Source organism: Canis lupus, chromosome 35 (assembly GCF_048164855.1).
Source record: "Canis lupus baileyi chromosome 35, mCanLup2.hap1, whole genome shotgun sequence".
NCBI classification, from domain to species: Eukaryota; Metazoa; Chordata; class Mammalia; order Carnivora; family Canidae; genus Canis; species Canis lupus.
The window spans coordinates 26,106,313-26,163,200 of record NC_132872.1 but is presented as its reverse complement, the minus strand read 5'-3'; the positions used below and the strand labels follow the sequence as shown (position 1 = coordinate 26,163,200).

The 56,888-nt window shown below is 37.1% G+C and overlaps 3 protein-coding genes and 1 long non-coding RNA gene across 10 annotated transcripts; 3 read left to right on the top strand and 1 right to left on the bottom strand.

The window, feature by feature from the left end:
* Window positions 1-7,225: 7,225 nt before the first annotated feature.
* Window positions 7,226-8,155, top strand: LOC140624999 (olfactory receptor 5K3-like). The gene has a single exon (XM_072812117.1). The coding sequence runs from the start codon at window positions 7,226-7,228 to the stop codon at window positions 8,153-8,155; it is 930 nt and encodes a 309-aa protein (XP_072668218.1).
* A 14,436-nt stretch (window positions 8,156-22,591) lies between these two features.
* LOC140625005 (olfactory receptor 5K3-like) lies at window positions 22,592-23,521 on the top strand. Its single transcript, XM_072812138.1, has one exon. The coding sequence runs from the start codon at window positions 22,592-22,594 to the stop codon at window positions 23,519-23,521; it is 930 nt and encodes a 309-aa protein (XP_072668239.1).
* Window positions 23,522-26,650: 3,129 nt separating this feature from the next.
* On the top strand, window positions 26,651-55,764 carry LOC140625004 (olfactory receptor 5K1). Of its 7 annotated transcripts, XM_072812135.1 has the most exons (5): window positions 31,547-31,667; window positions 41,241-41,388; window positions 45,377-45,491; window positions 47,837-47,881; window positions 53,844-55,764. In XM_072812135.1, exon 5 carries the CDS (start codon window positions 53,855-53,857, stop codon window positions 54,821-54,823), a length of 969 nt encoding a protein of 322 aa, XP_072668236.1. In that variant the 5' UTR covers window positions 31,547-31,667; window positions 41,241-41,388; window positions 45,377-45,491; window positions 47,837-47,881; window positions 53,844-53,854; the 3' UTR covers window positions 54,824-55,764. The 7 variants fall into 7 exon arrangements, with proteins under 7 accessions (XP_072668235.1, XP_072668233.1, XP_072668237.1 ...); XM_072812134.1 differs by lacking the exons at window positions 31,547-31,667; window positions 47,837-47,881 and adding an exon at window positions 26,651-26,780; XM_072812132.1 differs by lacking the exons at window positions 31,547-31,667; window positions 47,837-47,881 and adding an exon at window positions 27,905-27,985.
* Window positions 39,562-44,782, bottom strand: LOC140625006 (uncharacterized). Its single transcript, XR_012024415.1, has 3 exons — window positions 44,657-44,782; window positions 43,075-43,178; window positions 39,562-39,829 (listed from the first exon to the last, which is right to left on the bottom strand). It is a non-coding gene; the product is annotated as an uncharacterized lncRNA (long non-coding RNA).
* Window positions 55,765-56,888: the final 1,124 nt, after the last annotated feature.

Below are 56,888 nucleotides of genomic sequence, written 5' to 3'. Positions count from 1 at the left end.
GGTTTCTTGGAAGAGAATCTAAAGTGACTGGTTGGTGGCTGGACCTTTCTGTACAGTGGGATCCCTGTTACATCCTCTGCAAGAACATATCTGCGCTGAGTGTCAGGACCTCTAAGCACACACAGCTCAGGGATGTGGGAACAAGATTGCAACCTCCCCAGGAGATCACACGAGAATTCCTGTATTGAGGTATTCAGTCTACCCAACACATGCACCATATTGTGGTCACTGATTTCCTACATCAAGTGCACCCTGGAGGACAGAGGCCTGATATAGTAATTGTACCTTCGAAAGGCATTTTATTAACTCATTAACCAGCAGTGTCCAGGTAGTAGGAATAGAACCAGGGTGTTAATCACTGCCCAGCACCACACCGCCCTTACTACAAACTAGATTTCTTGGTCCAGTGCAACGTTATGCACCATTTTACCAGCCTCGGAGAGGAATTCTCCTGAACACTTACGTGTTGGAATGATGACCCATGTCTGGATCATGATGATTCCAATGAAGATGAGTCTCTGCCCCCTTCAGCAAAGAAGAGGCTCATAGCAGCAAACGTGCCACCCAGCGGCTGACTTGAGGGATGTTGTCCTACTGGGAGCTCCAAAGTGTCTCTGTGTCAGGCAAGTTAAATCCTGGCACACACAGCAGCTGGACTGGCCTTGATAGCTGTAGCCTATGCCATTAGGCACATACATGCCTCGATCCCAACCTCTCTAGCGCTTCCTCACATGCCCATTCTACCAGTACTGGGTGGCCGATGAACCAAATTGGTTGCCCTCAGCTGGCTGTCATTCTGTGTTCTTGGTGCTTTAGTGTATTTTCCATGGCAGATGCTCTCTGGTATAACTGTGCATGTATTAGGAAGAACTCCACACTTCATATCCATTCCAGTAGATCCATCAGATGTCTTTTCCTCGGATCATCTGGTCACCGACCTTTTAATCTGTCTCCCTCTAGGCTCTTGACCACTATCCAAGCTGATCACCTGTTTTAGGAATTTACATATTTTCACCTCTGATCACTTCTCTTCTGTACAATGGATATAGTCATCAGTCTACTGCTCTAAGGGAGGATTTCCCCTTATGGTTGTCTTTTAAGGTCACCCTGGGTGGAGGGATACTCTAGCAGCACTATACCCGGGCTGGCCTCAGCATACCAAGCTACTGAAGGACCAGCTTGGCCTTTGAAGTCAGATACAGGAGATGAGGGCACGAGGTCAGTGCAGTGCTGGAGCAGGACACAGAGGTCTAGGTTGTCTGCTTGTGCAGGCTATTGCATTCTCTGGCTCTGCTCATTCGGATCCTTGGATGTGCTGCTCTCATCTTCTAATGAATTACTCCTGGGCCCATTCAAACTTATACCTGTTAGTCTGACAAATTCCACAACACAAAGGCAATTCTGGCCTCTTGGTCACTTGTGTCCCAAGTTAGGAGCTCTTCCTCTAGCAGGGAAGTTATTTTTGAAGACTTTATAATTCAGAAAACTTGCTTTAAACCAGGAGGGTATATGTTATGATTGTGCTATGAGAGTTATCCATAAACTTCCCATTAGCCTCCTGTCTCTTTGGACCTCAGATATTTCTAATACTGTTGGCCTCCTGACTCAGTGTGGACTTCCTGAAGAGCCCTTTCCTATTCTGAAACACACAAAAACTCCCATTCTTCTCTTATTTGGGTAGATGCATCTGTCTCTAGTATCTTTCCAAATGTGTAGGATATTAAGAGATGTTTGGAAAAAGATTCAAGCAAGTGCTTGAAATCCTGTATCACAAAGCTATGCTACAGTTTAAATAAGGAGCCATATATCATATTTTTCTCTGAATCTGATTATTATTTAATTAATAATCATCCAATGGGGAGGAAACAATATTTTAATAGCATCAATATGTAAAATTAAACATTTTAATGACATTTCTTTTTCTAGATATTTTTGAATTTCTCTTTTCATAATTCATATTACTTAATATTTTAGTATAGTGGTAGTCTATCTAATTTCTATATCAAAATATATTGAGAACATGCTACAAATGTACTTATTATATGAGCATTACCAAAATATGTAGGATATTAAGAGATGTTTGGAAATAGATTCAAGCAAGTGCATGAATTGCTGTATATCAAGACTATGCAAAAAAAAAAAAAAGACTATGCTATAGTTTAAATAAGACAGATAACACGATTTTTTCTTACTCTAATTAATATTTAATTAATAATAGTGTTAGGGGAGTATACAATGTTTAATTAAATACAAAAAAAAATTAATGCCATTTCTTTAGACTCCTTTTTAAAATTCTGTTTTCATATTTTATAATACATACTATTTTAGTATACTGGTAACCTAATTTGTAGGTAAGTATGTATATTTAGAACATATTACAATGATCTTACTATATGAGTATATAACAAAATGGTTTGAAATATCTCTTCTACTGAAGCCACCAACCAGTAGATGAAAGACAGTTGAAAGCACAAGAGTAGATGAGATAATATGGGGAAAATTCTAGAATAAAAGAAGAAGGAGGTTTAGGATACAATCAAAAAGAAGCATCATTAAGGGCAAAAGGAGAAACATGACCGAGCAGGAAAGAATGAGATGGAGCCATCAAGATTATAGAAGCAGGGAAGGTTATCCTAAGAAGCCAGAGAAGACTATGATAGCACCAAACACTACGTGTGGTTAGGAAAATAATTATTCCTTTGGGTTGGCATTAGAGGGGCTTGTGGCCTTAGGCGTGGTGGTGAAGGGAGGGGGGTTAGTGAAATGGCAGAACAGAGAAAGTAACTGGGAAAGAATCCAATAGAGCTATGTCCCACCTATTTTCCCATTCTCTTTATATTACCTGTTACGTCCTCTTATATCATGCATGAGTAAGCTTTAGTCACTCGAATTTACTGTCCTTTCTTTTATTTTTTTTTTAAAGATTTATTTATTTATTCATGAGAGAGAGAGAGAGAGAGAGACAGGCAGAGGGAGAAGCAGGCCCCATGCAGGGAGCCCGATACAGGACTCAATCCTGGGTCCCCAGGATCAAGCCCTGGGCCGAAGGCAGGCACTAAACCACTGAGCCACCCACGGATCCCCTGCCCTTTCTTTTAAATTAGGTGTTGCTCTTTTAGAGTCCAGGCTTTTACACTTGATTCCCTCAGCCTAATGCTTTTCCCCATGATCTTCACCACTTGCTACCTGCATACCCTGGAAAGTTATCTGAAATTAAAATTTCCGAAAGGAAATCTTTTCACCTAGAGTAAAAAGGGTTTGAGAAACTCTGATTTATACTAGTGGGCAGCACACATTCTGAGATAAGAGCTGCCCTGGAAACGTGATGAAGTGAAGTAGTATAAATCTAGATATTGCCTAGGAAAGGACTTCCATGATTTGGAAGTGTCTGGTTGCATGTTTTGTCTTTACCTGCTGCAGGAGGTATTTTCTCCCACCACCTCCCCCACTCCCACATCTTCCGTGTATACACTGGAGGGTTCTTGCCTTTTTTCTTTAACATCATATGTGGTAGATGACATTTGAATGAATGCATGATAGGGTCAATGAATATGTTAGCTGGCATTCTGTATCAATTATCTCTTCCTATCTTGGGATAATTTCCTCAAATTTAATGGGAGAAGTTATAAAAGACCTTGTAGAAAGATCTTATATATTTGGTTTTTTTTATTACTTCCATCCTTGTCTCATTAGTCCTTCTGTTCTCTTGACATTTGTCATTTCCTGATTTTCTTTGTCTGAATAAACCCTGAAGAACAGTAAAAAAAAAAAAAAAAAAAAAAAAAAAAAAGCACTTTTAATGTTACAGCCTAAACTGCACACTAGTCAGCAATGTAAATGCTGTTTTCTCCCCCACTAGTTATGAGTTTCTTGTCAGGAGCCATATCTAAAACTAAGAAGAATTTATCGCACCATTTTCACATCCTGTGCACACACTCCCCATTGTCTTTTCCAGTACCATGAATATTGCAAGCACTTGATAAAAGTTAAACACAATGGGAATATTAGCAATCAATGCAGCATGTATTGAAGATCTAGCTCCAGTTCTGTCAGGTGCTCAAAGATGTAGGACACAATTGGTGACAAGAATATTTAGTCGAGACTTTTACACTCAAGACACATATGATGCACACTTGATACAGTGGTGAATGCATTCATTATAAAAAGCAGGTAAGTATCATGTAAATCAGGAAGAGGAACACTCAGTTCTGTTTAAAGGACCTAGGAAAGTCCTCATGGAGAGATATGACTTGAACTCAAGGATGAGTCGTAGTGAGATGGAAGAAAAGGGAGAAGGAGTTTCAGATGAGGGAAATTGTATAAGCAATTTACATGACGAAACTGCACAGAGGGGCAGTTAGGGATGCACATTGCCACGTGCCCTGAGGTGAGAGGAAGAAAGCAAGGTGGTAGATGAGACACAGGCTGACTGTGAAGCATCTGGAATTCCAAGTTAGGATAAATGGATTTGCTTTGAAATCTAGTGAGAGACCATTGCTAATGCCTGGGGACTGGAGTGTCATTATCTTATGCCTGTAACAAATATTTGCTTAGCTCTATAAAGTTTGACTGTTTAGGGTGTTAGGAATGAAGGAATGAACATATCAGACAAAGTCCCTCTTATATCTAAGGCTACTGGTGGTCTTTGAACACTAGTGACTGAATATAGACATACTATATACATAGTGTTTTTACTAAGTAAAATTATATTAAATATGTGTTATATTTCTATGATTAGCGGAATGATGGGGGAAAAACAAGATGAGAAAGATAAAGGAATTGGGGTCAACTGAGAAGAACAGAGAACCACTCAGTCAATCATATTCATAGTGGGGTTAAGTTGTAACAGCAAAATTTCCATGAGTGTTTTGCAACACATGGGAACAAATTCAACTCAGAGTGAGGGGACTTATGACCCTAGCTAACCCTATCAGTCTCCTCTCCAGATGTAAATCATTTTTCATAAATCACGTTAATCTCCCCAGTACTCTGTCCAAACCAACCTGAGACTCTCTTCTGCTCATTTTACAGGTTACGCACTAGGAAGGATCAGAATTGGAAAATGATGTCATTTACATAAGAATCAGCAAGATGATCATCAAATCACTTCACTGACCTCAGTGAGGGTCATTTACTTTACCCACATTGTCTCACAGGTCAGCTTTAATTTATGTCATACATGTAAGAAGTTTTGCAAACTGCATCTCCCCATAGAAATACACTGATGTCATTGCAGGGAAGTCCCATAAGCATTTGATGGAAAATTTAACTTTGCCTTGTAAGGAACATAATTATTGACACTGACCTATTAGTAGTCCTGCATTTTCATTATTTAATCCCAAATGTTTTTGAGATCAGAGTTCATATTCTGAAACTCTATGAACTTAACTCCATAACAAAAGCAATGTGATGTTGTAAAATGTTTTTAGGAGCATTCAGGTAATGGAAGTATTCAAATGTAGTTTTACTTTTAATATTAGCATCTATAATCATTTATTTATCTGAATAACAGCATTTTTCATTGCTTACAGATTTCAACTTCTCACCTTTCTAGCCCTTCTCTCAACTGAAGGCTATGGGAAATGAGATTTAAACTCAATTCATGCTGACCTTTTCTTGATTATAAGATAAATCTTCAAAGTAGACAGGTAAGAACACAGCTTAGCTCTATGACATAATTTAGGCAAGTACCTTGAAAGTTATTTCTAACATTGCTTATGTTCTCAAATGGCTTTGCTTTAATATTTTAATACTGAATAATGTCCACCTGCACATTTATTTTGATATTTCAATTAGGGAAATACAAACCAATTTTGACCATAGAATTCATATAATTAGACACACTGGCCAATATATCCTAATGGATCACTAAGTAAAGATAGAAGATAGCCTTTGAGAAAAGTAAAATTTGTTCTCAAAAATACCATTAAGCTTTAAGATTTTTCCCTTTTTCTAAGTGTTACAAAACTAAAAGATACAGGCAAACGTATTGTTATCAACTTTTAAACTACTGTGACATATTTCAGAAAATTGTATTTATGTTTCTTAGGAAACAGGTAAATAGTAGTGAGGTTAATTCAGATAAGATGATGATTCATAAAATTTTTTTAATGATGAATTTTGTCTAATTGCCTTTGTAGGCTATTCTTCAAAATTAGCAGACTCTATTTGAAAAACCCAAGAGGTAACTGAGGATCAGCAGTAGTACACTGACAACAAGTTCACCCATCTCAGGCCTTTGGAATGAAGCTAGGACTGGAATCCTATTGCTCCTTCTCTATAGCATGAAACAACTCCTATAAGAAGTAGAAGCCATAGCTATGCTCAAATGTCTACAATTCTAGTAAGGAAACTGTGCATCATATGTGAAAAAAATAGCCTTGTAGATTATACAGAAGCAACCTTAGAGGGTGGTGGGTATACGGGATACACTGGAGGTTGCAGGAAGTGAAAATCAGTGTGGTCTGGGGCATTTAGTATAAACTTTATTAAGTAGCATTATATGTAAACTATGTATTGCATAAAGAAAGAAAGGACTTAGAAATCTGGGCAAAAATGGACAGGAATGATGGCATGACAAAGTTAGTTCTTATGGAAATGGATGTAATACGAGAAAAAGGAATGAGAGAGATGATAATATAGAGATATTTATTTCCTTGGATATCCAAAGTAATTTTCTTTAATAAAGGAAGGTCTTCTTCTTAATCGTTACTGATGTTGATACAATTCCTAAGATATAAAATTAAATTATCTGTCATGTTCTATTTTCAAGCATTCACTCCACTGGGAGAGTATATGAAGAACTTCTTTCTCAGTTAAAAAAAATGTGTATATATGAAAATTGATTTTAAATTCATTTTAAGGATCTTTAATAGAGAAACTGATAACTAAAATTATATGTCAACAATGAAACAAATATGTGTACCCTAGATCTGTACACTCTTCATGCATGAATTCACAATGACAAAATTAATCCATGGTAAGCATTCTTCTTGGAAATATAAGAACATTCATGGAAATGCTGATTTCCAGAGTCAAGGTTATGAAGCTGACATTTTAGGGGAATGGGTATCCTCTATGTTTGTGTGTCTGTATCCAGAGAGGGTAAGAGAGGTTTGAAGAACTCCTCTCTTTGCTGTAGAAAAAAAATTTGAAGGAAAACAATACATACCCTGAATTAGACTCTTGTATCTCCAGAATTCATATCTCCACAGAGAACGTGGATATGACTGAGGATAATTACTCCTTGACAACTGAATTTATTCTCATAGGATTTACAGATCACCCAAAGTTGAAGACCATTCTGTTTGTGGTGTTTCTCACTATCTATCTGGTGACCATGGTGGGGAATCTGGGCCTGGTGCCTTTGATTCTAATGGAGCGTCGCCTTCACACACCCATGTACATCTTTCTGGGCAACCTGGCTCTAATGGATTCCTGTTGTGCCTGTGCCATTACCCCCAAGATGTTAGAGAATTTCTTTTCGAAGGACAGAATGATTTCCCTCTATGAATGCATGGCACAGTTTTATTTTCTCTGCCTTGCTGAAACGGCAGACTGCTTTCTCCTGGCAGCAATGGCCTATGACCGCTATGTGGCCATCTGCAGCCCACTGCAGTACCACACCCTGATGTCAAAGAAACTCTGCCTTCAGATGACCACAGGGGCCTACATAGCAGGAAATCTCCATCCCGTAATTCATATAGTGTTTCTCTTTCGGTTAACTTTCTGTAGGTCTCATCATATTAATCACTTTTTTTGTGATGTTCTTCCATTATTCAAACTCTCCTGTGTTGACCCTTATATCAATGAATTGTTGATATTTATCTTTCCAGGCTCAGTTCTAGTGTTCTCTATTATCATAGTCATAATCTCTTATCTCTGCATTCTTTTCATGATTTTCAAAATGAAATCCAAAGAGGGAAGAGGCAAAGCCTTATCTACTTGTGCATCCCACTTTCTCTCTGTCTCAATGTTCTATGGTTCTCTTCTTTTTGTGTACGTTCGACCAAATTCAGTTAAAGAGGAGGATAAAGATATATCTGTTGCTATTTTTTATACTCTAGTAATCCCTTTATTAAACCCTTTTATTTATAGTCTAAGAAATAAAGAAGTAATAAATGCTATGAAAAAAAACATAAATAAAATTTTTTGACACTTAAAAGAAATATCCTCCCCTGTGGAAAACTAACTTAAATTTGAGAAAATGTTTTTCTGAATATTCTGAGTATTGAGAAAGAAAATGACCACTTTGTATGTAAAATATTAAATTACTGAAACATGACAGTATTGGAGTCAAATAAATAAGTTCAGTAAGGAGACATTCTGTTACAAAATATTTCAAAATCTAAGCTTCTAGCTCCCAGCAAGAATGAACTAAATCATTATTCTTGAGCTCACAAACTGTGTTGCAATGAAATTAGCTAAAGTATTAACTAATTGTTTCAAAGTGTAGTGAGTTACAATTTTCAACAATACAACAAATACTAGGGTATAAGTCAGTATATGTAAAGATCACTTCCATTTATTATTGTTAACAAATTTCTGGAATTCCAAACCATAATCTGACAAACTCTGACACCTTCCAAATTATCAATAATTAATCCCTTCTTAATGTCATGTGTCACAAGTAAATTGTATATATTTGATTCTTAATTTTCTTTGAGTTGATTCAGGAGAATACATCTGACTATCAATTCACTCAGAATGTCTATGGTCAAAAAGAAAATTTTTATCCTTAAAAGTAGAAATTTAATAATTTATATTTAAAATATTAAAAACAAGAAAAGAATACTAACAAAAATGTATTATGAAAAAGACTTCATCTTTCTCTATAGGTGATTTATCAATCTGTAGATGAAGTACATGGTATTTACACTGAAATTCATACGGACTTTGAAATTCATATATTATGACTAGGCACCCATCAAAAATGGATGGTAATCCTGAACACATTAAACTAAATAAAGGGTTTTTTCACTGATATTACTTGTTTGTTACTTGGAAATCCTCAGAACTGCATGTAAACTACTGCTCTACTCTCAGCATTAACAAAAGGCTCTGAGATGCTGTAAAGCATCAGTGAGGCACAAAATGGTAAAAATTCTAAATACCTAAACAAAAATATTTATCGATCACTTATATTTGCAAATAGGAAAGGAAAGAATAATTTACTGAGAACACGTGATCTGGTAGGCACAAAGAAGACCCTTCCTATAGATTACCTAACAAAAAACAGTCTAGAAATAATTTTTCATGCTTTTTCTCAGTAAAAATCTCATAACTTTGGACATTGAGATGCCTGCTAAAGTTCATCCAGGTACTCATATTGAGCTACATTTTGTATTAATGCTGCTTGACAGTTTCAAAGATGGAGATCCTTGTAGCCTGGGGTACTTAGTCCTTATGCAGAATAAGACGTAAGATGTGCCTTAAAAATGATCTTTTAGAAATGATGTCTGGAAGCAAAAAGAAATGAGTATGACCACAGTCAATATTTATGGAAATAACTATGGCACTGGAAACAGGGGTGAAGCAGGTGAACCATGGACAGAGTCAGAAAGCTGCCACAACTATTGTTATGAGCTGTTGTTGAATATGGGAAATGAGAGGGAAAGCCCATTGGGTTACTGAGAATCTTAAATGCCACCCTAAGGAATCTGAATGTATCTCAGAGACATCAGACACCAAATTCTTCCTAGACCTGGGTAATCTGATTGCATTTTTCAGAAAACTCATTTGGTAATTGATTGGTTGAAGGTGGAAGCAATGAGACTAACTTCAAGAATTCATATCTTAGATGTTGAGACTGAAACTAGAGGATAAAAGGAGAGGAGTGCACCGATATAAGAAACATTTTAAAGAAAAACTGGTAATGTAACTACTGGAAAATAAAATCAAGGCCTATCTTCTTCCTGTGAGTACCAAGCTAATCATGACTGATACTAACGCTTTAAAAAGGTACCTGACATTTTGGACCGTTCTCTTACCATTTCCTTTAATAAATTTTTATATAATTAAGCTAATGTATAATAGGTTTTTATTTTTCTGCACAAGTCCATAAATAATTTTTAATGTCTTGGTTTTCATTTCTAACTGTACCTACTGTGAGATATAACCCACGGAAACAAAGCTCTAGAGTTTCCTAAACACATTTTTTAAGAATATAACAAAATCCAGACGCCTGACATAGATGAATGTTGTTCCTTTGTATACACTCTCTATATTAGAAGATAGTTTTACTTGTTAGACTCACATACCTGGATCCCTTTCCTTTTTCCAGGAATACCACAGATTTTGTTATGTATTTCTGCACCACCCTCTTCCAACCCTTAGCAACACTGAAGCCTAAAGGGCCTTTAAGGGAACAGTATGTGACTTATTTGGGCCCAATGAGACTAAAGAAGTGATTTTGTGGAAATTTCTGGGATATATATTTCCTTTATTTTAAAAGAGATCCACCAAAAGAGGGAGTCTTTCTTCGTATGAATGTCATGCTGTACGGACATGAAATCTGGCACAGTCTACTTCCATCTGGCCGTCAAGAGAGAATCCAGCCTGGAGATGAAGTCAACACACAAAGGAGGGCATAGCTGAGGGAATCACAGAGAAACAGACCTAGCGTCACTGTAATCAACCAGCCTTTCTGGTTCCAGAATCCAATAGATCTTCTTACTGCTAAGCTTGTGTGGAAAAAATGCTTTTATTGCAACTGAATAAATATTATCTGATTCATGTCTCTTGCCTCATGTCTCATTTTATATTTTAATTTAAATTAATTCTCAGACACCCTTTTAGCTTACACATAGTGTTTCATCAGTATCCATTTATTCACACATATATTACATTTTTAACTTTTATTTCTGTATTTTAGTTTCCTATACCCCACTGAGAAAAATGGAGAACAAAGAGGTTGCATAATTAGTCCATATTATTATTAAGGTGGAACACAGGGATCAATTCTAGACATCAAATCCAAAATTCATGTTTCTACACACTAAACGATATGATATGCAACATAGAGAAATGAAAGTAGCAAGAGAAGAACACTTTCAAGAAACTAAGTTGTAAAGAGGGCAGAAAGAGGGCAGAGTGAGGAAAAATGTGAATCATGACATTTTCCCCCAGATTTACTTAAAAAACTTTCAAACCTACAAAAACGTTGAGAGAATGCCCATGACTTTTTTTAAACCAAGATTATTAAGTATTAAATTTCAGCACATTGACCAAGGTATCCACCTGTAAATGTGTATATATATATATGTATATATATATATATATATATATATATATATATATATATATTTGATCCACTATGTGTATGTGTATATTCATATGTGATGAGATAATGACAGTTTCCTCATAAATTCTTCAACACAAAATTTCCGACATGGTCATATCATTTTTTAAAGATTTATCTATTGATTTGAGAGAGACAGGGAGCAAGCACAAGTGAGTGGGAGTGGTAAATGGGGAAGAGCAGAGGGATACAGAGAAGAAGCTCTCCATTGAGCAGGGAGCCTGAGGCATGTGGGGCTTGATCCAGGACCCAAAGTTCATGACCTGAGCTGAAGGCAGATGCTTAACCAACTGAGCCACCCAGGCAGCCCCTCATATAATTATCATCCTAAAGGACTTTAACATCATCTAATATGATGTTCATACTAAAATTTTTCCCAATTTTCCCCAAATTGTCCTTGATACTAATTGATTTTTTCATCAAGAATTCAGTTAAAGGTCACTATTCACTTTCTTATTATCATTCGCTAATCTTCTCTAACTTAGAAGAAAATTCTTGACTTTTTTCTTTCATGACATTTAAAACTTTTAAATTTGTATCAGACATCATGTAAAATATCCCACCATCTCTATTTTTCTGATGTTTCCTCCTGATTAGATTTAAGTAATTCAGCAATCACAACTGTTCTGTTTTCCTCTTCCTGTCATGAGGCCTATAATATCAATTTGCCCTAACTGCTACATTCACTGATTACTTCACTAATCGGAAGCAGAAAACTGGTGATTCCTTTAGCCCAAGTGTTCTCTGGATTCATTGGGAGAAATAAAATCTTTACCTCAAGACATTTTATAAATCTAAAAAATTTTTTCAAACAGTTTTGGATTTATAGAACATAATAAAAATAGTATAGAGAATTCCCATATGATGACACACCCATTTTTCCCTATTATTAATGCCCTATACATGTATGGTACCTCTTTTATAATGAAAGAGCCAATATTGATACATTATGATGAGATGAAATTGATACTTTACTCATATTTCCATAGTTTAATCTAGCATCCTTCTGTCCAGAATACCATCTAGCATTTCAGTTTTTATTTAGTCATCACCTCTCTAGGCACCTCACATATCTGTGATGGTTTCTCAACATTCCTTGTTTTTGATGTTTTGGGAAAGTGTTGAGAAATCAATTGATGTCCAACAAATGAAACATTTCTATTCATATTTCACTTTTCTTCTTATATTTGTTTCTTGGATATATAGTCAATTATTTTTCTTCCAAAATTGAAATGCCTACATTTTTTTTTTGGAAGAGTAATGAGAGTTGATTCTGTTTAGCAGAGGTGAGGGTACATCTTACTAACTTATGACTTTGGGAAAAGTCTTCTCTGTTGATATACTGATACACTATGTCTTTAATACATGGCTTATCTTTGAGAGGTAGGTTTAGTTGTCTTTCTGACCTGAGATTTTCTTTTGTGTCTGTAGCAACTTGCTTGACATATCAAAACACAAAACAAAACACCAAGTCTGAGACACAGGTGGGTATGGAAGAAGTCAATTGGAGATGCTCTCAGGTGCAATAATTACTAACAGAGTGAAGGAAGTAAGATTGGGGCAGAAGGCTGAGCTGACCATAGCCACAACAAAGACCTTGGCCAATCTGGTGGAGAAGTGGAGATTGGGGATGTCCCTTTGAAATTCCCAGGCCTGACTTGGACCTGAAATTTATACTTTCCATGGAAGAGTCATTACATACAGGTTACCTCAAAGGTATGAACCCAAGCTTCATAAGACAATTAACTTTATATGAGCCTACTTCCATATAAGGCATTCGTTTAAGAACTATCAGCTACTGGCATTCTTACTGTGGGGATCTTGGCTGTGAACCATGGATCCATCACTGGCCACCACTTGTACTACTTAAACCTACTCATTTCTTATAATAACCTCTAGGGAGAGCCCCACCGGCATTTCATTCTTTTCATGTGCTGGAGAATCTTACAAGATGAAGGTGAATGGGACACCTGCAGATCCACTGTTACAGCTAATCTCATGACCCACTAAGATCTATCTTCTCCATCCTTTGATTCCCATCACCTTCTCCTAAACCCTCTACTAGTTGAGGTGACAACAGAGGGAGATGATCCAGATTCATGCCCATGGAATCTGAGGGTATCACCACCATGAACTTTTCAGTCCCGGTGCTTGTGTTTGTCTATTTACTATTGAACAAGGGAGTACAAACAGATGGCTAGGGACCACCTGAATGCCAAACATTATTTTTTTTTCCTGCTCCCATGCATAATAGCAGCCCTAACTCTTCCTGATGACAGTCAATGGCCCTTGTAATCCTTCTGGATTTCTTTCCTTGCTTGTTGGTTTCTTGGAAGAGAATCTAAAGTGACTGGCTGGTGGCTGGACCTTTCTGTACAGTGGGATCCCTGTTACATCCTCTGCAAGAACATATACGCACTGAGTATCAGGACCTCTCATCACACACAGCTCAGGGATGTGGGAACAAGACTGCAACCTCACCAGATCACACGAGAATTCCTGGATTGAGGTATTCAATCTACCGAAGACATGGCTCCATATTGTGGCCATGGAGTTCCTAGTTAGAGTGCACCCTGGAGTTCCTAGTTAGAGTGCACCTAGTTAGAGTGCACCCTGACATTGTAATTATACCTTCGAAAGGCATTTTATCAACTGATTAAGCCAGCAGTGTCCAGGTGGTAGGAATTAGAATAGAGCCAGGGTGTCAATCACTGCCCAGCACCACACCGCCCTTACTACAAACTAGATTTCTTGGTCTAGTGCAATGTTATGCACCATTTCACCAGACTCAGAGAGGAATTCTCCTGAACACCTACGTGTTGGAATGATGACCCATGTCTGGATCATGATGATTCCAATGAAGATGAATCTCTGCCCCCTTCAGCAAAGAAGAGGCTCATAGCAGCAAACGTGCCACCCAGCAGCTGACTTGAGGGATGTTGTCCTACTGGGAGCTCCAAAGTGTCTCTGTGTCGGGCAAGTTAAATCCTGGTACACACAGCAGCTGGACTGGCCTTGATAGCTGTAGCCTATGCCATTAGGCACAAGCATGCTTCGATCCCAGCCTCTCTAGCACTTCCTTCACGTGCCCATTCTACCAGTGTTAGGGAGGCAGATGAACCAAATTGGTTGCCCTCAGCTGGCTGTCATTCTGTGTTCTTGGTGCTTTAGTGTATTTTCTATGGCAGATGCTCTCTGGTATAACTGTGCACATATTAGGAAGAACTCCACACTTCATATCCTTTCCAGTAGATCCATTCAGATGCCTTTTCCTCAGATCATCTGGTCACTGACCTTTTAATCTGTCTCCCTCTAGGCTCTTGACCACTATCCAAGCTGTTCACCTGTCCTAGGAATCTACATATTCTCACCTTGGATCACTTCTCTTCTGTACAATGGATATAGGCAATCAGTCTACTGCCATAAACAATATGGATTTCCCCTTATTGTTTCCTTTTAAGGTCACCCTGGGTGGAGGGATACTCTAGCAGCAATATATCCTGGCTGGCCTCAACATACCAAGCTATTGAAGGACCAGCGTGGCCTTTGAAGTCAGACTCGTGAGATGAGGGCACGAGGTCAGTGCAGTGCTGGAGGAGGACACAGAGGTCTAGGTTGTCTGCTTGTGCAGCCCATTGTTTTCTCAGGCTCTGCTCATTCCTGATCCTTGGATGCGCTGCTCTTATCTTCTAATGAATTACTCCTGGGCTCATTCAAACTTATACCTGTTAGTCTGACAAATTCCACAACACGAAGGCAATTCTGGCCTCTTGGTCACTTGGTGTCCCAAAGTTAGGAGTTCTTCCTCTAGCAGGGAAGTTATTTTTGAAGACTTTATAATACAGAAACCTTGCTTGATTCCAGGAGGGTATATGTTATAATTGTGCTATGAGAGTTATCCATAAACTTCCCACTAGCTTCATGTCTCTTTGGACCTCAGGTATTTCTTTCTTTCTTTTTTTTTTTTTTTTAAAGATAGATTTATTTATTTATTTATTTATTTATTTATTTATTTATTTATTTATGATAGACACACAGAGAGAGGGAGAGAGAGAGAGGCAGAGACACAGGAGGAGGGAGAAGCAGGCTCCATGCTGGGAGCCCGACACTGGACTTGATCCCGGAACTCCAGGATCGCGCACTGGGCCAAATGCAGGCGCCAAACTGCTGAGCCACCCAGGGATCCCAGGACCTCCGGTATTTCTAATACTATGGGCCTCCTGAGTCAGTGTAGACCTCCTGAAGAGCCCTTTCCTGTTATGAGACTCACTCAAAACCTGCATTCTACTGTCATTTTAGTAGATGTAACTGTCTGTAGTATCTTTTCAAATGTGTAGGATATTAAGAGATGTTTGGAAATAAATTCAAGCAAGTCCTTGAATTACTTATCACAGTGCTAAGATACAATTTAAACAATAAGCTATATATCACATTTTTTTCTGAATCTGATTATTATTTAGTTAATAATAGTGTTTTGGTTTTTACTTTTTTATTTATATTCAGTATGCCAACGTACAACACCCAGTGCTCATCCCATCAAGTTCTCTCCTCTTTGCCCAACACCCAGTAACCCCATACCCATCTCCCCTTTCTCAACCATTTGTATGTTTCCCAGAGTTAGAGGTCTCTCCTGGTTTGTCTCCCTCTCTAATTTTTCCCACTCTGTTCCCCTCCTTTCCTTTGTAATCCCTTTCACTATTTCTTACAGTCCAAGTATGAGTGAAACTATGTGATGATTGTCCTTCTCAGATTGTCTTATTTCACTTAGCATAATACCCTCCAGTTCCATCTACATCGAAGCAAGGTATTCGTCTCTTCTGATAGCTGAGTAATATTCCATTGCATATATAGACCACATCTTCCTTATCCATTCATCTGTCAATGGACACCGAGGTTCCTTCCACAGTTTGGCTATTGTGGACTCAAATTAATGAAATCATGAAAGAAAAAGGAAATATTACAACCAATACCAAGGAAATACAAATGATTTTAAAAACTTATTATGAGCGGTTATATGCCAATAAATTAAGCAATCTAGAAGAAATGGGTGCATTTCTGGAAACCCACAAGTTACCAAAACTGGAATAGGAAGAAATAGAAAACTGAACAGGCTAATAACCAGTGAGGAAATTGAAGCAGTCATCAAAAACCTCCCAAGACACAAAAATCCAGGGCCAGATGGCTTCTCAGGAGAATTCCATCAAACATTTAAAGAAGAAATAATACATTTTCTAATAAAGCTGTTTCAAAGGATAGTAAGGGAGGGAGTGCTTCCAATCTCATTCTCTGAGGCCAGCATTACTTTATTCCAAAAGGACCCCATGAAAAAGGAGATTTACAGACCAATATTCTTCATGAACAATGATACAAAAATTCTCACCAAGACACTAGCCAATAGGATCCAATAGTACACTAAGAGGATTATTCACCATGATGAAGTGGGATTTATCCCCAGGATGCAAGGGTGGTTCAACACTCGTAAAACAATCACCATGATTGATCACATCAGTTAGAGAAAAAACAAGAACCATATGATCCTCTCAATAAATGCAGAGAAAGCATTTGACAAAATACAGCATCCATTCCTATCAAAACTCTTCAGAGTGTAGGGATAGAGAGAACATTCCTCAGCATCTTAAAAGCCATGTACAAAAAAGAGCTCACAGCAAATATCATTCTCAATGGGGAAAAACTGAGATCCTTTCCCTTAAGATCAGGAACATGAAGGGATGTTCACTCTCACCACTGTTGTTCAACATAGTACTAGATAGTCTTAGCTTCAGCAATCAGACAGCAAAAAGAAATAAAAGGCATTCAAATTGGCAAAGAAGAAGTCAAACTCTCTCTCTTCACAGATGACATGATACTGTACATAGAAAACCAAAAAGACTCCATCCCATGATTGCTAGAACTCATACAGCAATTCAGCAGTGTGGCAGGATACAAAACCAATGCCTAGAAATCAGCGGCAGTTCTACACACTAACAATGAGACTGAAGGAAGAGAAATTAAAAAATCAATCCCATTTACAATTGCAGATAAAACCATAAGGAATAAACCTAACCAAAGAGGTAAAGAATCTATAGCCTAAAAACTACAGAACACTTCTGAAAGAAACTGAGGAAGACACAAAGAGATGGAAAACATTCCATGCTCATGGATTGGAAGAATAAATATCATTATGTTTATGCTACGTAGAACAGTTAACACATTTAATTAATAATAGTGTTAATGGGGAGGAAACAATGTTTTAATAGTATTAACATATAAATTAAATCTTTTAATGCCAATTCTTCAGTCTACTTATTTTTAAATTTCTCTTTTCATATTTTATAAGACAATCTTTTTTTTAAAAGATTTTATTATTTATTCATGAGGGACACAGAGAGAGAGAGAGAGAGAGAGAGAGGCAGAGACACAGTCAGAGGGAGAAGCAGGCTCCATGCAGGGACCCTGACGTGGGACTCGATCCTGGGTCTCCAGGATCTCCAGGCTGTAGGCGGCACTAAACCACTGAGCCACCCAGGCTGCCCCTATAAGACATAATCTTTTAGTACAGTGGTAATCGATCCAATTTGTAAGTAACAATATATATTTAGAACATACTAGAATGATCTAACTACATCAATGAATACCAAAATGGATTGAAATATCTCCTCTAGTTAAGCCACCAGCAGATGAAAGACAGTTGAAAGCACAAGAGTAGATGAGATAATATGGGGAAAGCTCTAGAATAAAAGAAGAAGGGGGTTAAGGATGCAATCAAAAAGAAGCATCATTAAGGGCAAAAAGAGAAACATGACCCAGCAGGAAAGAATGAGATGGAGCGATCAAGATTATAGAAGCAGGGAGGGTTATCCTAAGAAGCCAGAGAAGATTTTGAGAGCACCAAACACTATGTGTGGTTACGAAAATAGTAACTCCTTTGGGTTGGCATTAGAGAGGGTTGTGGCCTTTAGGCGTGGTGGTGAAGGAAGGGGGGTTAGTGAAATGGCAGAGCAGAGAAAGTAAATGGGAAAGAATCCAATAGAGCAATGTCGCACCTAATTTCCCATTTTCTTTATATTACCTGTTGTGTCCCCTTATATCATGCATGAGTAAGCTTTAGTCACTGGAGTTTACTGTCCTTTCTTGTAAATTAGATGTTGCTCTTTTAGAGTCCAAGCTTTTACACTTGGATCCCTCAGCCTAATGCTTTTCCCCATGATCTTCACCACTTGTTACCTGCATATCCTGGAAAGTTATCTGAAATTAAATTCCTTTTGGAAATCTTTCTTTTTTCCTCCAGGTCACCATTCACTTCTTCACTATATATTTTTTTAATTTTTTAATTTATTTTTTATTGGTGTTCAATTTACCAACATACAGAATAACCCCCAGTGCCCGTCACCCACTCACCCCCACCCCCCGCCCTCCTCCCCTTCCACCACCCCTAGTTCATTTCCCAGAGTTAGGAGTCTTTACGTTCTGTCTCCCTTTCTGATATTTCCCACACATTTCTTCTCCCTTCCCTTATATTCCTTTTCACTATTATTTATATTCACCAAATGAATGAGAACATATAATGTTTGTCCTTCTCCGACTGACTTACTTCACTCAGCATAATACCCTCCAGTTCCATCCACATTGAAGCAAATGGTGGGTATTTGTCATTGTTGGGGATTTACCCTAAAGATACAGATGCAGTGAAATGCTGGGACACCTGCACCCCAATGTTTATAGCAGCAAATGCCACAATAGCCAAACTGTGGAAGGAGCCTCGGTGTCCATCAAAAGATGAGTGGATAAAGAAGATGTGGTTTATGTATACAATGGAATATTCTTCACTATATTTTTATATAACATTTACACTTTTAATGTTACAGCTTAAATTGCACACTAGTCAGCAATGTAAGTGCCTTTTTTTCTCCCCTCTAGATTATGAACTTCTTGAGAGGAGCCATATCTAAAACAAAGAACTTACTTTCACATCCTGTGCAAACTCTTGCCATCGTCTTTTCCAGTACCATGCATATTGCAAGCACTTAATAAAAGTTAAACACAAAGGAAATATTAGCAATCAATGCAGCATGTGTTGAAGAAGATCTAGCTCCATTTGTTGTCAAGTGCTCAAAAGATGTATGGCACAATTGGTGACAAAAACATTTAGTCGAGACTTTTACGCTCAACACACGTGATGCACACTTGATACAGCGGTGAATGCATTCATTATAAAAAGCAGGTAAGTATCATGTAAATCAAGAAGAGGAACACTCAGTTCTATTTAAAGGACCTAGGAAAGTCCTCATGGAGAGATCTGACTTGAACTCAAGGATGAGTCGTAGTGAGATGGAAGAAAAGGGAGAAGGAGTTTCAGATGAGGGAAATTGTATAAGCAAATTACATGACGAAACTGCACAGAAGGACAGTAAGGGATGCACGTAGCCAAGTGCCGTGAGGCGAGAGGAAGAAAGCAAGGTGATAGATGAGACACAGGCTGACTGTGAAGCATCTGGAATTCTGAAATGAGAAAAATGGATTTGCTTTGAAACCTAGTGAGAGACCATTGCTCCATTGCAGTGGAGTGTCATTTTCTTATGCACGGAACAAATATTTGCTTAGCTCTGTAGAGTTTGACTGTTTAGGGTGTTAGGAATGAAGGAATGAACATATCAGACAAAACCCCTCTTATGTCTAAGGCTAATGGTGGTGCTTGCAAACAAGTGACTGAATATAGACCTACTATATACATAGCGATTTTACTAAGTAAAATTTTATTACTTTGTATATTTCTATGATTAATGGACTGAGGGGGGAAAACAGGTGAGAAAGATAAAGGAATTGGGGTGAACTGAGAAGAACAGAGAACCACTCAATCAATCATATTCATAGTGGGGTTAAGTTGTAACAGCAAAATTTCCATGAGGGTTTTGCAACACATGGGAACAAATCCAATTCAGAGTGACGGGGCTGATGAGCCTAGCTAACCCTACAACACATCAGTCTCCTCACCAGATGTTAATCATCTTTCATAAATCCCGTTAATCCCCCCAGCACTCTGTCCAAACCAACCTGAGACTCTCTTCTGCTCATTTTACATTTTACACACTGGGAATGATCAGAATTGTAAAAATGATGTCATTTACATAAGAATTGGCAAGATGATCATCAAGTGACCTTACTGACCTGAGTGAGGATCATTTACTTTAACCTCATTGTCTCACAGTTCAGCTTTAATTTATATCATATAGCTAACATGTTTTGCGAACTGAATCTCCCCATAGAAATACACTGATGTCATTGCAGGGAAGTCCCATAAGCATCTGTTGGAAAATTTAACTTTGCATTGTAAGGAACATAATTATTGACACTGACCTATTAGTAGACTCCCAGATTTTAATTATTTTAATCCCAAATGTTTTGAGATCAGAATTTATATTCTGAAACTCTACGAGATTTAACACCATAACAAAAAGCAATGTGTTATAAAATGCTTCTCAGAGCAATAAGGTAAAGGATATCCAAATTTATATTTAATAAAGGAAGTATACAATTTTTTGGCATTTGTTATTAGCATCCATAATTATTTATTTATCTGAATAACTTAGCATTTTTTCATTGCTTTCAGATTTCAACTTCCCACCTTTCTAGCTCTTCTCATGCCCGAAGGCTATGGGAAATGAGATTTAAACTCAATTCATGCTGCCTTTTTCTGATTATAAGGTAAATTTTCAAAATATACAGGTAAGAACACAGCTTAGCTCTGTGAAATAATTTAGGCAGGTACATTGAAAATTATTTCTAACATTGCTCTTGTTATCAAATGGCTTATGTTTAATATTGTAAAAACTGAAAATGTACAGCCTGTGCTTTTATTTTGAAGTTTCGATTATGCAAAAATAAACCTATTTTGACCATAGAATTCATATAATTAGACACATTGGCCAATATATCCTAATAGATCACTAAGTAAAGATAGAAGATAGCCTTTGAGAGAAATAAAATTTTTTCTAAATCCTATTGTTTTAAGATTTTTCTCTTTTTCTAAGTGTTACAAAACTAAAAGATACAGGCAAATGTATTGTTATCAACTTTTAAACTACTGTGACATACTTCAGATAATTTTACATAAGTTTCTTAGGAAACAAGAAAATAGTAGAGGGGTTAATTCAGATAAGAGAATGATTCATAACTTCTATTCAATGCTAAATTTTGACTAATTACCTTTGTAGGCTGTTCTTCAAAATTAGCTGATTCAATTTGCAGAAACCCAAGAGGTCACTGAGGATCAGCAGTAGTACACTGATAGTTCCCCATCTCAGGTCTTTGGAATGAAGCTAGGACTGGAATCCTACTGCTCCTTTTCTATAGCATGAAACAACTCGTATAAGAAGTAGAAGCATAGCTATGCTCAAATGTCTACAATTCTAATAAAGAAACTGTGCATCATATATGGAAAAAACAGCCTTGTAGATTATACACAAGCAACCTTAGAGTGTGGTGGGTATATGGGATACTCTGGAGGCTGCAGAAAGTGAAAATCAGTGTAGTCTGGGGCATTTAGTTAAACTTCATGATGTGGCATTATATGTAAACTCTGCGTTACATAAAGAAGAAAAGGATTTAGAAATCTGGGCAAAAATCGACAGGAATGATGGCATGGATAAAGTTAGTTTTTATCAAAGTGGATGTAATACCATAAAAAGGAATGAGAGAGATGATAATATAGAGATATTTATTTCCTTGGATATCCAAAGTTATTTTCTTTAAAGATAAAGGTCCTCTTCTTCTTAATCCTTAGTGATCTTCATACAATTCCTAATACATAAAGTTAAATTGACTGTCATATTCTATTTTCAAGCATTCACTCCACTGGAGAGCATCTGAAAAACTTTTTACTCAGTTCAAAAAATATGTATATATGAAAATTGATTTTAAATTCATTTTAAGGATCTTTAATAGAGAAACTGATACTAACATTATATGTCAACGATGAAACAAATATGGATACCCTAGATCTGTACACTCTTCATGCAGGAATTCATAATGACAAAACTTGTCCACGGTAAGCATTCTTCTTGGAAATACAAGAATATTCATGTGATGCTGATTTCCAGAGTCGAGGTTATGAAGCTGACATTTTAGGGGAATGAGTATCCCCTAGACGTTTGTGTGACTGCATCCAGAGAGAGTAAGAGAGGTTTGAAGAACTCCTCTCTTTGTTGTAGATAGAAAATTTGGAAGGAAAACTATACATACCCTGAATTAGACTCTTGTATCTCCAGAATTCCTATCTCCACAGAGAACGTGGATATGACTGAGGATAATTACTCCTTGACAACTGAATTTATTCTCATAGGATTTACAGATCACCCAAAGTTGAAGACCGTTCTGTTTGTGGTGTTTCTCACTATCTATCTGGTGACCATGGTGGGGAATCTGGGCCTGGTGGCATTGATCCTTATGGAGCGTCGCCTTCACACACCCATGTACATCTTTCTGGGCAACCTGGCTCTAATGGATTCCTGTTGTGCCTGTGCCATTACCCCCAAGATGTTAGAGAATTTCTTTTCGAAGGACAGAATGATTTCCCTCTATGAATGCATGGCACAATTTTATTTTCTGTGCCTTGCTGAAACTGCAGACTGCTTTCTCCTGGCAGCAATGGCCTATGACCGCTATGTGGCCATCTGCAGCCCACTGCAGTACCACACCCTGATGTCGAAGAAGCTCTGCCTTCAGATGACCGCAGGGGCCTACATAGCAGGAAACCTGCATTCCATGATTCATATAGTGTTTCTCTTTCGTTTAACTTTCTGTAGGTCTCATCAGATTAATCACTTTTTTTGTGATGTTCTTCCATTATTCAAACTCTCCTGTGTTGACCCTTATATCAATGAATTGTTGATATTTATCTTTTCTGCTTCAATTTTAGTCTTCTCTATTATCATAGTCATAATCTCTTATCTCTGCATCCTTTTCATGATTTTCAGAATGAAATCCAAAGAGGGAAGAGGCAGAGCCTTATCTACCTGTGCATCTCACTTTCTCTCTGTCTCAATGTTCTATGGTTCTCTTCTCTTTGTGTACATTCGACCAAATTCAGTTAAAGAAGAGGATAAAGATAAACCTGTTGCTATTTTTTATACTCTAGTAATCCCTTTATTAAATCCTTTTATTTATAGTCTAAGAAATAAGGAAGTAATAAATGCCATGAAAAGAAATATAAAGAAAATTTTATAACATTTAAAAGAAATATCATCCCCTATGGAAAACTAACTTAAGTTTGAGAAAATGTTTTTCTGAATATTCTGAGTATTGAGAATAGAAAATGACCACTTCATATGTAAAATATTAAATTACTAAAGCATGATAGTATAGGAGTCAAATAAAGAAGTTCAGTAAGGAGACATTCTGTACAATTTATTTCAAAATCTAAGCTTCTAGCTCCCAGCAAGAATGAACTAAATCATTATTCTTGAGCTCACAAATTGTGTCACAACGAAATTAGCTAAACTATTAACTAATTGTTTCAAAGTGTAATGAGTTACAATTTTCAACAAATACAACAATAAGTAGGACTAGAAGTCAGTATATATAAACCTCACTTCCATTTAATATTGTTGATCAATTTCTTGAATCCCAAACCATAATCCTACAAATTCTGGTACCTTCAAAATTATCAAGAATTAATTCCTTCTTAATCAAGACCATCTGTCACAGGTAAACTGTACATATTTGATTATTTTCTTGAGTTGATTCAAGAGAATATATCTGAATATTAATTTACACAAAATGTCTATGCTCAAATCAAGAATACTTTCATCCTTAAAAGTAGAAAATTTATTATATGCATTTAGCAATTAAAAAATATTTAAAACAAGAAAAGAATAGTAATAAAATGTATAATTAAAAAGACTATTTTCATCTTGACTGTTAGTCAATTTTACTTTCAAATTCTGTGAAATAGAGTATGTCTATATTGGTGATTTATCAATCTGTAGTTGAAATAGATAGTATATACACTGAAATCCATAATCCATATGGATTTAGATAATCTCACACAGTTTGTCTTACTGGCAAAAATGGAGTGTAATCCTGAATACATTACAGTAAATGATGGTTTTTTTCCTCTGATATTACTTATCTTGTGTGTTACTAGATATTTCACCAACCTGTACTGATTCAAATGTAAATTACTGCTCCATTCTCACCATTAACAAAATGCTGGAGAAGCTGTAAAGCATAAATGAGGCACAAAATAGGGAAAATTCTAAATACCTAAACAAAATATTTGTTATTCACTTTTTTTGCAAATAGAAAAGAAAAATAATAAATTACTGAGAACATGTTATCTGGTAAGGCACAGAGCTGGCCCTTCCTATAGATTATACTGGTTAGACATGATTTTTCATGCTTTTTCTCAGTAAAATCCTCATACACTGAAACATTGAGATGCTTGCTCAATTTCATCCAGGTCATTCAGATTGAACTAGAATTTGTATTAATACTGCTTGAGAGTTCAGAAAATGGGGGGCAGCCCGGGCGGCTCAATGGTTTAGCACCGCCTTCAGCCTTCAGCCCAGGGTGTGATTCCACATCAGGCTCCCTGCATGGACCCTGCTTCTGCCTCTGCCTGTGTCTATGCCTGTGTGTGTGTGTGTGTGTGTGTGTGTGTGTGTGTGTGTGTCTCATGAATAAATAAATAAAATCTTAAAAAAAAAGAAAAAAGAAAATGGAAACCCTTGTAGCCTGGGGTATTTAATCCTCAGGCAGCATCAGATGTAACATGTGTCTTAAAAATGATTTTTTAAAAATTTTGTTTGGAGGAAAAAAGGAATGGGTATGACCACAGTCAATGTCTATGGAAGTAAGTATGGCACTGGGAACAGGGGTGAAGAGGGGAACCATGGACAGAGTCAGAAAGCTGCCACAACTATTGTTACGAGCTGTTGCCAAATATGGGAAATAAGAGGGAAAGCCCATCAGGTTACTGAGTATCTTAAATGCCACCCTAAGGAATCTGAATGTATCTCAAAGACATCAGACACCAAATTCTTCCTAGAACTGGGTAATCTGATTGTATTTTTCAGAAAACTAATCTGGCAATTGATTGGAATGAAGCTGGAAGCAATGAGGCTAACTTCAAGAATTCATATCTTAGTTGATGAGTTTGAAACTGGAGGATGAAAGGAGAGGAGTGCACAGATATAAGCAACATTTTAAAGAAAAAAATACTAAATTGTAATTATTAGATAAAAAATGAAAGCCATATTCGTCCTGTGAGTACCAACCTAGTCATGGCTGATTTCCTATCACTAATACTTAAAAAGGGACCTGACACATTGAACCATTTGCTAACCATTTCCTTTAATATATTTTGATATAATTATTTAACTTAATGTATGATAGATTTATTATTCTTACTTTGGAACAAGTCTATAAATAATTTTTAACTTCTTGGTTTTAATTTCTAACTGTACATACTGTTAGATATAACCCACGGAAACAAAGCTCTTAAAGGCCCTAAACACATTTTCTTAAGAGTCTAAAGGGATCCAGATGCCTGAGGTAGATGAATGTTGTTCTTTTGTATACACTCTCTGCATTAGAGGACACTTTTACTTGTTAGATTCACATGCATGGATCCCTTTCCCTTTTCCAGGGATACCACAAATTTTGTTATGTATTTCTGCACCACCCTCTTCCCACTCTTAGCAACACTGAAGCCTAAAGCCCCCTTTAAGGGAAGAGTATGTGACTTATTTGGAGCTAATGAGACTAAAGAAGTGATTTTTATGGAAGTTTCTGGGATATATATTTCCTTTATTTTAAAAGAGATCCACCAAATAAGGTACTTTCTTCCTCTGAATGTCATGCTGTATGGACATGAAATCTGGCACAGTCTACTTCCATTTTGCCATCAAAAGAGAATCGAGCTTGAGGATGAAGTCAACACACAAAGGAGGGCATAGCTGAGGGAATCACAGAGAAACAGACCCAGCATCACTGTTATCAACCATTCTTTTTGGTTCTAGAATCCAATAGATCTTATTGTTAAGCTTATGTGGAAAAAATGCTTTTATTGCAACTGAATAAATATTAACTGATTTGTGTCTATCGCCTCATCTCTCATTTGATACTTTATTTTAAATTAATTCTCAGACACCCTTTTAGCTTATACATAACATTGCAATGGATTCCATTTAATCCTTCACACATCCATTACATTTTTAACTTTTATTTCTTTTTTTTAATATTTTTTATTGGAGTTCAATTTGCCAACATATAGCATATCACCCAGTGCTCATCCCGTCAAGTGCCCCCCTCAGTGCTCATCACCCAGTCACCCCAACCCCCCACCCACCTCCCCTTCCACTACCCCTTGCTCATTTCCCAGAGTTAGAGTTAAGAGTCTCATGTTTTGTCAGCCATTAGAAATGATGAATACCCACCATTTGCTTCGACGTGGATGTAATTGGAGGGAATTATGCTGAGTGAAGTAAGTTAAACAGAGAAGAGCAATCATTATATGGTTTTACTTTTATTTCTATATTTTAATTTCTTACCCAACTGAAAAAAAAATGGAGGACGAAGAGGTTTCATAACTTGTCCATAGAATAATTAAGGTGGAGCTCAGGGATCAAATCTAGGCATCAAATTCATGTTCTTACACACTAAATGATATGATACGCAACATAGAGAAATGAAAGTAGCAAGAGAGGAAAACTTTCAAGAAACTAAGCTGTAAAGTGGGCAGAGAGAGGACAGAGTCAAGAAAAATATGAATCAATGACATTTTCCTCCAGATTTATTTTGACAACTTTCAAATCCACAAAAATGTTGAGAGAATGCTCATGACTTTTTTAAACCAAGATTATTAAGTATTAACATTTCAGCACATTGGCCCTGTTATCCATCTGCAAATGTGTATATATACATATTTGATCCATGTATGTATATGTGTATATTCATATATATGATGAGATAATGACAATTTCCTCATAAATTCTTCAACATATATCTCAAAAGAACAAAGATATTTCCTACATTATAATACAATTTTGTAAAGATTTTATTTATTTATTTGAGAGAGAGAGAGAGAGAAAACAAGCACAAGCAGCTGTGGAGAGTAAATAGGAAAGGGTAGAGGGGAAAGGGAGAAGAAAGCACCCCATTGAGGCATGAGGGAGCCTGAGGCATGTGGGGCTTGATCCAGGACCCAAAGTCCATGACCTGAACTGAAGGCAGATGCTTAACCAACTGAGCCACCCAGGCAGCCCCTCATATAATTATCATCCTAAAGGAATTTAATATCATCTAATATGATGTTCATATTGAGATATTTCCCAATTTTCCTCAAATTGTCCTTGACACTAATTTATTTTTCATCAAGAATTTAATTAAAGGCTAGGATTCACTTTGCTATTATCATGCTTTAATCTCCTCTAATTTAGAAGAAACTTCTTGCCTTTTTTCTTTCATGACATTTAAAATTTTTAATTATTTGTGTCAGACATCATGTAAAATATCCCACCATCTATATTTTTCTTATGTTTCGTCATGATTAGATTTGAATTAAATAGTTCAGCAATCACAGCTGTGCAGTTTTCCTTCTCCCATCATGAGACCTACAATATCAAACGGTCTTAACTGCTGCCATTCACTGATTACTTCATTAAGGTGGTACCATCAACTTTTTCTATGGTAAAGATAAGTTATTTCCTTGCTATTAAATAAGCTAATCTGGAGGGGGATACATTGGCACCATGTCAATTTCTTGTTCCTTAATAATTTTTAATCAACAGTTTTAGCATCCAATGACAATTATTTAAATCAGTTATTGTAACTGGAAGCAGAAAACTGGTGATTGTCCCCCTCCCCCTAGTGTTCTCTGGCTTCCTTCTGAGAAATAAGAACCTTACCTCAAACTTTTTAATAAATTTAAATTTAAATATTTAGTCATCACCTCTCTAGGCTTCTCTCATGGATCTGTGATGGTTTCTCAGACATTTCTTGTTTTTGATGTCCTTGGTAAATTTTGAGGAGTCCTAATCAGCCATTTTGTAGAATGTCCCTCAACTGGAATTTTTCTGATGCTTTTCTCATGATTAGATTAGATTTGGGTGATTGCTTTTTAGGAGGAAGACCACAAAGGTAAATTGCCATTTTTATTACACCCTATAGGTGGCAAATACTATCCTCATAACTTGTAACCCTCATATTGGCCTTGACCACCTAGTAAGGCAGTGTTTGCCAGGTTTCTCCATGTGAAGTGCTCTTTCTCCACCTTCCCTTACTGTGTTCTTTGTAAGGAAGTCACTATCCACAGCCCACACTTACAGAGAGATAAGATATGGACCACCTCCCTGGGACAAAGTATCTATATAAGTTGGAATTTGTCTTTTCACCTCATTTATTTATATATTCAATCCTCTATTTACATCACTATAGAACCATAGATATTTATTTTATACTTTGACATAATTAAATACTACTTTAATTTTGCTGCTCAAATCCTTCTAGCTTTGGCCACTGGGAGCCATGTTTATCGGCTCCTCTGACCCTCTGACATACACTCATCATTGTATTGTGTAGACTGGATGGGTTTGTGTGTGTTTGTTGTTTAGCTTTTTTTTTCTTTTTTTAATTTTCTGACATTACAAGATGCTCCAGGCTCGTCTTATATATTTATTTCCTGCTCTCGTCACTGAATCAGCTCTTTCTCCAAGTAAACCTATTTCTTTCACTGGAAAATGGTATTAAGAACCAAGATCTGGGCCATGGGCATGTAATTGTTTCTGCTATGTCATTGCTCCTAGGCCCTGACAGCTGGCAGAGTGAGGGCATGTGCATGTGCTCCTGTCATCCCGTATTCTTGCCAGCAACTGGTATTTGTTCTTTTTTTTTCAATTTGAGCCAGTCTTTTCTGTATGTCATTATTGTTTTAATTTGCAATTCCTTATGGCAAATAATGTGGAACAGCTTTCAAATGCTTATTTGCCATCTGTATTTCTTCTTTGGTAAAATGCTTGTTCAGACCTTTTACCCAATTTTTATTGGATAGCATGTGTGCTTTTTGCTCAATTTTTGTCAACAAACAACTTGGATCTTTTTTATACAAGTCTTTCTTCAGAAATGTGTTGTCCTGGTACTCCCGTATGCCCATGCTGGTGCACTTAGTGCTGGCTTTATTTCTCTGAGACTCTGCATTTCTCCTCATTCTTTCTTTTTTCCTTTATCCTTTGGCTTGCATACTCTCTGTTGATATAACTTCAAATTCACTGATCTTCCTTCTGTCAGTGTAAATCTACAGTCGAGCGTCTGGAGTGAATTTTTTATTTCCGTTGTACATTTCAGTTACAGAATTTCCATTTAAATGTTTCTTTATACCTTCTCTTTATTGATAGTCTCTATTTCACATAACATGGCATTTATACCTTCCTTATTTAATCCTGGTTTCCTTTAGTTCTGTGAACACATTTATCATGATTATTTATAAGTTATTTTTGTTAAATTCAATACATGATCGCTCTCACAGTTTGTCTTATCTGCTAATTTTTTGGTGTATGGGTCACACTTTTTGCCTACTTCATGACTTTTTTGTTATTGTTGAGAATTGGACATTTAAGATAATATATTTTAGAACTCTGGATACTCATTCATGCCTGGGTCTTATTAGATCCTTGTTTGTTTAGTGACTGGGTAGATATTTTGTGTGTATATTTGTGTGTATATGTGTGTGTTCACATATATACACATATATCCCTTTCCTGTAGTGTAAGGCTTCTGTTGTTGCTCTCCAGAGGATACAGCATGCACTAGTCACTTGGAATGACCATGGTTTTATCAGAGGTCCTCTTCTCTCTTTCTTTGATCATCTCCAGCTGCATGAGCTCTCTCTCTCTCTCTCTCTCTCTCTCTCTCTCTTATTTTAATGCCTTGGGCAATGAGTTTTTCCACTTTCATAAGCAATTAAATTTGGGCCCCTCTGAAGCATGGTTTTTGAGGACAATGTTTGATGCTCTTTCTAACTTGAGGCAAGCTCCTCCCTGCTTTCTCACATCCTGCATTTTCTAGGCAAACCAGTTGGATGTTTCACCAATAGTTCCACCAATCTCCTACTAATCTTCTTTTGCCAATAGTCACTTTTTTTAGAGACACCTTGGAGGTCTCTGTTCTTAAGGCCCTTCTTCCCTTTTGGGTAAGATCTCTAAGACTTAACTCTTGGACATGGGACCAGTGATAGTGCCAACTTCTGTCTGTATGATACCCCTGCTTTAGGAGTGGGCCACTGGGTAGGTACAACAAGCAGCCAGGAATCTCAGCTTGCCCATTCCAGCTCACAACTGCCTTACAAATGCGATCACGTCTTGGTATCCTTGTTGTGCCATGCCGAAAGTAGAGCTTCTACTTTATATGATTGCTGACTGGAGAGAAAAAAGGATCCCCCAAACTCTTGATCACACTCACCTAGAATTTAACTTCCACAATACACAAATGGAAGGAGGTGAGAAAAGCTGTAGGTGTGGCCCTCAACTGCTAGCAGGTGGGGGGGGGGGGGGGAGGTGAGGAGGGAGTTTTGTGTTCTTGGCTGCACCTGAATAGAGTGGACTTTTAGTCACACTGAGCTGGCAAGGTAGAGAGTATATTATGATTCAAATGCCTTAGATTCTCATTGTTCTTGGCAAATTTCAATATACTTTCTTGAATGCATGTTTCATTTGCTGCATGCCCTTACCACAATTTCCAGAACCTTCTTTTCCTTTCTTTTCTTCCTTTTCTTTTTCCTTTCCTCTTTCCTTTCTTTTCTTTTTTCTTTTTTCTCTCTCTTTTTTTTTTTTTCTTTTTTAGAAGGCATGCCCACAGCCAGAAACATCATCCACCTGGTGCAAAAAAACCTGTGGGCAGTGGGAGGGATGCCAGCACCATGAGCTTACCCAGATTGCAATGGCCTAAAACAAAGTGGCCACAGCTCCAGGTCCCAGCTCATGAGGAGATGTGAGGTGGGCAGCAATCTCTGACCTTGGGGTCAGGGGCCCTACGGCGGAGTAGCAGAGATATGGACTTGCTGGTGGTTTCGGGTGAACTCTGCCCATACACTGCAGGTTTCACAGCTTAATGTGGGCACAGAGCCCAAACACCAAGCCTCTCATGGCCACCGATGCGCACAGGGACATAGAGTGGAGCAGCAATAGACTCAGGTTGGTGCCCACCAGCACGTGGCTGTCCATGTCAGGCAGCCCCAGGTTGCCACGCTTGACCTCACAGTAGGTCTCAGCCCAGCGCCCTCAGCTGCATCTGCAGGAGGCTCAGGTAGGGGCCAGAAGGTGCGGGGCGCTGGCTTCCAGCAGGTTCCGGAGCTCCAAAGGGCTCGCAGCTGTAGCAGGTGCTCTCTCCCTCCTCTTCGTCGTAGTTGGGGTGGGCACCCATCAGCCTCCAGGGGAGCCCCGGGCCCTGGGGACCCCAGCTAGTCCTCCTGGCTGTGCACCCCGCGGCCTCTGCCACCACCAGAGCCTCTCAGGGACCCAACCCTGCTGGGGTACTGCTAGCACAGCCACCCCCATTTTTCAGAAATTTCTAAATCGTGTTTTTTAATATATAATATTCACCATTTATGCCGTTCTTCTGGGGAAACTGGCCCTGGAACTTACGCTGCCATGCCGAAGTGGACCTCAGCGGTAGCTTTTTCAGAAATGTTCTTCATCAAGGTGAAGGTCTCCTTCTAGCCCTGGGTTACTGACTAGCTTTGCTCTGCTCTAGTTCCCCTCTCAACCTGTCCCTGGGTCTCAACCCAGGTCTCTGTCACTTATTAACTGTGGCATATGGGGCAAGCTAATCGTTGCTCTTAATTCTAAGTATGGATTCACTAAATATCTCATACACTTACTCAAGATCATTTTGTTCCCCCTAAAACTTCAAAGTTTTTAATGAAGAAATATCAACCCCCACAACCACTTTCAAGTCTTTTATCTGTCCTTTTGTTATACGTGTCTGTAATTTTCAATCACATGCTTATGTTGCTACTCGTTGGGTTTTTTAGTTTTAAAAATTATGAAATTCACACCCTGAAATATGAGAATTTTTACACCTAAATCTTCACATCCCCTCACCCTTTCAGTACAGCTATAGTAGAATTATAAGTTTATCGATACTGTGTTAACATTATGATGACTATATACGTTTTGTTCATAGGAAAAACACACAGGATACTATAATGATGTTTTCTTTCTTCCACAAAAATTTTCCTTTCTTTAGGGTTAATAATCACCTTGGGTTTTTTTTCCCTTTTGAATAATATTTTTTATCACTAAATCAAATGCAAAATTTCCTAGATGTCAAATAACTTGTCAATTCTAGGTTTTTCTTGTGAATGTTTCACCTGGGACCCCTGCCTGTCTTCCCCAGTCTGTACTGGTTGTTCTCCAGGACTGTTCAGTGACCATGAAACCTAAGTGAAGGGTAGCAAAATGGTGGTTTTGCTATATAGGTCTTTAAACTTTAATATGCTTTTCTGTGGTCGGTTCAAAAAATGTAAATAGGAAGAAGAGTTTCAGTTGGGTACCAACTTAATATGCATACCTAAAGCATTTCCAGTTCTTCTAATTCTCATATTCCTTCCTAATTATACAAAATTATCCTAAGAATCATCTGGATGAATAAATGCTTGTCACCAACTTTTAGAATAGAAGGCAATGTGGTAGACTGACAACATATACAAGGAGGTATGTGGAGCTAAATAAAAGTAGAAAAATAAACCCAAATTACTTTAAAATTTCAAAATATGTTAAAGGTGTAATTTTAAATCAATGGAGAAATGATGGTGATGGGGAAACTAGCCTGTCATTTAGAAATAATTTTGGATTTCTATTCACATCTTTTATCGGACTACATATGAAAAAATATGTAAGAACCAAAACTGAATACAAATAGTACAAGAAGCAAACTTGAGAAAGGACTTGTCTTCAATTGATTTCTGAACTTCTGTGTTTTGTTTCACAATCAAAAGGCCTCTATAAACTCAGTTTCCCAGATTCCCTTTCAAGTAACTTTGGGCTAAATTTGGGCAATAGAAAGTACTGTTAATAAATTAAGGAGTCTAGGGAAAGAAACCACAATATTTCTTCCTTCTTTCTGTGCGAAGGGCAGTGTCTCCAGCACAAGCTGGACCTCCTCATCAATTCCAGCTCCTGAAGGAAAACTCTGCCTGTCACCAGAATCATGAGTTCTGTTAATACCATTCCTCCCCATAGGAACTTCCCACCATTAGTAATCTCTGTGTTGCCTTACTATTCCATGTTTGACTTATTGGTTTTGTAACTCTTTGGAACTGTTTACTGAATTAAATATTTTTCTTCCAACTAGTGGGCAAGAACACAGTTCTCCTGGGTAGACCATCTTATAATGACCATGTAAAACTTTAAAACTTCTATATAATTAAGAAAGAACAGAGTTAATGGCCAATATTTTTACAAGAAAAATATTTAAGACATTTACAAGAGAAAGAAAAAGATTAAGACCTTTGATATATAAAAAGCTTTTACAATTGATATGAAAAAAGGCAAAGATTCTAAATAGAAAGGACCAATGTACATAAAAAAGAAAGAAATACAAATAGCCAATAAATTTAAGAACCTATATTTAATTCATTTAAATTTAAATTAAACCTAAAAATAAATAAATAAATAAATTTAAATTAAGGAAATTAAGAGGTATGATGTGATTCTCGATTCTCAGGGTTATAAGTTTGAGCCCCTCATTAGGTATAGAAACTACTTAAAAATAAAATCTTAGGGATCCTTGGGTGGCTCATCGGTTTGGCGCCTGCCTTCGGCCGAGGGCGTGATCCTGGAGACCCAAGATCAAGTCCCAGGTCGGGCTCCCTGCATGGAACCTGCTTCTCCCTCTGCCTGTGTCTCTGCCTCTCTCTCTCTCTTTCTCTGTGTCTCTCACGAATGAATAAATAAAAATCTTTAAAAAAATAATAAAATCTTAATGTTTAAATCATAAATTAAAGAAATTAAAACATCATTGATGTCTTATTTATTTTACCTTTGGGGATGAGGGGAAGAAGAACTATCAGTTTGGCAAAAAATAAAAGGGATGATGACAGCCAAATTGTTAGGAGTATCATGAAATGAACTTTTCCCAGATTGATACAATCTTTCTCGATGGCAAATTAGCAAAAAAAGATTTAAAACCTTTGAAGTATTTATGCACTCTGATCTACATATTTTACTTTTAATGGATCAGAGAACAAGGATATATTTAAATAGATATTACTTAGTAGCCTGTTCATGATAGGTGAAAATAGAATTAAGCAAGATATCCATCAAAAGGGAATGAATTTAAAATGATACATAAAGCCTCACGGTGATCACAAAGCAAAATACTACAATAGGCACACTAAAGATAAACAGTAGGGAATGGAAGCATACCACCACAGAAAATCATCAATTCACAGCAAGAAAGAAGGGAACAAAAAGACTACAGAACATCCAGAAACCAATAAGATAGCATTCGTAATTCCTTACCTGCATTCAGTTATCCTGCACTATATAGCAGACAGAAAAAGAGAAAACCCTGCTAGCCATGGATTTATAGGTCCAGGCTACACAGGTCATGAATTGTCAATTACACTAATTAACTACCTAGAAGGCAACAAAGAAATCAAGGTCCAATCCTTATTAAAGGAATTTATCATTATTACAAAAAGCCTGGGCATTGAAAGAAAGCCTGAAACTCAGAAGACATATACAAACCAAAGCACCTAAAGACAATTTTGATTTCTCGTTCAGAAATTTGGAGACCAAGAAAAAAAACTCTACCTTTTACTCACATGACAGAATAAGGAGGTTTCAAAGATAAAAGCAATTTCCCCACTACTGTTAACCAATACCATAGGAGAAACGGACCCTACCATTGAGAATGAAGTACCATGAGCCCTTGTAGACACACAGGAGTAACACTAGCGGTCCTCAATCCCACCAGCCTCTTTCCTCCTTCCTCAGAGTACATTTCAAATGGTAGGCATTTCCAATGCCCCTCTGATGCTTTTTAAATCCTTTTATTTTTTGTTTTATTTTCTTTATTCCCTTTTAATTGGGAGCACTGCTGGGCACTCATTAGTTTCTACTCATTCCCACAGCTCCTGTTCATTCACTGGAACAAGTCCTCTAGAGACTTCTCAGGCAGGACCATGTTTCTTTCTCTCAAAAAGGAGAAACAGCTTGAGAAATAACATATCCACAAAGCATAAAAGGATCTACAACAAATGGGTCAATACCAATAACTGTCTTTCCCATAATTCAAATCACATAGCACCTACTTCTTGACAATGAAAGAAATCCTGAAATCCTTTAGTCCAAATGTTCTACTGAGATTGGAACATACACACACTATTCCTTCTATAACAATTCTGATTCACTCTTCCAAGCCCCTTCCAATATTAAGCAATACCTATTGAATGCTGAAGCCATTAAAGGGATTAAACCCATAATCGAGGAATACTAAATAAGGGTTTAATTATTCCATGCACCTCCTCTTGTAACATCCAATTCATCCCATACAAAAATGTCACAGAAGAGGACAGATATTCACGCAGGACCCAAGAGCAATAAATCATAGTTATACCTTGGCACCCAGTTGTGCCTAATCCTCATGCTCTATATTCTGCTATTTCAACAGTAACAGATCTCTATAGTACCTTGTGTCCAATGTACCAATGGATCCCAGAAAGCCAATTTGTATATGCTTTAATTTAGGAAAAAACAACATAGTTGGACAATCACACCACAGGGCTACACTGAGAGCTCTATTTCTTTTTCTCAGATTTTAAAAGCTGACATAGCTGATGTAATTTTCCCCAAAGCCCACTTTGTTGCAATATGAGGGTGACTTACTCCTTTGTTCCCCTTCAGAGGAAGGTTGATAAACTAACAATATTCAATTCCTAATGCGATTGGCTACAAATAAGACATAAGGTACCCAAGAAAAAGCTACACTGGAAGATGCCACAAGTCAAATACTTGCGATATGTCATTAGTAACCAAAAGCTTCTTCTAGATCCAGAAAACAAAACAAAATAACAATAACAACAAAAAAAAGCCATATTTGTTCCTTCCCCATCTCCCAAACTAAATGACGGTTACTTGGATTTTACTGGAATGGGATCCCTCACTTCTCTGCTATTGCTCAACCCTTATATACCTGCTTAAAGCTCATCAATCTGAGCCACTTCAGTGGAGTGAACTAAACCAAAGGGATCTGAAGAAACACCATTTACTTGAGCCTCCAGCGTTGGGACGTCCAAATTGTTAAATTACATTTCTCTTTCTCTATGAACGTGAAGGCAATCCATTAATAAAATCTTCTTTAACTCAAAGGTATAGAGGCCCTTAGGACATCATGGCCAGCAGTTAAAGTCTGTGACCAAAGGACTGTAGCCCTGTGTGAGAGCCATCGCACCAACTGCTAGCCTGCTGAAGAGAGTAGAAGAATTAGTTTCGTGCTCCCTTTTGGCTACTGATGTCCTCCATTCTGTAGAACCTCTGTTCACTCGCACCATGCTTAACACCTGTTGAGCACCTGCCAGCAGATTAATTTCCAATAAAATCCTACTTTTACCTCCATATGTCACCATCGCCAGGTGCCATCCTTGACCCCAGCTACTCTTCTCCCCTCTCCCTACTGATGAGACTCATCATAACTGTATTTCAATGACTGACCCAATTACTCATCTCCAGGATGGATCTTCAAAAAAAAACTCCTAGTGGCCATGCTGAGTTATTTTGCTTCCCTGATGGTTCATATTTGAAAGATGGAATGAGGGACTATCAGCCAGGCCATGTTGTAACTTCAACTATTGAAGTCACTGAAGCGAGCCCCACATCAGAGGCTTCTCTGGCCCAACAGACTGAACTTTTTGCTTTAACACAGGCCTGCCTCTTGGCAAAGGATAAAATAGCCAACATGTACAGTGACAGGTGATATGCTTTTGGCACTGCACAGTATTTCAGGATGCTCTGGAAATGGAGGATTTCTAACTTCTGCTGAGCAACAAATTTTTAAAAAGTTCTTATGTCCTGGAGTTATTTGATCAACTCAGCAACCCAAACAACTACCAATAATTAAAGTTCCTGGTCATTACACTGCAAATGTAGAGGGAAATTAGGGCAATCATATAGCAGATGCTGCAGCAAAATACTTCAACTTTAGAAAATCATTTCACATTAAAAATAATATCAACCTTCCCTCCTTTTGAGATCTTAAATAAACTCCTCTTGAGTGACCCAAAACAACTCATTAAGAATATTAACAGAATGTCACTACTAATGAAATAAAGAAGTTGATAGAATCAAATTGTAAATTTGATCCCAACACCCAGCTTTCTAAGTATGTGGCCTGTCCTCCATGATAGCCTACAGAAAATAATTTTAAAATTTATCCATGAAATGATCCATTGGAACTTGGATAAAATGACAGACTGGGGAAAACAGTATTTTTGGAATTCATTTGATAAAACTGCAGCATAAATTTACCATTGTTGTTTTATTTACCACACACATAACCCCAGGAAGTCCAGTCATAGTTCCATTGTGCATATCCTATTACCTTTAGGACCTTTTGAAGTTGGGCAACTGGATTTTGTCCATTTACCCCCGCCACAAGGATACAAATATATCCTGGTAACACTATGCATGCATTCTCATGGGGTGGAAGCCTGTCACTGCATCAGCAGTAGTCCAGGTATTATTAGAGGAAATCATACCTACGTAGTGAATTCCACCTGAACTACATAGTGATGAAGGAATTCATTTCATAGGACAAATAAGACATTTTGTGAAACCCAATCTATTCTACGGCATTTTCAATATACTTGAAAGTTGCTAAGAGTAAACTTTGTTTATTTAATTTTTATGTAAAACTTTTTTAATATTCAGTCTTCTAAGATTCCAGGATATAGTAAGCATCACACATCATACCTGTCAGTGTAGAGGAAGTTACAAGTTTTAGGAAGTTAAAAATATAAAGAAATCATATGAAGGCTTAAATGAATAATTATTTTTTAATTGGAGTTCAATTTGCCGACATATAGCATATCACCCAGTGCTCATCCCGTCAAGTGCCCCCCTCAGTGCCCGTCACCCAGTCACCCATCCCCCCATCCACCTCCCCTTCCACCACCCCTTGTTCGTTTCCCAGAGTTGGGAGTCTCTCGTGTTCTGTCTCCCTCAATGATATTTTCACTCATTTTCTCTCCTTTCACCTTTATTTCCTTTCACTATTTTTTATCTTCCCCAAATGAATGAGACCATATAATGTTTGTCCTTCTCTGATTGACTTCTTTCACTAAGAGTAAATTTTAAAAGTTCTCACCACACACATGGAAAGGGTAATTACATGATGTGATGCAGGTCAGATGTTAACTAACCTCTAGTCATAATCATTTCACAATATAAACATGTTATCATCATGCCGTACAGCTTTAAAATTACACAATGTTACATGCAATCATATCTCAATAAATCTAGAAACAAACAACGGTACCAGCCTGTTATGTACGTACTTGAGGCTGTTCTTTAGGGGAAAGGCTCCAGAACAAATACCGTGGTCTCCTGAGGTGAATTCTTAGCTTGCAGCTCTGGGGAGGGACGAGCCCCAAGGATATGCCATGGAATGAGGCACTGAGGTTGCCAAGACCTTGCACCTTGGCTGACTTGAGAGTGGGACCCCTCACTCAGGTGCTTTTCCTCCCAAGGAATGAATTATGATGTAGATTTTTGCTTGTTGCTAGAAGCAGGGTTCTTTTCAATACTGTCAAGTTAGGGGCACCACAGTCGCTTAGCCAGTTAGGTCTCTGACTCTTGGTTTTGACTCAGGTCATGATCTCCTGGTAGTGGGATTGAGCCCCCTTCAGGCTCTTTGCTCAGTGCACTCTGCTTCACCTTCTTTCTCTCGATTCTCTTTCCCTGTCCTGCTAATTCTCTCTCAAATAAATAAAATCTTCTTTAAAAAAAGTACTGTCAAGCTAAGACACTTTCCAATACTATTCCACCTTCCAGAACAAATTAAAAAATAATTCTGAAAAGATACACGTAAGTGATAATGTAGTTGATTTAGGTAGCCACCATGTGTGTATTTTTTAACTTTAATTTCCTTTTATATGTTTCTGATTTCTATGTCTTTTTTCATTCTTTCTGAGCATGTATAAAAGTAATGATTTTATGATAAAAATTCATTTTGCTAAATGTAAACTCATAAAGAACTAGAGAATATTTATTGGTATTATTTTCTGCCCATGAAGGAAAGTTTTCATGGTAGTGTCACATGGACATATCAGGACAAGTCGGGTTGACTTGATTCATCCCCTGATCCCAGCTTTAAAACCCAGCTTGAGTCAATGTGATGGAGTGAATGTAGTGCTCATTCACTGGAAAAGGAACCAGCCTCTTTTTCTGATTATGACTTGGAATGGCCAGTCATAATCATCCACTTCACCTTCTCTGGAAGTGCTTTGATTCTGGACCCTTTCAGAACTCCAGCAGGGACCTAGATAGCAAGAGATGAGCTTGAATGACCAGCTTTAATGAGCCTGAGAACATCCACATACACTTACACAAGTGGAAGACAGACTAGCAAGGGGAACAAGGGAGAGAATAGAACTGTAATTTTCTTTTATTTTATTTTTAGATAATGTCTACACCAATATGGAGGTTGGACTTACCACCCCAAGATCAGCAGATGTGTGCTCTATCGACAGAGCCAGCCACACACCCCAGAACTGAGTGGTTTTGTAGTTGGAAGTTCTCACAACATTTTAGACAGAAGGAGGGCAAGAAGTATTTGTTCACTAAATTACTGTGGTTTGATGGTGCCAGGAGAAATTCAGGCCAATAATACTTCAAGGTTCTTTACTGGAGAAGCTATTATCAGTTTAAAACTGAAAAGCGTAGAGGTCCTTTATGAAAACACCTTTGATATACTGGGGTCAGGTCACTAGAGTGGATTTCCTGACATTGGATTGCTGTCATTTTCTTTAATAAAAAGATTATCAGCCTTCAGGAGGTATTTTCTAGGGTTGTTCATACAATGAAAATGTGATCTTTGAGAAATGAACTCAGCCCTGCTCGCTAATGATGTCTCTGCCCAAAGGGCTGCCTCAACATCAACTCTCTTTTCATTCTGTCACGTTAATGCACCTTTACTGGAAATCCCTATTTCCTAATAATGTCCATTGTGCATTGCTTGAAAACAAAACCAAACAAAATCTGTTTGCAGTAATGGAACTTATCCAATTCCCAGTCTCTAAGGGCCAAACTTTTAATGAAGTCTCTAGTGAGGACATTCAGGTTTACTAAAAATTTCCCTGGGTATTATTAATTCATGCAAATCTCCTCAGCTAACCAGTTAAAATTAAAATGAACCAATTCATATACAGACATTAATGATTTTAGCAGCATGCTCTAAAAAATGAAAAGACACAAAAGCATTAAGCCAGGTAGCAATAATTACAACAAAATTACTATACTAGTATAGTAAGGTTTCATAATATCCATAAAAATACCCACTATTAATGAAAACTTTTCCTGGTTGTCCTTCATACACAGTGTTTCTTGAAAAGCACTAGTTATCTTTTTCTTTTTTTTTTTTTAGCACTAGTTATCTTGAAAGAACTATTTGCTGGTGCAGCTAAGCTCTCTTACATATTTGTATGATAAAATTTTAACATTTTTCTGTGGTACCAGCTCAGTGTTATGGTTCATTTCTGACCACCTATTTGCTGTAGGCAACTCCCTGCTTTACAATGTCACAGGACCCGATCAATTGATATCTAATAGTACCATCACGTAATGTATGGTCAGTTGCACAGAAAGTTAATTTTACAAATTAATCAAAATTTGGAAAACTAATTTGATTAAAATCGATCTTAATGATCACCATTTTGTGACCCCCTGTGCAGAGCCTGAAACATATGAACTGAGAATCATGGGACGTAGTACTGAATGACATAAAAGACCTTTTAAGAATCCATGGAATTTGATGGTAACCTGATGACAAGTTGGGTATGAAGAGTGAGGACAATGGCAGTGTCATTGATGATCCTGAAGGTATGAACCTGGGGATGTTGAATGTTTCCCTTTTGCTCTTAGCAAACACTCGAGGATCTAGACCGTGAACTATAAGGTGAGGTCCTGTGTTATCTGACCCCTGACTCCCAATCTAGCCTCATTTACCTCTGCTACTCTCCTAATTTACTGTGCTGTAGATTCATTGGTTTCTCAGTTCCCAGACTACATCTCAGTTCCCAGGCTACTTCCCAACTCAAAGCCTGCAAATGCTATCTCTAAGTCATAAATGCCATTTGTCTCACTTCTTCCCCTACTGTCTGGTCAATTCAAACATTGTCAAGGCTTCAGCTTATGTACTGTTTTCCCTGGGAACTTTTCCCAAATTTTACCCCAAGACTAGGGTAAGATCTCTTACATATAATTTTCATCATAGCACTCAGTACAGTTGTAATGATTCTGTTACTGTGTCTCTCTCCACCACGAGATGACAAGCTCCATGAAGTCAGGGACCCTGTTAGACTTGCTCACTGCCCATTCCAAAAGACTGGCCTCAGCTTCTGTGCTGTTTCCTCAGGGATACTTTTCCTCTCCCATCTCCTATATTCTGTGACAACCTAGGGGAGTTAATAGGGAAAAGCTCTTTCTTGGTACCAGTAATTTACCTTTCAAGTATGGCAAGTTTGAGGCATGATTAGATATTATGGAAATATCCTACGGGGATAGTGATGTTGAGGGATCAGGGCTGTAGAGAAAGATTTGGAAGCCAGTGGCCTCCAGCTTTGAGTTACTAATTTCTAAGAAAGAAGGAAGGGTCAGAGATGCAACTTCAAACACCTGCCTCTGTTGAGATGGAAACAGTGTTAAGAACAATAAAATGGTTAAATTTTCAAATTTTTTGAGAGGTCAAAGAGAACAAAGGATCTGGAAGGATAATTGGACTTGGACAGGTCACTGGGAAGCTGTTCTTACAAAATGACAGAAATGACGTCTGGGTTCCAGGCAGTTTAAGAGTGTTAATGAAAACAGCAGGTATAGAATGCTTTTTAAGAAGCATGGTGCTAAAAATTGAGAGAAATGGGACAAGAACTAAAGAGGTAACAGTGAGGTCAATTAAGGTTTTCCAAAATAGGGCAGGACTATGCAGCTTTAGGGGAAAACAAACAAACAAACACCTTTTACAGTGGGAAAATCTGGTCAGTTGAACATTTGATCACTCTTTTTTTTTTTTTTTTTTAAGGAACACTATTTCCTTGGCTTTTACTACATTACACGAACTCTCCCCCCTCTCCTTTTAGTTCTCTCTCCTCTTTTTTCTCCTTTCCCCTTACCCTAGACCTATGCTTTCCAATTGTAGCCCCTGAACACATGGCTAGTGAGTACTTAAAATGTATATAATCGGAATTATGACATGCTGTAGGTGTAAAAATCACACCAGATTTTGAAGGCTTGGAAGGAAAATAAGAGAAAACACTTTCTTAATAATTTTATATGGATTATGTGTTGAAATGATAATATTTTAGATGTATTGAATTAAATAGAATGTATATTATTAAAATTAATTACATACTTTTTACTATCTTGCAACATGGGTCCCCTGCCCACCTCTTCGCCCTCTTTTGCACCCTTTTCTCCCAATTCTTTGCCTTACTGACCCTCTTTCACTACCTTAAAACTGTCATGCTCCCTCCAGAAACAGGATCTTTGTATGTTTTCTTCTCAACTCACCCACTCTACTTCTTCCTGGGAAATTCTGTTCAGCCTCCAGATTTCAGCCCAATCATCACTTCTTCGAGGAACTCTTTCCACCACTTCTTCACACTCCCAACACACTACAAGTAATGACAGTGGTGATGGTAGTGGTGGTGAGTGATGACAACATGTAGCTCATTTAGTGAGCACACGCTAGATTTTGGGATCTCTTCCACTATTTTAAACGTAATTCATTAAATCTTCAAAACTATCTTTTTAGTCCCCATTTTCAGATTACGATCCATTATAATATCCATTTTTCTGTTGTGGAAATTGATCCACAGAGAAGTTAACTAATTTTCCCAAGATCATTTAGAAAGTGCTATAGCCAGGATTCAAAATTAAGCCCTCTGGTTTCAAAGCCCATGGGGTTAAGTACTATCGTACACTGCCTTTTCAGGCCAGGCTAAGCTTCTCTATTAAGTTTCATATCTCCAATAACTGTCCCTTGCAATAGCGAAGTTGTAATTTTGAATTAATGTAGGTGATTATTTGGTTAATGTCTATCTTCCACAACTTCTTCCCAATTCTGCAAGGGGAGGGAAGACAGATGCCATATCTGCTTTTGTTTATTGCTTAACCATAGTGCCTAACATTGTGGTCGGCATAAGGTAGACACACAATGTATTTGAAGACAATTATACAAAATAAATGTATCATTTTATGAAAGAAGGAAGGGAGGAAGAAGGAAGAAAGGACAAGCTCCTCTGTATCTCTAGTTATGGATTTCTCTACCCAGCATAGCTTAATCCACCTCTTTCAATCTCTCAATTCCTACATCTAAGGAAGTCTGAATTTGACAACAACAAATTCAGAGATCCAATCTGGTAGGTACTAATGACTTAAGAACTTCTGAGCAATTAGTTTATTGTGAACAGCTGATTCATTCAATATTTATTTCAGGTGGAGGTGTCAAAACTGGATCAACCATTAAGTAATCTCTTTTTAAAAATAATTTATTTATTTATTCATTTATTCTCTCAAACAGAGAGAGGGAGAGAGGCAGAGGGAGAAGCAGGCTCCATGCAAGGAGCCCGACCTGGGACTCGATCCCAATCCCTGGTCTCCAGGATCATGCCCTGGGCTGAAGGTGGCACTAAACGACTGAACTAACCAATCTGCCCACTGAGAAAGTAATCTCTATAACATAATTATTAGTACCAAGTTCTCTAATTACACCGATCCTGCAGTCACACTGGGAGCTACTTTCTATTCCTCCAATACTTCATGAGCTTTCATGCCTCTGATACTTTGCTTTGCTTTCCCTTTCCAACCATTCCTGCTGAGAAAATGTCAATATGTATCTTTTAAGGCTAGAATCAAATGTCCTCTCCTGGGTAATCTATAATAAAACACCCCTTATCATTTTTGTTGTGTGTGTGTGCTTCTTATAGCTAACTGGAGGATATTTTTATAGGATTGCTCAGTTGAGGATATATCTATATTCCTGTGGTTAAGGCTGGAAGCTCCCCCCTGAAGGGTAGGGCATGCAGTGTCAATCACAGGGGGAATAGTTAAACCCTCAGATTAAGAAAACAGGAGTGGCGCTCCTACTCACTTTTTGTCTCTCACATTTTTAGAAATAGATCTCTTGAGGATAAGCCATGTCTGAACTTCCAGTTGACTGGGAAAAGACAGCTTTTGCCTTTTAGATTTGGAAATAGGTAAGGAGGCCTTGCTATAGGAAACCATAAACACAGGATGAGCAATTCAGCAAATGTAATATAAACCAGATTATCAAGATTAGCAGGCTTCAGACTGATCTGTCACAATCAGTTATGAGATGCATCATCACATCACAATTAATGAGTTTTTAATAATAAAATACTATAGTTTCATATGATTTATATTTTTAAAATATAATTAGAGTAAATTCCAGATTATCTCAGTAATACCTTTCTCACTCCTTTGCATTACAATATAATAGCTTTTTTTAAAAAAAGATTTTATTTATTTATTCATGAGAGAGGCAGAGACATAGGCAGAAGGAGAAGAAGGCTTCCCGATACGGGACTCCATGCTGGACCCCAGGATTATGGCTTAACCACTGAGCCACCCAGGCGCCCCTACAATATACCATTTTAAATGTGAGAACATAAAGAGGAATCATAGCTAACCAGATGGCAATCGCTGGAGGAAGCTAACATCCTGCATTCTCAATGGACAGAGAGGGTTGAGAACTGCTCTACTAATTGTATATTAATACATTTTGTTTTCCAGTGGTTATCTCCAAGTCTAGTCATGTACAATTTATCCCTCTATAATTTCTGCACTGCAGGGAATCAATCATTTGGGCCAGAGTAAATGGAAGAAGAATGTCTTCTTGTGGCTACCGAGAGTTTGGCAGCAGTGGCGACTACTTCCCCAAGGAAAAAATGAGAATCTGGAGAAAGGTTTGGAGGCTGCATTTGCTCTTCCCTCATGCAGATTTGATCTCTAAAGTATTATTTTACCTGGGAAAAGACACTTTTCCTACAGAAAACCTTTTACACACACACAGGCAAATTAAGTCACTTCCATCTGTTTCTCACACAGTTCTGAATGTATGATTATACCATTGGTTCTATCACTCTGCATTCTAATTATTTGTTTACATGATGCCTCCTCAATACAGTAAGTCACAGCATAGAGGAATTAGGTCTTATACTGCTGTGAATTACTACTGCTTATTAGCACATTGCTTGGCATTATAACACGCACCACCAACTTTTGATGATGAGTCAAACATGACTAGAAAAGCAAAACCACATTCGTCACATTAAATTGGCTCTTTTTGTTGTATTTGCTTTTTTTACACATAAAAATCTTAGAGTCATCTTTATTCCACAGCTTTAATCTTACATGGTACATAAGGGGCACCCAAACACTTGTTGATTAACGTCTCATCCTTGCCATATCAACATTCAAAATATAGCGTACAGAATAGAGCAATGAGTCACACACACAATGGTTTTTTCTAAAACTCAGGTTTGATAGAGTCTGTCCCTTGACAACTTTATTCAGGGCTAAAATTCAAGGTCCTTGATTTGGCGTTCTGACCTCATGATTTTTAGGATACTTCTGTAATTTCCGTATCCTTACATTTCATGCCCACCAGGCATTTTGCAAGCGAGATAATCTGATCTAATCCAAAACAGAAAGTCCCAAGGCCTCTCTCCTGATCACGCCTCTCTCTTCTGCCTTCCCACTCTCTCTGGATGATCTCACTCGGTTTCAAGGCTTTGAATATCCACATGCCAATGACTCCTAATCTCCAGCCTTATCTTTCATCCTCAATTGCCTTTTTTACTTCTCCGCTTGGGTAACTGATATGCATTTCAAACATAACATTGATAAAATAAAACTCCTATTTCTACCTCCACCCGTCCCCCACCAAGAAAGCATCTCTGCTCCTCTCTTTCAATTCAATAAATGCTACTTCCACCTTCTCCTTGAATGCTCGAGGCAAAAAAATCTAGGCGTTTTTCTTGCTAGCTTTTTAACCCTCTCGTCTCTCCCTCTCAAATCCTGTTGACTCATCCCCAAAACATAATCCAAATCCATCTGCATTCCTCTATGTCACTATCATCCTAATTCTGAACTACTGCCCCATATCCTCCTTGCCTATCTCCTCACTCCCACCTTCACCCTTTATGATCCATTTTCTGACAGACCAATAGAGTATTATTAAAATGTAAATAAGGTAATGCCATTTCCCTGCTTGAAAAACTTTGGTTTGGTAAGCAGAATAATGGCCCACCAGAGATGTCTTCATCCTAATCTTTGGAAATTATGGATATGTTTACACTACATCGGAGAGGGAATTAAACAGCCCTGGACCATCCAGGTGGGCCCAATGTAATATTTTAAATGTTGAAACAAAGCACAAGAGTCAAAATCAGAGGGATAAAATGTGAAAAAGATCTGAATGGCCATTTCAGGCTTTGAAAGTGAAAGAGGACCATGAACCAAGAAACGTAGGCAGGCTCCAAAAGCTAGAAAAGGCAAAGAAACAGATTCTCACCTACAGCTTCCACAAGGGATGTTGACACTCTAATTTTAGACCAGCGAGACTCACTTAGGACTTCTAACCTCCAGAACTATGAAAGAACAAATCTGTGTTATTTTTAATGACTAAGTTTGTGGCAACTTGTTACAGCAGCAATAGAAAGCTGATACACCCTCCTGAGGCTTCTCCTTGCACTGAGAATGAAATGCAAACTCTATGCTCTGTGTTACAAATTCTACAAGATCAACTCTTCAATCCCATCACCAAACACTTTCCCCGGCTTTAATGCGTTCTAAACAAGAATTCATTTAGAGTCCTAAATAAGTTTTATGCAAAACTTATTTCTGCCTCTATAACTATCATCCTCTTAGCCAGACTGCTATGGCTGGCTTCTCACTACTCGTGTCTCAGATTGACTGCTAACTTTTCCTACAGCACTTTTTTTTTTTAAGATTTATTTATTTATTTATTCATGAGAGACACAAAGACAGAGGCAGAGACACAGGCAGAGGGAGAAGCAGGCTCCTCGCAGGGAGCCCCCTGAGGGACTCGATCCCAGGACGCTCAATCGCTGAGCCACTCAGGCATCCCTCCTGCAGAGCCTTTCAAACCATCTGATCTAAAGTAACTTCCAGCCAGTCTTTTTCAACAGTATGCAATTTTGTCCTCACCATAGCACTTACTATTTTTTTTCTATTTTTCTTATTTAGTATGTATGTATTAACATCTGCTTCCCCACTCTCCTCTTAGAGTGGAAGCTTCAAGAGCACAGAATCTGTCATTGTGATGCTCACAGTAGGTACCATAAAGTATTTATCACATGAAAGTGTGAATAAATGTAGCAATAAAGGGCAGCTGTTGTGTGGTACTAAACATAAAGACTTTCCAAAAGTTTTAAGTAAGCATAAATTTTTTCATAAATTTGTAAGAAAAAAGTAGAATAACAACTAATGAGCTACATGATTCTTTTCACTGACCCCAGGAATCTTTCACCAATTCCACATTATTTCATGAGTTAAGAATGGAGTAGTAAGTTAGAAGCAACATTCATTATTCTTTCACAGTTGCTTTTGTAAAAAACAAAAGCTTTCTCTTAACCCCATCATTTTTTTTGTATATTTTTATTGGAGTTCAATTTGCCAACATATAGCATAACACCCAGTGTTCATCCCGTCAAGTGCCCACCTCTGTGCCCATCACCCAGTCACCCCATCCTCCTGCCCACCTCCCTTTCCACCACCCCTTGTTCAATTCTCAGAGTTAGGAGTCTCTCGTGTTTTGTCTCCCTGTCTGATATTTCCCACTCAGTCCCCCATCATTTCTTAACAAGCTCTCATTATAGGGGGAAGTTTCCCCATGCTGCCCTCCTGGCACACACTGAGTCCTACATTGTCAGAGAAATGTGATCCTCACCTAAAACAGTCACATTGCTCTAGAATTTTAGTTCTGGGGGAAGGGATTTTTTTTTCTGCTTTGTTCTTTGTTGTGTTCTTTGGGTATATCCCAGAAATACCCATGACACTAAGGTTAGTGAGATTGTAATCAAGTGGAGAGAAGCCAGAGTTAACCTATGAAATGCCAGGGGACTGTACAAGGCAAATACTGAGACCTGGGAGGTATTACGTGGGCAACAAGAGCTTAGGAGGTTGGGAAGAAAACAGGTAAGTTTATCCCAGGAAAGCTATATGGACGTTGGTCTGAAGATGAAAAGGGGATAGGGTTCTCATAGATGAAAGAAAATGGTGGATTACTACAGATGAGGCTAAAGGCACAAAATGAAGAATGTGACTTATTCAGAGAAGCATGAAGAGAAGGGGTTGGCATAGGCATGGCATATGGGAAGAGCAGAATATAAACTTAGGAAACAAGATCAAATGATGAAGAGGTAGGGCAATCAAGATAAGTAATCAACCAAACAAATTGAGATTGAGGTTGATGGGCAATGGGGAGTCATTCCACTATAAATGATGGGAGAGTCCTAAATAAGGGAGTAGTTTGAGGAAAAGGAGCTTTTTGAGAAGCTGCTTCTGGATTTGCAAGAAAAAAATTAAAGTTTATTCTAGTAACTAAAATATAAGATTAAACACATTATGAATATTTTTTCAACGGAAGATCTTAGAATTGAGTTTTTAAAAAGGTGGGAAAAGTGCCACTTTCTGACCCCTGCTCATTCTACACGTTCTTTTCCCTGTGACAATAGATCCTAGCTTAGCTTCCACTTCTTCCAGTCCAGTGGAATTTTTTCTTTCAGCCTAGGATTCTATATTCAGATTGATGATAAGGATAAGTGGTATAAATGCAAATACATTAAAATCAAAGCACAGGGCAGCTCGGGTGGCTCAGCGATTTAGCACCACCTTCAGCCCAGGGCCTGATCCTGGAGACCCTGGATAGAGTCCCACATCTGGCTCCCTGCATGGAGCCTGCTTCTCCCTCTGCCTATGTCTCTGCCTCTCTCTCTCTCTGTGTCTCTCATGAATAAATAAATATAATCTTCAAAAAAAATCAAAACACGGTCCTTAAATGTGTTTAGAAATGGCATTTGCTTTACTCTCCAGGTCTCAAAGGATAGACTTAATTATTCCCATTCAGTATGTAGTAATGTTTTAAAAAATTAGTCTCTCAGGTTATACTTGATGTCAATGCCAGTAAAATCCCCTCAGAATTATTTAAAATATTTAAACCATTCTCTACCCGTGACAGAAATATTATCACTGGCCTGTCAGTAGAAATATTTTTCTAAACAACCATAAGAATAGTTTTATATCTGGATCTACTTTAAAAATCAGCACCAGACAACCAACTAGCTTTTAGAAAACTCTTATCAGGGAAATCCAGGTGAGCAAGTATATAAGACATATTTTTGTTGTTGTTGGAAATATTAACCCCCAGAAACATTTCTTTAAGTTCTTTAAGCTTTTTGTGTTGCAATTCTTATTTTTCAATCTTTTAAGTTCTTTTAAGTCTCTCCTTAAATGTAAAGTCTATTGTCTAAAAATTAGACAAATGACTATAATTCATTTGTCTCACTTCTGAATTTAAGAGAAGCCTAAATTTACCAAAAATAAATAAGGTGTAATTTTATAGTAATAACAGGAAACATTAACAGTATTTTTGAAACCTCTTTAAGTAATATGGTTTGCAATATAACTTACAATTTAGCAGATGAAATAGATTAGCCTCTATAATGAAATGATGTTTAAACTGTTTGTGTTGAACATTTCCAACCAATCATATGAGAAAGTAATATACAGTTAACCCTTGAACAACGTGGGTGCAAACAATGCTGACCCCATGTATAATTAAAAATCCACATATAACTTTTGACCCCCAAATCTTAACTTCTATTCATTGTAGTTAACGAGAAGCCTTTTTGACAACATAAATTGTCAATTAGTACCTATTTTATATGTTATACTGTATTATTACAACAAAGTCAGCTGGAAAAAAGAAAATGCTATTAGGAAAATCATAAGGAAGAGAAAACATGTTTACAGCACTATATCATATAGGAAAAAAAAAGCCCATAGTTAAGTGGATGTGCACAGTTCAAGTCTGTGCTGTTCAAAGGTCACCTGTAATTTTAAGCCATTCTTTTAAACTTTGACGTAATTTGAGGGAACTTTCCAATTTCTCTTCTGGTTCTTGGAGAAATAAAATATCAATGTAAATCTTACTTCCGTCTGACTGATTATAATCAACTGGGAAAACTGAAGGAAATCTTACTATGTAACTTCAAGCTGGCAAATGTAAGGCATTTAATGAAAAAATTATTCAAATTATACTTATATAGATTTTAAATATTCATTTTTAGACTTCAGGTTGCCAAGAGTAAGTGATTTAATTAAAAACTAATTCAAATTATAGAGACTTCAAATGTTCATTTTTAAAATATTGCTCCTAAAGGAATCAATCCAAAATAGTCTGAGATTTAAAAGTTAATAATATTTTCAGGAAGGCAAAAGAGAAGAGATCTTTTTACATGTCCAAAATGCCTTTCCTCTGTTCCTGGAATATGGACAAGTGTTATGGACAAGGAATATCTGGAAAACTATCAATGTGGAAAGGTCCAGAGGATCAATTGATCATCTTCTAAGAAAGTATGTAGCACAGAGCAGGCATTTAGTAAATACCAGGTCCATGAACAAATGATTCTCGAATTAACTAAAATAAACAACACTAGGTTTAAATAAAGCATTCTTCAATAAACTAGAACTCTATCAATAAGGAAAAATGTAAGGGATAGATCATTGACATTTTAAAAGTATGCTCAAAGTTTAATAAATTATAGAAGCTTAAAGTATCAAGGAAACACTTGACACTGTTGAAAGAATAAAACTTGGTACCATAGAATCATTGCTTTACATAGAAACATGTTTCCTTAAGAATACATTACCACAAGATGTGAATATATTTCTGAATGACTCAAGATACATGCAAGATTGTCAGCAAATTATTATTATTTATAATCATGAATGTCATTATCACAGAGATGGAGCAGATACGTCCTCAATACACCCATTATGATGTTATCCACAATAAAACTGTGAAGTGCAGAAAACAGTCATTAGATCCCCAATGATTATTGTGGGCTAATAAGTTATAAAACATAGCATGTCTTTGAATTTATTTAATAAAAGTTTTGTATTCTGATTATAAAAGCAATATTCATGGTAGAGAATTTCAAATAGAGGAAAATATAAAGAAAAAGTGACCTATAAGTCCCATTGCACAGAGAAAACCAGTATTAACATTTTAATGTGTTTCTGTGCTGTCTTTCCTTTATATTCATAGTAGGTATTTATTTGGAAAATTAGTATTATTCTGTATATGAATATTATATTTTATGTTTCACATGTTTTATTATGTCAATTTTATCATTGTAGTGAATAGGAAATAATGATTGCACAATATACCATCATATGGTTGCTTCACACTTAGTTGATCAGACTGAACAAATGTTTACCACTTAGGTGTTTTCAATTTTTCACTATTAAAAATAACTTTACAGTGGACATCATTATATGTAAGTCTTTAACTGGGATTCTAATTATTTCTTTCTGTTAGATTTGTAGTTACTAGTCACAGGGTATGAATAGTTAAGAGTTTTGTTAACCTATAACCAAATTATTTTCCAATGATGGCACCAATTTATACTTCTATGAGGCATGCATTTCAGTTCCCATCTCACTGTATGTTAGACAATATAAATCATTTCTTTTTTAAAAAATTATATTTTGAAAAAAATAATAAAAATAAAAATAAAATAAACATTCTATTTTAATAAGGAAAATAAATTTCCCCACCTAATTTAAAATGATATTTCTGATTAGTAATGAAATAAAACATTTTTATTTTGTGAAAATTGTATTTCTTTTGAGATTTTTCTGTTCCTTTCCTTTATATTTTTTCTAGTGATTATTCCTACTGATTTCTATAAGGTATTTCTAGAATAAAACTATAGAAGTATTATCATATTTATTGCAATAATTTCCCAGTTTGCATTTGATATTTGATTTTACTCATGACATTTTTGATATATAGTTAGATAATTGAATTTATCAATTTTTAATCCTTAAGATTTCTCCAATTTCTTCTGATAACATTTAAATTTCTTATGCATATATGAATAACTTTGCATACATTGTATGCATAAATGGTATCATAAATGTCCTAGAATATTTTTAATATAGCCCTTTTTTTTCTTTTCCATCTTTCTCTCTCTCCCGTCTGCTTCCCCTTCCCAACACCCAGAGTTTTAAGTACCTCGAAATAGCACTATTTTTCACCCAAAGCATTTTATTTTTAAATGTATATTCTCTTATCATTGGTGACAGTAATTTGCTAAGAATTTACAAATGAAAATAGTCTTTTAAAAAATTTTTATGGTGATAAATATAAATAATAACATTTTAATCATATTTAAGTATACAGATTAGTGGCATTAAATGCATTTATATTTTGCAGCCATCATCACTATTTCCAGAACTCTTTTACCTTGCCAAAATGAAACTCCAAACATATTAAACAAAAACCACCCATTTTCTCCCTCTTGCTGACCTATCATTCTACTTCCTGTCTCTCTGAATTTGATGACTTTAATTCATGTAAGTGGAATCATACAGCATTGGTTCTTTTGTGTCTAGTGTTATTTCACTTAGCATGACATCTTCAAGGTTCACCCATATTTTAACATGTGTCAGAATTTCATTCCTTTTTAAGGTTGAATAATATTTCATTGTGTATATATATATATATATATATATATATATATACCACATTTTGTTCATCCTTTCATTCATCAAGGGACATTGAGTTGTTTAGAATTTTGGCTACTGTGAATAATGCTGCTTTGAACATGATTGTATGAAATAGTTTTCTCAACATCATTGTTAATCAGTATATATATAATCATTGAAATTATTTGAAGACACTGGTACTAATAGCTGATACTTAAATTATGAATCATCTTTACCTAACCCATATAGAGGAGTTTTGCACTGAATATTCCTCTTAAGATCTCAAAAGCCTTCCCTGTGCATATAATTTTTCTTGAAAATATGCTAGAAAAATGTTAAAAGAGTAGCTCCCTACATAATAACTTCAGGAGATTGATACAGTCCAGAATTGGGCATGTGCCAAATCCATATAACATGTGAAGGCCTTATAGAATTCGTCCTTCTGAACTTAGCTTAGCAGTCAAATTGGACATATTATAAATTAGTACCTAATTTCTCCACAATTGTTTTCTCAACAGGGAAGTAAGGAATGGCTGAAGAAAATCATACCCTGAAAAGTGAGTTTATCCTCACAGGATTTACAGATCACCCAGAGTTGAAGACCCTTCTGTTTGTGGTGTTCTTTGCCATCTATCTCATCACCATGGTGGGGAATCTGGGCCTGGTGGTACTGATATCAAAAGAGCATCATCTTCACATGCCAATGTACATCTTTCTGGGCAACCTGGCTCTTGTGGATTCTTGCTGTGCCTCGGCCATTACTCCTAAGATGTTAGAGAACTTCTTTTCTGAGAACAGGATGGTTTCCCTCTATGAGTGCATGGGACAATTTTATTTTCTTTGCACTGTTGAAACTGCAGACTGCTTTCTCCTGGCAGCAATGGCCTATGACCGCTATGTGGCCATCTGCAGCCCACTGCAGTACCACACCATGATGTCGAAGAAGCTCTGCCTTCAGATGACCACAGGGGCCTACATAGCAGGAAACCTGCATTCCATGATTCACGTAGGGCTTCTCCTTAGGCTAACTTTCTGTGGGTCTCATCAAATTAATCACTTTTACTGTGATATTCTTCCTTTATACAGACTCTCCTGTATTGATCCTTATGTCAATGAACTAGTACTATTTATTTTTTCAGGCTCCATCCAAGTCTTCACCATAGGCAGCGTATTAATATCTTACTTCTACATTCTCTTTACTATTTTCAAAATGAAATCCAAAGAAGGAAGGGTCAAAGCATTTTCCACCTGTGCATCTCACTTTTTGTCTGTTTCATTGTTCTATGGATCTCTTTTTTTCATGTACATTAGACCAAATTTGCTTGAACAAGGGGATAAAGATATCCCAGCTGCTATTTTGTTTACAATAGTAGTTCCCTTACTAAATCCTTTTATTTATAGCCTGAGAAATAAAGAAGTAATAACTGTCCTGAGAAAAATTTTGAAGAAAAAAAAATCTCATGAAAGTTGGAAACAAATGATATCGACTGTAGCTTAGTGATTTAAAAGTGGAAAATTCTTCCAAGTGAAAATACACAGAAAAAAATGCACAAGTTATATATAAAATATATCATAATAAAATCAATTGAGGAAGCAATACGTATGGGAAAAAATATACAGGAAAGAGAAAACTGTGCTAAATCTTAATTCAAAATAACAAAAATCAAAACCAAACTTGTAATTCCTTCAAGAAACAGCTTAGAATGTTGCCAAGCTCATGGACTGTGTCTGCATCAGGGGGATTGGGATTATCAGCTCCAAAAAGGAAAACAACAAAATTATCAGTTACACATATAAAGGAGAATTCTATTTAGCATTTACAGCCAGTCAGCTTTAACAGCTTAGAGCATGAGCACTCCAGTTAGGCTGAAGATTTTAAGGGGATATGAACACTCAAACAGTGAAATCCCTCACAACCATGGGAGACAAAGTCGAAGCAAGTAAATTTTGAGGATGCAGTTTTAATAGCATTGTGGGAGACACTATTGTTAAGACAGAGGTAGTAAGAAAGTGACGGTGTCAAATAAAAGTGAGTAGTATATTCCCAAGTTAAGGTTCCAATGGAGTTGCATAATTACACACAGAATGTCAACTTCAAGAGTAGTTATCTTCAGAGAGAGTTATTTACTCCCAAATGTACACTCATAAAGATGCTATAACATAAAGCCCCAGGCAAGTAATTAAACTTCACGTGAGATTCAAAGAGCCTCTATTGTCAGTTAGCTAAACTAAACAACTCTATCCTCCATCTTGAGAGGTGAGGAAAGGGTCCAATAATGAGGACAATATTATGTCATATACAGACATGAAGGTATGATTGTTGAACTGTGGGTAGGGCTTATGTATAATAATTACTTATTTTTTCTTCTCACCACTGCAAAACCTGAAGTTGTGGAATGTAAGTGGAATTAAATGATTTTATTTGTTTATTTTCAAGAATTTAATGATTTTAATGTGGCAAAATGAAAGAATTACTTTTCATTTATTTATTCAACATAGGTTTCCCGAGAACTTGCTAAGTGCAAGCACTACTCTTGGTGCTAGGATATATCAGTTAACAAAATACCAGCTTTTTAATCTGCTTAAATAATAGAACATTGTCATGATTTTAATGACTAACTCCTGGGGATCCCTGGGTGGCGCAGCGGTTTAGCGCCTGCCTTTGGCCCAGGGCGCGATCCTGTAGACCCGGGATCGAATCCCACGTCGGGCTCCGGGTGCATGAAGCCTGCTTCTCCCTTTGCCTATGTCTCTGCCTCTCTCTCTCTCTCTCTCTCTCTCTGTGACTATCATAAATAAATAAAAATTTTAAAAAACTTTAAAAAATAATAATGACTAACTCCTGGATGAAGAAGGTCCAATACTGAAAAGAAAAATGCCCTCTTCTACATCTTCTCTTGATGCTCTGAGGTCACATCTAAATTCCCAAAAGGCAATTGTCAAGATGAGCTCTGGTCCAGGCTAGCCAGCCACTTAAGCTGACTTCACATGGAAAGTCAACATGCTGAGTTTATTTAGAAAAAGTTGTGGGAACATAGTATTTCCAACCCCCTAACTCATGAATACAAACTTATCATCACTTCATTTCTATTTGTGACCTTCAAAAAATCTAACCTAGCTAATACCATGTAATTAGACATTCCAAGATTTGAAATGGAGACATATCTTGGTATTTATTTATTTATTTATTTATTTATTTATTTATTTATTTATTTTAGAGAGAGCACAAGTGGAGGAAGAAGTGGAGGGGGAGGGAGAAAGAATCTCAAGTGGACTCTGCACTGAGTTTGGAGCCCGGTTTGGGGCTCAGTTTCACAACCCTGAGATCATGACATGAGCCCCAACCAAGAGCTGAAGGCTCAACAGACTGAGCCACCCAGGTGTCCCTGGTTGTTTCTAATATAAATGCCATAAATTTAGGATTTGCCTAACCCTACCCCCATCCTTCCTTAACTGCACTTAAATGTACAGGTACTTGTCTGATACCATGGCATTGATGATAGATGTCATGCTACAGATAGAGCTCTGTCACTGCTATATTTTTCTGAGATATTCAATCTTCT

What these genes read in the sequence shown, in the direction of transcription:
- LOC140625005 (XM_072812138.1), top strand. Translation starts at nt 22,592, where the DNA reads ATGACTGAGGATAATTACTCCTTGACAACTGAATTTATTCTCATAGGA.
- LOC140624999 (XM_072812117.1), top strand. Translation starts at nt 7,226, where the DNA reads ATGACTGAGGATAATTACTCCTTGACAACTGAATTTATTCTCATAGGA.
- LOC140625004 (XM_072812134.1), top strand. Translation starts at nt 53,855, where the DNA reads ATGGCTGAAGAAAATCATACCCTGAAAAGTGAGTTTATCCTCACAGGA.